Source organism: Rhodamnia argentea, chromosome 6 (assembly GCF_020921035.1).
Source record: "Rhodamnia argentea isolate NSW1041297 chromosome 6, ASM2092103v1, whole genome shotgun sequence".
Classification (NCBI taxonomy): Eukaryota; Viridiplantae; Streptophyta; class Magnoliopsida; order Myrtales; family Myrtaceae; genus Rhodamnia; species Rhodamnia argentea.
Window position 1 is genome coordinate 12934171 of NC_063155.1, and position 72089 is coordinate 13006259.

Consider the following 72089-nt stretch of genomic DNA (forward strand, 5'->3'; position numbering starts at 1 on the left):
GATTTCTCACGCTCGGTCTCGGTGAAATCTTCATCATTTGAATCTTCGGATGATGTGCTTTGCGAGGTGTTCTCCATGTTACGAGAGGTTTCATCTAGTTCTGCGTCTTCAAATGATGGTTTTTCCTTCTCAGATGATGATTTCTAATTTTCGGATCTTATTATTTCTTCAGCACCTATTGTCCGAGTAGTTCGCTCATCTTCAAATTTCACATTCATTGATTCTTCGATTGTTTGAGAGTTCTTGTTGAAGACTCGGTAAGCTTTACTAGTTGTGGAGTATCCCAAGAATACACCATTTATCTCCAATACTCTGTGTTCGAGTAGGTCCGAAGATATCCAACGTGTAACAGTTGCAGAGAATGGGTAGTGATAACTTCATTTATGGATTTATAGGAATTTCTTACTTGCTTTCCAAGTGTGCATGCTTCGCAAAGTTTTGTCTTTTTGAATCTAGCATTTGGAAGTCCTCTCACTAGCTTCTTTTTGGAAAGTTTGTTGATTTGCTTGAAGCTTATATGTCCTAGCTTCTTGTGCCATAGTTTTGGATCATCTTTGACGGATAGAAGACATTTTTCATTCTCAGACAATGTGTCCGGAAGGTATATATTGTTATATCTTTGTCCGGTAAATGATGACTTGTTGTCTTAGCTTGTACATGAGCACTTATTTTCTGCAAAAGAAACTTTGTATCCAATATCGCATAGTTGGCTAATACTAACAAGATTGAAGTTCAAACTCTTGACTAATGAAACATCTTTGATGAGTAGATTGCCAATCTTCACGGTTCCTTTGCCGATAATCGTTCCTTTGTTGTTGCTTCCAAAGGAAACGTTTTCTCCATCAAGTTTTTCAAAATCAATGAACATGAATGAGTCATCAGTCATATGTCTAGAGCAACCGCTATCAAGGTACCATTTATCTCTTATTTTGTCCGGTACCTACAATGATCAAAGATTCTCACTTTTTCTTTGGTACCCAAATTTGTTTGGATCCTTTGAGGTTAGTCGTATAAGTGTATCTAAGAATGTTACGTGTTGGTCAATTGATCTTTAAACAGTAGCTCCTGGAATGTTTTGGATCACCACAATTTGAGCATTCCGAGAGATGTTGTCCTTCAAATCTTACAAATTGATTCCTAAAGTGACTCACGTAGGCGCGTTTAGAAGGATCTTGCTTAAGTCTTTCTTTTTTTGTTGGAAAATAATTTTTCTTATCACTTTCCTTTTGAAAACCAAGTCCTGACTTGTTGTAGTAGGGAACTTGTATAGAAAGTATATGTTGCAAAGTTTTTAAACCGGATGAGAATTTTTTGTGTTTCTCCAAAACTTCCTTTCTTAAGATGGAGTTCTCTTTTCCGTAAAGATCTTTTTCCTTTTTCAGAGAAACGTTTTCCTCTTCAAGAGGATTTATTTCCTTTTTCAAGAAATCGTTCTCCTTTTCGAGAGCTTCCACCCTTGATTTCAATTACGTATTTTCGTAAGCTATAAAGTCGGATTTCTCATTTAGTTGACGGAATTCTTTTTCGAGAAAACTGATTTTATCTTTTTGTGAAATATCCTTTTGTTTAAAAACAGCTACTTACTTTTTCAGTTCGGAGAGTCTTTTGAGAGTAGCCTTATATTCTAAACATAGCTCATCTATATACACAAATACTTCAAGTGATATGTTTGAATGAATTACCTCAAGATCATCATCCGAGTCCGCCATTAGATAGACATTTGCGTATTCTTCATCACTTTCACATTCGGTGTCGCTCCAAGTCTCTGCTTTCAATGCTTTCTTGGATTTCTCATCCTTGCCTTTCTTCTTTAATAGTGGGCAATTGGGTTTGATATGGCCTCTTTTCTTGCATTCGTAACGGATGACTTCTTGGCTTTTATTTTTGGTCTCGGATGATCTTCTCTAATTGTATCGTTTAAGATCCATTCTATCTTTGAAGTTCCTACCTTGTTTAGCCATTCTTCTGAATCTTTTGACCATGAGCGCTAGTTCTTCATCATCTTCGTCTTGGGAATCTGGAATGTTAGAATTAACATTAGATTTTAAGGCAATTGACTTCTTACCTCTAGTTGTGGTTTCATAATTGATCCTTTCTTCTTCATAAAATTGAAGAGTTCCAATGAGCTCATCCATTGACAAGGGAGATATTCTTTGTGTCTCTTGAATGGAAGTTTTAACGTTGTATCATTCCTTTCTAAGAGCTCGGAGTAGCTTATTGATTTTCATCGGTCCCGAAATTGGTTGCCGGTGATATGTGAGACCATTCACTATTTCAGTGAACCTGTCAAACATTTCTTTCACTATCTCTTCAGACTTCATTTTAAATGCTTCATATTGTCCGAGCAGAAAATTGACTTTTGTCTCCTTTACTCTGTCTGTTCCTTCATAGGTAACGTGAAGCTTATCCCATATTTCTTTCGATGAGGAGCAATCTGCAACACGTCTATATTCAGTAGGAGATAATGCACTGTAAAATGAATAAATAGCCTTTGCATCAAGAGCATCTCTCTTGGTTATCTCAATTGCAGATAGAGCAGCCGTCGGCGTTGTATTGTCCCCTGGACTTGTAGTCTCTGTCGTTGGATTTACTCCTCTTTATACGACATCCCGGATTTGAGGATCTTGGCACTCGAGGAATGCTTTAAATTTGTTACGCGAGTCGCTATAATTTTTTCCTTCAAAGTATGGTGACCTGTTGTTGCTTCCACCTTCGATCCAAGAAGGAGAGAAATTGCTAGCCATAAAGATCGTTAGCTCAAAAGTAAAAGCACTTCACAAAATATGAGCACGAGGCTCTGATACCAATTGTTGGTGGCTAGTGATTTCACCTAGAGGGGGTGAATAGGTGATAGAGTGTGAGTTTAAGAATTTATTGAGGAATTTAGATCACCCGGCGTAAAACAGAGATCTCGGATGATGGAGACGGAGTGTATCGCAACGAGCAAGTAATTCAATTGATGCAGGATATGTAATGTGATCAATGCGCACTGTTCGTGTGCAATTTAGCTATCACAATATATCTAGAGTGATCAAAGTAAGAGATAAGGAAAACTGCACATAGGGTTTATAGTGGCTTTGGTTAAACCTATGTCCACTTCTTCGGCTGACAGCCAATCGGTCGGATTCCACTAGTAAGCTGCTCGGAGGTTACGGATCAATGATCTCCTTGATACGCAGGACTTCACACCTAGCGCTCAACACTCGTGTGTACACCTCCTCACAATTACAATGGATGGATCAAAAAGTGTATTGAAATGGAGTTCACTATCTCTAGAAATTATGAACATTTTTCCCTCTTTACGCCGATTTCTCTTCCCTTCATCTTCGAGATGTCTTTTGTACTCTTCCGCCTCCAATCTAGCCAATACAAGGCATCTAAAGAGATCTCTCCAAATCTTCCCCTTTGGACGAGATGATTATCAAAAGAAGATCTCTTAGCCGTTGGGGATCGCCAAAGGAAAGTCTTCCCCACTTGAATCAAATCGCCCATACAATTATGATTCCGGGTTTCCATAGATGGTTTCTTCCATTTAGAAAGTCTTTTTTTGTCTTTTTGGTTCCGCATCCTTGATTGACTCTCGTCATTGAGAATCTTCAAGAATAATCCAGCTCGATGGCGTCCGTTGATATGCATCAATTAAGTTCAATTTGTATTTCTCTTGAAGTTTTGATTACCGCTTGTGAAATACTTCTCTCAGAGCTTTAGCATCATTCCAACGTTTGAGCTATCCCCGCTCATCGTCTGAGCTCAAACCGTAGTCCGAGACTCTCGGAAACAACATCTGAGCCAAATCCTTTTACCAGATTCAATCCCGTGCATCCCCGCACGAGAAAGAATAATCTGCAAAACAAGTAAATAACGGCATTATCTCAAAACACAAGAGAACTTGGATTGTTTTGTCAACTTCAAAACCGTCTAGGGATTTTTCTCAATAGAGTCTTCTTTGACGGATGCTAGACATTTCACATCCTTAGATGATGTGTCCGGAAGGTACATGTTGCCATGCCTATATCCTATGAATGAGCACTTGTTGTCCCGGCTGACACCCGAGCATTTATTCTCCACAAAAGATATTTTGTATTCAATATCACATAATTGGCTTATACTTATGAGATTGAAATTCAAACCCTCAACCAATGAGACATCATTGATGAAGAGATTGCCAATCTTCACGGTTCTTTTACCAATAATATTTCCTTTATTGTTGTAGCCAAAGGAAACACTTTCTCCATCAAACTTAGTGAGATTGATAAATATTTTGGAGTCCCCAGTCAAGTATCTAGAATATCCGCTATCAATGTACCATTTATTTGTTCTTTTCATTGGTACTTGCAGTCATCAATGGAATTCAATTTTTCTTTGGTACCCAAATTTGTTTGGGTCCTTTTAGGTTAGAGGAGTTTGCAAATCTCAAAATATCTTGAATAGGTCTCCGGATCATATGACAGTAACTTAAGGAGTGTTTCACCACATATTGAGCATTTAGAAAAAAATTTGTCCCTTAGATCTTACGAACTACTTATGAAAATGGTTTTTATATGCATGTTTGGAAGGTATTTTTCTAAGGCTTTCTTTAACTTTTGGAAAATTATTTTTCAGATCACTTTTCTTTTGAAAGCCAAGTCCGGATTTATTATAGTAAGGAACTTGTATAGAAAGAATATGTTGTAATGTTTTTGAACTAGAGGAAAAATTTTTGTTGACATCCAAAATTTTCTTTTACAAAGAAACATTTTCCTTTTTCAAGGATTCGCTCCTAATTTTCAAATCAACATTTTCATTAGAAATCAAATTAGATTTTTCTTTATTTTGAGAAAATTTGCTTTCAAGAAAACTTATTTTATCCTTTTGAGAGAGATATCTTTGTTTCAAACTACCTACTTCCTTTTTTAATTCGTAAAGCCTTTTAAGAGCAGCTTTATAGTCCGAACATAGTTCATCCATATATTCAAATACCTCAAAAGGGATTTTAAGATGAGTTACCTCAGATTCATCCTCAAAGTCTAAGTTGGTAGTTAAATAGATATTGGCATGTTCCTCATCACCTTCGCATTACGTGTCGCTCTAGGTTTTCGCCTTTAAAGCTTTCTTAGATTTTTCTTCCCTTCCTTTCTTCTATAGAAGAGGGCAGTTAGGCTTGATGTGTCCTCTCTTTTTGCATTCATAATAAATAATATATTTATTTTCGTCTCCGCCGCCGAATGACCTTCTTTGATCATATTATTTGAAATCTCTTTTGTCTTTGTAGTTTTTGCCCTTCTTAATCATTCTTCCGAATCTCTCAACCATGAGTGTTAACTCTTCATCGTCTTCATCTTCGGAATCCGAAACATCATAGTAGGCATTAGATTTCAAAGCAATAGATTTCTTAACTTTTGAATGAGTTTCCTCATTGATTCTTTCTTCCTCGTAGGATTGAAGAGTTCTAATGAGTTTATCCATGGACAAAGGTGATATCCTCTGAGTTTCTAGGATGAATTTTTTGTTATTGTCACATTCCTTTGTGAGTTTCCTTAGAAGTTTGCTTACTCGCATTGGTCTAGATATAGGTTGCCCACGATAGGTGAGGCTATTCACTATTTCGGTGAATCTTTCAAATATTTCCCTCACCTTTTCATTAGGCTTCATCTTGAAGGCTTCAGATCTGCCAATGAGTATATTAACTTTGTTTTCCTTGGCTCTGTCCGTCCCTTCATAGGTTACATAGAGCTTGTCCCATATCTCTTTTCAAGAAGAACAATTTGCTATACATTTGTATTTAGTGGGAGACATTGCACTATGGAAAGAATAAACGGTTTTAGCATCTAGAGCATATCTCTTTGCTAATTTAGTGGCGATTACAGCAATTGTGGGAGTAGTGTTGGTGTTGTTCCCGCATTTGATCCGCTTGAAGTGCATGTAGTCGGAATAATGCCTCTTTGGACAATGTCCCGGATCTACGGGTCTTGGCATTTGATATATGCCTTGAATCTATTTTACCAATCACTATACTCCATTCCTTCGAAATAAGGTGGTCTGTTATTGCTTCCACCTTCAATGCATGTGGGAGAAAGTTGCCATCCATAAAAATCATTAGCTCAAAACTAATAACACTTCAATAAAAACATAAGCACCAAGCTTTGATACCAATTGTAAATAGGTGATTTTGGGGATTTTTATAATAAAAAAAATTAATGCAAAATGTAAATGAGAATGCTCAGAACTTCATTTATGAAAGTTCTTATACCAATTTTCAGAACGGATTTACTTGGATAAATGTGCAAAAATTCGTTCGGTGTGCAAAATTGTCCTTGGAGATGTAAGTCACGAATTTTGGACAAAACTTGTCAATGCGTGAGTCTGATGCTCACAAGCTTCAAACGAAAATTAATCCTTACTAAATGAACTACCATACTATGAAATTTGGAAATTTAATGATTTAAATTAATATGTTCACCACGGTGGTCAATCGGGTTTAAAACTCCTTGATTTAGGTGTTGGGGTTAGGAAAGTTATCGTGTGTGAAAATGTACCATGAATGACGGATGGTACTAAATTAAGCTAATTGCATATGGCATGATTATTTAAATACATATGTGTATTGATCATGGAGTAAAATGGTTGCAAAGAAATTCCCTTCAGATTGAGTCCGAATGGAGCCCCGTGTGTTTGGAAGCCCTTGCTATGTGATCCGGGTTGCCCTTGCTATGTGATTAGGGAAGCCTCCGAGGTTGGAGATGCCCAAGTGTGGTAAGCTTGGTAGTGCCATGCGCAGATATCGGGCTGGGAGTCCCGTGGGTTTTTGGCAAAAAATACTGTGAGATGTGAATTGAAAAATTATTAAAGCTAGGATAAATGCATACTTACATATTCGTGAATGCGTTGCATAATCATCTATGTGAAATTCATTCCCGTTGTGATTGCCCATTTGACTGAATAAATTGTCATGTATCGGATATTAAATAAAAAGAAAATGATACTATTTAACATCCCCAACGCCTTAGCGTGGTGGTATGGGAATGAAAAAGGTCCGAAGACGACTAGGGATTGAATCTTGGAAGATGTTGTTGTAATGTTAATATATAAAAACTTTTTAGTCAAAAATGCAAGTATATTTTACTAAATTACCAATTTTGCTTCCTTTGATAAACTTACTAAAAATGCATGACTTTGGATGAATTGGTGTCGTGCGATATTTAAATTATGATATGTAATATTTAGATGTTTTTCTTGCTGAGTGATAACCCACCCTTATTGTTAACATTTTTAGATCAATAGATATGGATGTACCTCCACACCACTTCTATGGGGTACCATACTAAATTAGGTCATGGGCTGATGATGTCGTATTCCTTGATTCTCCGACGGTCTTCGTGAGACATACTATTGTTGTACTTGTCTATACAAATTTTTTTACCAATTGTTGCTTTTAGGTCCCTTGCATGGTATGTTAGGCAAAGTAACCGAATGTTGGGGCTCTTGCTTCTCGATGATGATGGTCACGGAGGCAGTGAAGGCGGAGATGGTGGTGACAGGCTAAAGGGCGATCCGGGAGAGTTGTGGAGGTCTAGAGTGTTTGTTTGTGATTATGTTTCGTTGTCCGTTGTATCGTGCTAGTTGTGACGGCTTGATATGGACCTATGATGTGTCAGTTGTTTTTAATTAATGAAGTCCTTATGTTTAAAATATGAATTATCTCTTCCGCTTGCGTTATTTATATATGGTTCAATCTTTTCACACAGCTGGAACGCGGGGAAGTTGAGGGCTGAAAGAATGAGGATGAAGTGTTCGAAGGGGGGTTTGCACTATAAGAAGGGGGGAAGAATGGGCTAGAGAGAGAGGGGGGGAGGGGTTTTTATAGTGGGGGTTTCATAGGGTCGGTCAAGTGGTCCATTTCGCACTTAAATCAAAGATCATCTCTAGCGCGAGCAACTCCTTGTGATTTTAACTTGACCGTCACTCCAAGATGTTCTACCAAAACTAAAGTCATGATAGTCCTTGGCGAAATACAAACTTCAAACTACAATCATATAGGCCATCCAAGTTAAATTTTTAAATGCCCCACTCATAGACTTAATCGGGCAAATACTTGGGCCATCATAGATATACATCTTAGCTTATCATTCATGGGACACCAGCCATGGGTTTTCCCTTACTCCAGGGCTTCCTAGGGACACAGGCCTCAAGCTTTTATGGGACATAGGCCATGGACTTCCCGATTTCCCTCCGGCTCCTACGGGGTATTATCCAAAAATAGGCGAATATCAAAATCGTCCTTGTTGGGGCACAAGCCGATAGGATATTCAATTCATTCATTCTATTTACCTTAAATTGTCATGCGGACCAACTACCAATCACACAATCTGTTCAAGCGCAATCAACACCAAACTCAAGAAGCAATATAATTTAGTTTCGACCGCCTACTTTCTTAGGCCAAAACACAACTCATGCTTTGATGCTTACATGTAATGTAAACCGACACCACGGCTTGACAATCCAGAGCCCGAGACGTCACATTCTTAGTCGGCTCAACATTGTTACCAAAGTGAGTGTCGTACATAAATATTGGCACTTATGTGTCCTTTTGCCATTATTAAATGGTAAAAATGAGAGGGAGGGTGCCCCTATATATAGATGAGGTCATCTAGTTACAACCATTGATTGCCTTTTAGTCTAATAGTGGAGATTCAATCTCCCCAATTACTATCAACCCCCATTTGATATAAGAAACATCTAGAAAATAAAAAAATTCCTTTGCACCTAGTATTATATGAGAATCTTCATGAAAACCCTAGACCCTTAAGCTATGTTTGGTTGTCTAGAATTCTAATTATGATAGGATTAGATGTGATATATAGATATATATATATAGAGAGAATATGATTATTCACCTTTGTGATTCTAAAAAATATTTAGCTTCAACTCTCTCACCACTTTCATGAAGTTTAGCTATGAATCATAGAGTTATGGAGTAGAAGGAGCTTCAACTTTCTTATTGCTTTCATAGAGACAAAAACTAGAGAGAAGCTCTAGGAGAGCATGTATTCTATTACTTAATTATTGGATGATACAAATAAGGGGATGGCATCCTATTTGTACATGAGGCTCTCTAGTTATAAGCGTTGATTGCATCTTGCTCTAGCGGTGAAAATCCAATATCCTTAATGGCCATCTACCCCCTTTAGTACCAGCTATAGAATAGAATATGAACAATTTGCATATCGCCCATAGGAGCATTCTAAAGTCCTCGTGAAAGGTTTCAAGGTTTGCTCGGTCACCTAAGCCATCTTTTCAGTCTATTTAGCCTTATAAACATTCAATTCCGTGACAGCTATCCCTTGTGGCCACTCCATTAATGCTTCAAGATGAAAGTAGTCACGTCCACATGTCGAGAAAACCCAATGAATTAGTAGTTGGGTGATAATCTCTCGTCACACTTCCAACACTTGTCACGCCCGATCCCTAAGCTTGCAACATCCCTACCAAAATGCCTCAAGTCATAAGGATAACATCTCAAGCATGCCATCGACCCTCAATACTTTAACTACGCATGCGGAAATATGTAAACTCCTAGGCATCAAAATCAGCGGGGATAGTAAAGCGGGAACATCAACAACGGTTAATCAGCAAACGGGCATTTTTCATTTCATTACTAAGAGTAGATGATCGTTAACCCTACGAGCTATACAAGTAAATACAACCCCATTCTTCGAGGTGACTCCTTAGAACCAGCAAAAAGCTAGGTGGGTAGGGAAGGGTTAGCTTCTCGTCTACTCCAAAAGAGGGGCTACGACACCCTCATCCTCAACAATAACCAAGCTCCTCAAAAGGTCCACCACACTCCTACTGACCGGGAGTCCTAGTCGTTAACAAGAAAGCGTGCGGGGACATAATCTAACGCCATAGAAAGCTCGAACTCAAAGTCAAGCTCGAGGTCCGCTACTTTCCCATTAGGCGTATCAATGTCCATTGGGTGCCAGGGAGGGTATAAGGGGTCGAGTTAAGTGGACCCTCAAATTCGAGGATCGGGCCATGGAGATGATCCCCATCACATACTAACCAAGCTTGGAAGAGATGGGCCACTAGGTGACTCAACCCCTCATCCATCCGTTTGGGTTGGGAAAAATGGGGAAGTTAATGGATCATAGTGAATTCATTTTTTGTGATTTTTGGATTTTTTTTTTCTAATTTTTTTTAATTTTTTTTTTTTTTTTTTAAAATTGTGAAATTTTTTAGATAGAAAAAGGGATCGACCCTTGAAGTCTCGAAAATTTTCGATCCGACTTTATGAGTCCGAATCGAACTAGAAATTTTAAAATGATTTTCTAAGTATTTTGGAATTTTGGAAATTTTTATGTTTTTTATTTTTTTTTAATTTGCGGGTCAAACCGGTGTAGTTATATTATGGGGGACGGTACGTTAAATAAAATCGTTAGCTCCCCTTCCGCATCCAAGTCTTGAAGCCTTGTTACGTTTTCTCTATGTCGCGATACTAGTTAAAACCGTTTTACATTTATATATTTTCTATCTAATATAAACGAATATTAGAAAAAAAATATCGACGGCCTGAATTAAAAACTATTTATGGTGTTAGATCTAATGTATAATAATTTATCTACTTCATTATTTCAACTATTCAGAACATGCATCCAGCTTAAAGTGCGTGGGTGATGTGTGAATGGATGAGAGGTACTGGTTTATGTTTTACTAGACATATTGAAGATTTGTCGGGGATGTTTGAGAGTCGTGTGGTTATACTTGGGGAGAGAACCTCCTTCTTTTTTAAGTTTTAATTGACTAGTGTTATCGATTTGTGATTTTTGGTTGGGGTTATGAAAAATTAATGACCTATTAACCATTGAAGATTCAAATGGCGTGCCTCTATTTGGGAAGATGAGAGTGTTTAGATTTTAATGATTGGTGTTGTTAACTATTGGACTGGGGCTGGTATTTCAAATTTGAAATTCTATATTTGAGCATAATCAGGGGATAAAGCCTGGGCCTTGCAGTATAAAGGGGAAGCCCATAAGTAAAATGAAATGGACTAAAATTAAGAAGTAGAGCAAGAAAAAAAGAAAAACAAAACAATTAAAAAAAAAAAAAAGTAATGATAAAATTTAAAAAAAAAAAAAATAAAATAATGGTCCTCGGCCAAGCAGAAAAAAAAAAAATAGTCACTATAACCGGATAGTATATGATATAGAATGATTGGTCAGTAGGGACGCCAAATCTTATGTACCTCTCTATTACCTTAGACCCGAAAAAGTTAACTACAACGGAATGAGAATAAATATCGATGAGTCAACGCCTAAGCCCAGCAATGGCGTTGATTGGCTCAAAACATCCTACCAGCAAAGATAGAGTCACGACATATAATATCAACCACATGCAACTTACTAGCCATGAGCCACACGTAATGTAATACTAGACACAACATAATAGTCACATCAAACGACCACTACCAAGGTATCACATCAACTTGCATACACTGGATACCACACGCAGTCCATTTATTGATGGCCATTCGGCCTAGCATACTAGGCAATTGGTGCATGTACACTAGGTAGTTGGTACTCTACTAGTAGGACCAGGCATCATCCCATTGCTTTGGCGACGGCAACTACTAGGCTAGTGTGATTCCGATCGGCGCGGCATGGCATAGCATGCATTCCTATAAGGAACATTGGTCCATCACAAGCTGCAATCGACATCCGGTCAACTCGGCGGCATGGATTGATATGCATCTGACAAGTCGTGTGATTTCGATCGGCACAACACGATCTTGTTAGGAAACCCATTATATGACCACTTAGGCACATTTGACAATCAACCAATCAATTCTTATCTTTATAATTAGTTGAATGCTCATACAGTCGTGCTAAAAAACTTGACCCAAGGCAAGTTTCATGCTAAAACATGCAGTTTGGTTCTATACGTGGTTATATGAATGCATAGTTTATCAATCAGACTTTGCATCTAATACCGAGTGACTAACACTCACAAATTCACCTATAACACTCAACAGCCAACCAATGCATCCAATCAAGTAATTGATCATAACGATTAATTAACTCATCTAATTGATCCGATTGTAATTATTAATTCCAATTTCATAAAACCGAGTTGATATAAATCCAATCCATTAGATAATTAGTTGTCCCTTTGGCTCTAACCTATCACTCGCTCTCGATCAAGCAACCGCAATCAGTCAATCAATTTAGTATAATCGCCAACTAGCCATACTCTACCTAACTATCCAGTTCGACTTATTTAATTGTGGTCATTTAACATAAATCGAGTCTTTAACTAAACCAACCACAATTAATCTATCTAAACATCCTATTATACTAATTAAGATAATCCTAAGCGTAATTAACGGCCTAACCGTGAGTTAAGAATTAACTCACTATCTAACGGCTTGAGGCCACTATGGGTGGAGGTGACGGCAACAAGTGGCGGACACGACGGCAATAGAGCTCACGGCGGTACTGGCTTCGGCTCTCGGGTGGCTCGGGACGACGAGCAAGGAGGCCGGCGGTAGCTACTGCGAGTCTCGGGGACCACGGAGTTCTCTCTGGCTCACCGGGTCTCACGACGGCGATGGGAGTGGAGGACGACGGCGGTCGACGGGGCTGCGGTTGGTGGCGGCGAAGACAAGTGAGGGTTGGGGTGTTCGCAATGGGAGGAGAAGAGGAGATTGGGTTGGCTCAAGTCGGGGGGGCTAGCGATGACGGGTCGGAGCAAGACGGGATCGAAGAGGCTCGAGGGTGCCGCGGGGTGGCCGACGGACGGAGGGCGACGGCCGACCGGTGTGTCGACAGTAAGAGGGAGGAGGAGGAGGTATTGGGCGGTAGTTGTGGGAAGTGGAAGGGGAAACCGAGAGGTGAGGTGGAGTTGGGGCTCGGAGTAGCTCGACCGCAAGGTGGTGGAAGTCGGACGACACACCGGCAGCAACGATAGGTAGCTAGAGGGCGGAGCGGCGACGGAGGATGGTGGTGGTAGTCGGCCGACGAAAGACAAAAGGGAGAGGGGGCGATGATGGAGCTTGGCCGAAGGGGGCGCGAGAGAGAGGAAAGAGATAAGTGAGGGGGAGAGAGAGAGAGAGAGTGATGTGAGGAATTGACTTGAGTTGACTAGAGTAGTTGAGAAAAGACAAGTGGGTGGGGGACAAGACTTGTGGGGCCCAAAAGATTTAAATTTCTTGTATCCTGTGCATAAAGGTAGGGGTAAAAAGGTCATTTGGCATTCTAAGGCTAGTTGGACATTTGGCTCAACCGACGAAGGTTATTTTGGTCTTTTGCGGCTTGGGTTCGGTCGGGGTTGGCTCGAGCGCAAAGGGTTCTAAACCTCTCGCGCGACGATTCCTTATCGAAGCCTAAACTACTCTAAATGACGTCTCAGAAATATCCAAATGTGGTCTCTTAAATCATCAAAATCCAATTTTCATGGAACAAATTAGAATCCACATTTAATCCTTAAATTGAATTCAGTTATCTAACAGACGTCCAAAAACTATGATGTCACAAGCACCAGCCTTTTTCTATTTCCTATCAAATTTTACCTTGACGTGGCAAGTTCACGTGGGTTTCCATATCTCTTTATTTTTTTTTTTGTTTCTTCAATTAGCCATTATTTGAAAATAAATGGGGCTCATTCTCTCTCTTCCTCATAGCACGAAAAACCCTAAATTGTCTTCTCCTTCATTGCCGACATCATCTTCATGATTACATTGAAACTCATTCGTGCACATTTTTTTCTCTGGTAATCTTCTTGCCTTTATTTTTTTCTCGGGTTTGTTTCACGAAGTCATTCAAATCACCAAATTAGGATGATCAATGGGTTTAATTGGAAGTGGTTCAAAGAGAAGCGCGGCCCGAAAAAAAAAAAATCAAAGCTGAGAAGATTACGATGATCAATGGCTTTAATTGGAAGTGGTTCAAAGAGAAGCGATGCCCGAGAAAAAAAAATCAAAGCTGAGAAGATTACAAAAGATAAAAATATGCTCAAACAAGTTCCAATGCCTAATCACGAAGAGGAAGGCAACAATGAAGAAGTGTGCCCAATGAGGAGGAAAACCTAGGGATTTTCGTGCTCCGAGGAGAGAGAGAGAGAGAGAAAATCAGCCCTAATTGAAGAGAGAGAGAGAGAGAGAAATTGATCTTCACATGAACTTTCCACGAGATGGATTTTCACGTGAACTTTCCACGTCAATTGACTTATTGCCATGCATCTAGCTCATCAATTTCACAATGAAGGATAAATGGGTCATGCATATACCAATTTGAATTTTTTAGTGATGAAAAATTAGTTTGAAGCAAATTTATCAAGGGTCTATCGGTTTGGAGTTTTACGTAGTATGAACTCTTAAGCTTATAGGAAACCCGAGGAGGTGGTGTCCTTGATATGCTTTTTGGTTTGATGCATTTGGGACAAAAAAGGAATCTTAGACTCTGTTTATTTTACGAAAAAATGAATGTTTTTTGAAAAATAATTTTCCAAATAAAATCGCTTGTATCACTTGAAATAATTAATTAATAAAAAATATTTTCATTATCGATAATAATTTATATTTAAACATGTTCATGGACTATGCTTATTCTCCATGTACCATCATTACATATGAATTTTGTTTTTTTAATTAGCGGACGAACATGGCCCTACTCGACGACCCCCGATCAGCACATTGCTTAAAATTTTTATTATTTATGTGGACAATCTGAATACACACAGCATGGCACTGCACTTTATAATATAGTCTTGGTCATCTTTCACGGTGGAGAAATGGAATCCACCTTTTGAGTTTGAGATTTGTGCGACTCGTCAGTTTTTCCTTCTTCTTTTCCACCAAATCCGACCGACCTCGCCGCGAAGATCAACGCGTGGCCTGGCTATGTCCCGCACCTTCAAGAACACGCCAACGCAGCGAAACGCAAACAGGGTCACTTCGAGAAATTTCGATTCAAGCCTTTTTGGCGAAGTTGGGCGCAGAATCCGATTCATCCTGCCTCTGTCCACCGAATAAAGTTGAAGATGACGACCCCTTTTAGCGTTTTCATTTCTCAGTCCGTCGGGGGTGTTGTAGCTCTTGGAACATCTTGGTCAGGTCTGACTGAGGGAGGAAACTGTGAAGAAGAAGAAGAAGAAGAAGAAGAAGAAGAAGAGTGAAAAGTGAATGGCGATAGAGTACAGATGCTGCGGAGCAGGGTTCTGGGTGCACTTAGGGATCATTACTTTCCTAGTGACCTTCGCGGGTCTCATGTCCGGGCTGACGTTGGGTCTCATGTCATTGAGCCTCGTCGATCTTGAAGTCCTTGCCAAGTCTGGCACACCAACTGATCGTAAATATGCCGGTACTCACTTCTCAGACTTGATTTAGCTTTGTTTTACTGATATCTCAAACCCCAAGTTGTAGAATGCACCGGTTCATGTGAGCCCAATATGAAGTTGAATGGATCCCACATTGAATGTGGTGCAGTCGGCTCACCTAATGCATCCAACAATGGTTCTGTTCTTTGCCATTAACAAGGAACAGCAATGTAGTGAAACTTATTTGGGATTTTGTATTTTGACATTTTAGTTTAGGCCTGTTTTTAGCTAATCCTAAGTTAAATATGGTTATCAATTTTCACCATTACTCCATGTGTAGAAAAATTTATTGGTATCCCTTCTTTGAAGGCTTGGCTTGTTTTTAGTTAACTGACCTGGTGACTATAGGTAGTGAATATTTAAAAGGGTCAAAATTGAAGTGTTAAACGCCTCTCTTTTTTTTTTATTTGGTCATGTCAAACGCCTCTCGAAGGTGACAACATCAGCATGAAAAACTAAGTATCCCAGCAAAGTGTCCAATTTCTGGACCTGGGATGAGTCCTAGAATTTTATTTTGCCAAGTCCAACACAAGGATCTGTGTCCATATCTGATCCCCACAACTGAGTCCAGGTAACATAGGATAAAGGAAGGCACTATGATCGGCTCTGTCTGATAAAAAAAAAAAAAATTGCTTCACAACAATTCTCAATTTTGCTAAAGCCTTGTGGAGATGCTATGGGAAGATGCACCCTCTTGCCTCTGCATTTCGTTTGTATGGACACAAGTCACTTTCCCTTAGAACAATTAACCCTGGAAGTGGCAAGTAGTGCAAAGGACAGTAGTCTGACCATTAATATCCAGAAAGACGGATTATCTGTTGCCAGACTTGCAGCTTTTCAGATACATATCATCTAGGTGTTACCCTATCGACTGAAGATCAGTTCCTTTCCATTACAGAAAAGATATTGCCGGTTGTTAGAAGACAACATTTGCTGCTGTGCACCCTACTAATTTGCAATGCTGCTGCTATGGAGGTGAATGAGGGGAATTGTCTCCTTTGCAGTTTGATGGACAAGTGATTCATGTCTCGGTTTTGTTTGTTGCGCTTGCAGGCGCTGCCTATCGTTCTTGATAGTTTGGTAACAGCTTGGGGGGCTATTCTTATTTCAGTAACCTTGATACTTTTGTTTGGTGAGGTATGTTTTTATTCCGAGTTAGCTTATTTTAAGTTGCATTCATGAGCATGAGCCTCATCCTGGAATACAATCTTTACTGTGTGTTGGTGCAACTCAACAGTGAACTACTAGAGTTTATTTGTCAAAAATACATATCACTTACTTGTCTTTTGTCACAAATGGAAAATTCCTAAGCTGTACTAATTGAGTTGGGTTTCCTTTAGCTAAGGATTCCATTGTAGTAAATAAACATCATTCCAAATGTTCAACTTCAGTAGCGAAGGATAGTGGAGCAGATATCCTCAGTTCAACTTCAAGTACTCTGTGTTGTTAATACTTTTGCATCAGGCAACAGGGATTGGGCTCCTTTTAATCTTGGTCTGTGTGTGTTCACATTTGAATGTACCCATCACTATGTTGCAGATTATACCCCAAGCAGTATGTTCGAGGTATGGTCTGGCAGTTGGTGCAGCAGTGGCTCCTGTCGTCCGAGTTCTTGTCCTTATATGTTTTCCTGTTGCATATCCCATAAGCAAGGTGAGATTTCGTACCTCAGGAATCAGCTTAATCCTCTACCACAGGCTAATATCGTCATAAGATTCTGACAATAGCCTGAAAAATGTATATTGGCAGCTTTTAGATTTCCTTCTGGGAGAAGGACACGAGGCTCTGTTTCGCCGTGCTGAGTTGAAAACACTAGTTGATCTTCATGGTAATGAGGTAAGAACAGACATGCAAATCCATACTCTGTACTTGGTATATTATCAAATTTTATCCTGCCTGATGTTCATTCTGTTGATCTAATAATGGCGAGTTTTGACTGTGATATGCAACTCTTTACTTCAAAATTCATGTTTACAACTGAGTGGTCTTTGAACCATCAGGCAGGAAAGGGTGGCGAACTTACACGGGACGAGACAACTATAATCGCAGGAGCACTTGAACTCACTGAGAAAACTGCAAGCGATGCGATGACTCCTATATCTGAAACTTTTGCCGTAGATATTAATGCCAAACTTGATAGGTAGCACAAACTTCTTTTAATTATACAATATAACATGCATGGCATTTGTCTCACCTGTTTAGGAGAGGCATTACTGGGTGCTAGTTGTAATGGTGCAGCGATATGCGCAAGATGATTTTGGAGAAAGGACACAGCAGAATTCCAGTATATTATGAGCAGCCAAGAAATATAATTGGTCTTATATTGGTAAATTTCCTTTATCTTGTGATTAATATAATGTGTGCAGCGCCACTTAGACATGTCCTTTTTAAATTGATGTGTAATTGAACCCTGGATTTCTGTGTAAATCCCTTCATGGGTCACATCAAACTAATCAATTGGCACGGTATTTGGTCAGCTGCTCATCCAAGCACCTGCTTCGACAGTGCAGCTGATGAACTTGTCCATTGGATCCAGAGAGCGTTTTGTGTTCTCGACGTTTTGCTTCCTCCCCTTGCACTGTCTATATTAAAGGATAGCCAGCTTTTTCTGCAGCTAACATACTGGCATTTTGTATGAGTTCTGCTTCAGTTTACTTGCACTTTATTAAAAGGAGGAACCAAAATGAAAAAACGAGAGTCAGATCAGTCCAATATTGCTAAGGCTTCTGCAAGCTATTGCCTTTCTTTTCTTGCTTTCCATGTTCATCTGTATATTTTTTATTCAACTTGCAGGTGAAGAATTTACTCGCTATTCACCCAGGAGATGATGTGTTAGTGAAGAATGTCACCATCCGAAAGATCCCAAGGTATTGTCCGGTTCTATTCCTTTAGATCTCAATTGTCTTTTTCATGGATATGTGTTTGCATGATTCAGTGAGGGTAGTATGGACATAGTAAGTAGCTTACTTTGACATTAAGATTGCCAGTGGATTCATCTAATAAGAGTGCTAGATTTCGATGCACTATGTGAAGCTTTTAGCTTATTACGTGCATGAATGGCCTCCCTTCTCAGGGTTCCCGAGTCAATGCCTCTCTACGATATACTAAACGAGTTTCAGAAAGGGCATAGTCATATGGCGGTTGTTGTGAGAGAGTGCAATGATAAGGAGCATTCAGCAGCAGATCACCAAAATGAGGGTAAGAGCAGACTTAATTCGACAATCTTGTTGTTCAAGTTAACGACAAAAGGTGAAAAGAAAGCTTCCCACTTGCCTTAAGTTTGACTTCGTTATAGCGAATAAACCTGTACAGTGAGAGAGGTGAAGGTGGACATTTTCGGCGAGCAAGATTACCAAGGGAAGTGCCTAAAGAAAAAGAGATCAATCAAGATGCTGAAGGATTTACATGGAGGAGATGTTAAAGAACTACACAAAGCTGCCAGCAAGAGCAGGAAATGGGCCAAGGACTTTCACTCTGACGTTCTCCATTTCAGTGAGGATTCACTTCCGAAGCTAGCCGAAGAAGGAGAAGCTATCGGCATCATAACACTGGAAGATGTCATCGAAGAGATATTACAGGTAACCCGCCCACCATTGTTTCTCTACTTTCTGGGATTGCTGTTTTTCGACCGGTATCGGAATATTGTGATGCGATCCACTGAGTTTGTTTCTGCAGGAGGAGATTTATGATGAGACAGATTACGTTGCAAAAAATCACGATCCTAATTCTTCGTAGCTGTACTGTTGCGAATCAAATACACAGGTGAATGTTAATTGGTAGAAGCTGTGTTGATCTACAAAAGCACGGTATCAGAAGCTGATATGGTTGTTCAATAAAAGTCTGGATTTGATAGGAGATTATGTTTGATCTCGAACAATGCTTTATTCATATGCACACTGTGCAAAGATAGTCTTTAATGAGCATATCTTGTGATAGTGTTAACTTTGAAATGATTCTGAGGCAGCATCATTCGATTGCCAGAGAATCTTGATGTTCCATGTAAAGAGCATTGCCATTCAAGTTCGTTCGCCTGGATTACTTGTTAATAGTTATGACAACCGATTTGGGAAAAAAAATTAAGGGGTGATGAACTTTTCTCTTATTATTCAATACTAGTTTGGAACTTCTTTTGTAATTTTTTTTTTTTTTTTGTTGCAAAAGTTGGCTCAATTTAAATTTTGCATATTTTTTTCGCAGCAAAAATCAAATCTCAAATTAAAACACGTTTACAAAGATAACTTTTTTTTTTTTCTCTTTATAACCTTTCCTTCTTATATCACCCCGGTATCCATCGCTACATGCCGAGCTTGAGTCCAACGACCCTTCCTTCCCGACCACCATTGGTACCCTAAACCACCGCCACCGACATTGGTGGGGGTTGCGACCTCCAGCCCTCTCTTTGACTTCCCCGACTCTCTCTCAAAAATGTGTGTGTCGACCTCCAATGGAGGTGACAATATCGACATGGAGGTAGTGACCCCTTATTCGAGGTCACAAACCCTTATCCAATGGCGGAAAACATGACGGACTGTGACCCCTCATTCGAGGTCACAATCCTTTATCCAATGGCGGAAAACATGATGGACTATCGGATACTATTGGAAAGCTCTTGATAAGCATGACCTAATTGTACTCTTTGTAATGAAATAATATTGTCAGTCAATCTTGGTCAAAACCTTGGGTCAAAGTTTAGGTGCCTGCATAGCTTTTCCTTTTGTATCTGTGGACGGAGTTTGATTTGGAGCGGGAGTTGACTCTATCAAGGCAAAATTGCATCAGTACGTAGAATTTGCTCTTCCTCCTCTTCAGTCTCTTTTTGAAGTATTATTGAACTTGACATGGATTGATATTTACCTATTTTAATTAGGATCAAATTTAGCAATAATTTCATCAGCAATCTTAATCACAAAGCATTTGCATCCTAAAATATGAAAACATGCTGTAAAGCTTGGGGAGTTTTCTCAACAATTGATCTAAGATGCGCTCTATCGATTACATAGCAAGCGGTGAAAGTAATCCAAAAGACATGAAGACGTATATCCCTCCATAAGCATTAAGCAATGTCCATGTCTTATCTTGCAATATACAAGTTTCTCTTTCTATTACTCCATTTTGTTGAGGTGTATGTGATGCAGAGAAGTTATGCTTAAACCGATTGTTCACCACAAAAGGCAGCAAATTCATGATTATCAAATTTGCCACTGTGATCCCACGTAATAGATGAAACAATGTATCTTTTCTCAAATTATGCTTTTCATGCTTATCTTGAGGATCGGTAAATTGAATCTAGACCCATAGAAATAGTGGAAATCTTGAGGCAAATAGACTGAATTGATACAATTACAATATATTCGAAACTCAACTGGCAAAAAAAAATTAAAATTAAATTAGCACAATGGCAATAAATTTGAAACTCTTTTGATAATTGTCCCTCATTGCATCAAAACCCAAACACTATTTCCACTAGAATACTCCCGGGAGCCGGGGCTGTATTACCCTTCCCTGCGTTCTCAGTTAATAATTAATTCTCACCTTGGCAAGCTCGGGGGGTACTCGGTTTTGCACCAGCTGATGAAAGTCCCGCTCTTCAGTGCAAGTACAGTGGAAAGTACAGCCAAACAACTCTACAGGCTCAACACTTCGCTCGTGAAGCTAACTCGCTCCAACCTCTACACAGAATGCCTCCAACTGTTCGTCCGAATCCGCGGGACTCCTCGCTTGAAGCCGGACCACTACACTCTCTCCAACGCCATCACTGCTTGCGCCAATGCTCGCAACGCCACGTTGGGCGAGCAGCTTCACGCCCACGCTATTCGGGCCGGCTTCAAAGCTTACCCCCACGTTGCCAACACCCTCCTTTCGCTCTACGCGAAAGCGGAAGATATGGGCTCTGTGAAGAGGGTGTTTGGGGAAATTGAGAACCCAGATGTGTACTCATGGACGACGGTGATGTCGGCTTGTGCGAAGCTTGGGGAAGTTGACTATGCCTGCGAGGCGTTTGATGAAATGCCTCACAGGGATGTGGCAGTTTGGAATGCCATTATTACTGGGTGTGCAGATAATGGGCATGAGGAAATTGCCTTCGCCAAATTTAGGGAAATGCATGAGCTGGGTATTAGGCATGATAATTATAGTTTCGCCTGCGTTCTGAGCTTGTGTTCTTTGGAGCTGCTTGAGTTTGGGAGGCAGGTGCATTGTTTAGTTACTAAGACGGGATTTCTAATTAAGGCCTCAGTCATTAATTCCCTGCTTACAATGTACTTTGACAGCGAACGTGTTGGCGATGGTTACAAAATCTTTGATGATGCTGAAGTGCGTGATGAAATCACCTTCAATGCAATGATAGATGGTCTTGTGGGAATAAGTAGAGATTATGAGGCACTTTTGATGTTCAGGGAAATGCAAAGGTCTGGGCTTAGACCTACTCAGCTCACCTTTGTAAGTCTCATGAGTTCATGTTCGTTGGAGAGAGATGCTGCTCAACTACATGTTCAAGCTATCAAAAGGGGTCTTGAATCTTGTACTGCAGTTATTAATGCTGCAATTACCATGTACTCTGGCTGTTGCAACATAGAGGCAGCTAAGACGGTTTTTAATAGATTGGATAAGAAGGATCTTGTGTCTTGGAATGCCATAATCTCCAGCTATGCTCAATTAAATTTTAGTAGATCTGCGATCTTGACCTACCTACAAATGCAAAGGCTTGGTTTTGAACCTGATGAATTTACTTTCGGAAGTTTGTTAACTAGCTCTGAGTCGACAGAAATAGTGGAGATGATTCATGCCCTTTTACACCAAAAGGGGCTCCTCTTGAATATTCAAGCTTCCAATGCATTAACTTCGGCATATTCCAAGCATGGGAAGATGATGCATGCCTTCCAAGTGTTTCAAGACATATCTTTGAAAAATCTGATCTCATGGAATACCCTATTTTCTGGTTTGCTGTCAAATGGTTTTCCACTGCAGGGCTTACAATTCTTTTCTGAGATGTTCATTTATGATCTTATGCCAAACGCATATACTCTCAGTATTGCTCTGGCCATTTGTGGTACCCTCTGTTCCTTGGGACATGCAAGACAGATTCATTGCTACATCATCAGAAATGCATTTCTCTCAGAGGCATCTTTGAGTAATGGACTGATCACAGTGTATTCAAAATGCGGAGTTCTGGACTCTTGCTTGAGAGTGTTTAATAAGATGCCCGCGAGAGACATAGTATCATGGAATGCCCTTATTTCTGCTTTTGCTCAGCATGGGAAAGGGAAGGAAGCAGTGAACTGTTTTGAGGCAATGCGGAATGAGTCCAAGTGTAAACCGGATGTAGCCACTTTTACAGCATTACTATCTGCTTGCAGCCATTGTGGTCTGGTTAGTGATGGTACTCGCATATTTGACTTTATGGTAAATACATATGGCCTTACACCTCAAGAGGACCATTTCTCATGTATGCTTGACCTTCTTGGTCGAGCCGGATATCTAGATGAGGCTGAAACAGTAATAAACAGTCAGCATTTTCAAGCACATTCCAGCTTATGGTGGACATTGTTCAGTGCTTGTGCATCTCATAACAATTTAAGGTTTGGAAGAGTTGTTGCCAAGTTGATTCTGAAAAACGAGCCAGACAATCCATCAGTTTATGTGCTTTTGTCAAATATATATGCATCTGCTGGTCAATGGGATGAGGCTGCAAATGTGAGGAAGATGTTGAAGAGCAATGGGGTTACAAAGCAACGCGGTTGCAGCTGGATCAGATGTTAATCCAGTTGAACAGTAGATATACATTATCCTGGTATTGGAAACATTACAGGCTTGAAACGGGATGTTAAGCGAGAGCTGTGCTGGGATAAAGTCTGGTAGGAATTTCCTGCAATTATATGGTGAACTTCCTGTAAATAGAGTAGGTGCTCCTCTGTTGAGTGAAGTATAAGCTGTACGTACTAGCCCATGAACGTGTACATTCATGGATACTGTAGAGGGTTTGCTAATATGCATGATTTTACCCCAAAACTTGTTTCAAACGGTTCGTCTTTTGTCACAATTGTTCTCAAAATTTTTACTCCGATGTTACTCATAGTAGGTTCCAGATAAAACAATCTTTGTTATGACTTGTCCCATGTCCTGTACATTCTTTGAATTAGCTAAATTTGAGGATGGATTATGTCTGAATTTGCATTCACATCGTGGGCTAAGACCTTATGACATACTTTACTATGTGGAAGGTGATGAGGACATATGAGAGTGATTTTACATAAAAAAAATGCTTTAAGCTCCATGATTCCCCTCAGAGCGGCGCCCGCTGTCCCAATTTGTTTGGCACTTCATGTGCCTGTTCATGTCCAATATCTGAAGCCATCTTTCTCATATGAATATATTTGATTCATTCCAATGGTGTGTTTGGCTGATTGAGATTATGTCTATGACAATTTATTCTTGCTCTTGTCTTGGCTCCTGCAAGCAGACCAAGTCGAAGCTTGTTTCTTCTACAGTAGGCTTTCGAATGCCAATGGTTTGAGTGGTTGCGTAATCACTAATGATTCACACGCTCACAAATTTGCAATATATCCTCTGAGCAGATACTCCAGCTTCTTCTATCATTAAGTTTTTTGCAAACATATACTTGCTGCTAAGTTTCTTACTGACTTCCTCTGAACTGAAGTAGTCTGTCTATTAATATCCTGAAACACGGATAATCTGTTGCTAGAGTTGCAGCTTTTTGCATTGCGGAAGATACTTTCGGTGATTAGACGACAACATTTGCTGCTGTGCACCCTACTAATTTGCAATTCTGCTGCTATGGAGGTGAATGAGGTGAATTGTCTCCTTTGCATTTTGATGAACAAGTAATTCATGTCTCGGTTTTGTTTGTTGTGCTTGCAGTTGCAGGCACTGCCTTTCTTGATAGTTTGGTAACAGCTTGAGGAGTTATTCTTATTTTGGTGACCTTGATAGTTTGGCGAGGTATGTTTTCATTCCAGGTAGCTTATTTTAAGTTGTATTAATGAGCATGAGCTCTGATGTTTTAATAAAAAACTAGTGGTAAGTCTATATACTGGGAACCTGTATAAAAGAAAATTCACACATCATTACTCATAAGTGTTACCAGAAAACTCAGATGAATGACTAATTGCTTAAATTTGTCAACGGGCACATAAATTGTCCTTACGGTTTTCTCAAACTAATTACATAGGGACAATTCTGGTATTCCTTAGTGCAAGAATTGGTCCGTGCTGGTAAAACATCAAAGATGTTGGTAACTGTCAAATGCCATTGCTGACAAACTTTCGACTGGGATCTTGTTTAGTGTAAAAGTTTTGACTAGAGAGAGGACAATGGGAGGTTCAGCCAAAGCATTTAGAGCGAGCTCACTTCAATGATCAAGCAAATAAGCAAGAGAAAGAAAAATCTCTCTCTTTCCATACGCAAGTTTGAAAACAGTCTAGTCAGCTCATCTTATAGAGACTTTAATAACATTTTGAAATTCTGTCATTTCAAAGACATAAAAATTAAATCCACACTTCATCTATTTTGATAACTTAAGCACATTCATCACTTGATCGTTAAAGTATATCAGCAACAAGTTTGTGTTTAGTTTTCGAAACTCAAAAGTTACCGAAAATGAGATTGGACCTTTTTTGAAACTGAGATGACACCTTTTCCTTGGACATTTTTTCGTGCAAATCAACATCAAAATTCACGTAAGAAAGGGTTTAATATTTCACTTATGTTGTTCATGTTAGTAGATGGACATCCTGTAGTTAATGCTTTAATATAATTGAACAATACAATAGATGTAGATGTTTCTTAAGCACATTGACGAGCATCCTGAGAGTAATTGTTCCATCCCGAATTTTCAGTCATATTCATTTATAAACATAGACATGTGGGTAATATAAAAATATAAGGAAATAAAGACTGTTCAATTTAATGCGCACCTTAAATTGCTCCCTCACTAATTGTACGTTGCTTTTGTGCAGATCAAGTCCAACTAACTTCTTTGGACCAGAGGAAAGATCAGGAAACCAAGGAGAATATTAAGGCCATTCAAACCATCTTAGTTCATCAGGAAGACAGATGAACCTTGGAAAGGGTTGTGCACATTAATCATGATGAGCACCCTCAATCTTCTAATGTTTGTGAAAGGATTACACCTATGCATATCTCTTCTGGTTTGAGTAAATCTAAAACTATGGCTTTTACTGCCGTTGTTCCCTGTATTTATTGAATTTGCGTTGCGATTAATGTATAAAATCAGCAAATAGGAGAGTAATATCAGTGTCTATACCGGCAAATCTTACCATGTGCCCCACATCAAGAACAACCTCACAAAGTCATAGCCTGCTGCGTGTTTCAGGATCATTACGACATTCTTATTTAATAATATTCATGCCCTTCAACCAAATCAAGTCTTTCAGGGTCTCTCCCTCTTTAATTGTCAAGGATTTCTCATCAAGAACTTGTACTTCAATAGTTGAGTCGCAGACACAATTATCAAGAACATTCTCGACGTACTTTGTGAAGCGGCCTTTGAAGAAACATAAGGAAGATCTCCTTTGCATAGTTCTCTTGTCCATCATAACTTAGGAACATCATTGATGGTTTTGTGAGGACTTTTGGCAAGTCTATTCAATGCACTTTGCCACTCACATTCTCTTCTACCACATAGGAAAGAGCCCAATACCTCAAGTGCTAAAGGAAGTTCATTAGCATAATGTAAAGCACCATCCACAAGATCCCTCCTTATTACTAACTTCTTGTCTGAGAAAAGCATGCTTATTGAAAAGTTGGTGATCTTTCGAAGTAATGATTTTCCTACTTCCTTTGCCGAACCACTCATACTTTCTAACTAAAACATTTAACTGTTACATCATTGGCATGTTCGATTGTCTTCGGCTTGATCAAAAAGTCAACTCATGGTCATTTTTATGAAAGACTGAAAATTAAAAGCCTAACCATGCTTGCAAGGAACAAATTACATTTTTTTCCATGTATGGTTTTCATAACATATATTAGGAATCAAGAAATTGTTGCCATAAATAATGGATTTTATTGGAAATCTCACATTTTATGATATTCTTAAATTCAAATATGTCTATGTTGTGAAGAGTAATACTAAGTTTGTACATTTTAAATTATCAAACGATTAGATTTGATGCACAAAATTGAGATTTTGATTCACGGTTCTTATATCGATTTCACAACTATCGATCCATTCAAATAATCTAAAGGAATAACCACAACTCACTGACCTCTTTCCTTTTTAAAACTAATTTTTTATATCTCGTTGAAATAATTAGTTAACGAGAAATATTTTTATTATTGAAAATAATTTATATTTTAATATTTTCGTGAACGTGAAAATATTCTTCATTTATTTATTTTAATATATAATAAAAACGATCATTTTTAAGAAAATATTTATTAAATTATTCATTTCTTGTAAAATAAATGGAGTCAAAATGTTGGCGAATTTGAGCACGGCCTCCCTAGAAGTCCAACTGCTTTTAGCTTTCTACATTCTGCGAAGGATCATGTTATTGGAGATTCCAGGAAGAATACTACTACTTACATTTCGAGTTTCCAACCGACATTCATGTTTGATGGACTGTGTGCCGTACGGTGCAAAGTTATCTCATGGTCCGAGGGATTTTGAACAGGGACATAATGGAACGCATCAAGTACATGTATTGCCAAACTCAAGCTCGACTCGACTCAGATGTCGGGGCTTAACTCGAGCTCAATTGAATATTAATTTTTCTACTCAAGTTTGACTCGATTAAAATCTCGAGATATTCAAGTTTAACTCAACTCGATTAAAATTAACGTATCAAATCATCGAATCTTTTTGTGGGAATACTGAAAGTCAAATTAAGGTAGCTAATCTATTGAGCTGAGTATTGATAAGCTTGAGCTCGAAATTCAAGTTGATCTCGAGTAGTCATTGAATTGAATGTGGGGAAAATTACCAAAAAAAGTCATAAATATATTGTAATTGTGTTAATTCAGTACTAATTTTTTTTTTTTGCGATTCAATTTTAAATATTATGCAATTCTGACAATTCACTCCATCCGGTGAATTTTGGTTGGCTGATCTCGACGTGAACGTTGGCCGGCCAGCGACATAATATCTTAATAGTTTTTTGAATTTTTTTTATTTTTTATTTTATTTTCTTTTCTTTTTGTTTCCTTTGTTTCTTTCCCTTCCCTCTTCTTCCTCTAGCCGATCGCTGGAACTTGTTAACCGGCCAAAGGAAGAGGTCGGGCCTCGCTGCCATCCCTCCGGTTGGTCACCGGAGGAAGAAGAGGGAAGGGGAAGAAAAAAAAAAAATAAAAAATATAAAAAATGAAAATGTTATGTCGTCAATCGGCCAAAATTCGTCGGATGGACCGAATTGGCACAATTGCAAAATATTTATGACTGAATCGGCAAAAAAAAAATTAGAACTGAATTGACATAATTACAGTAAGTTTAAGACCTTTTTGGTAATTATTTTGCCGAATGTGGATTACTTGCTAGTAGATGAACTCGTTTCACCCTTAACTCCAAGAGAAACGAGAACATTGAAAGAAGGATTTACACAATCCAAATTGGTTTGTTTTAGTGAAGTTGATCGTGAGTTTTTACTTCAAATTCCTCCGGATACTCTCGGTTACCCTTTCATGAGTTACAAATCCCTTCAAAAGTGGAATAATTCAAAAGGATGACCCATTTCCTTCTATTACGCTATGGTGATTAGCCAAATCCTTTGTAACGACCCAATCTGTTTTAGGAAAGCTCATCCAAAAATTATTAAATCTATTGCGGTTTTACCAATCCAGTCCTAAACCTTTTAATTTTTCCAATTGAGTTATAAACCTTTTACGTTTTCCAATTAAATCCATCCAACGAATTTTCGTCGGAAATCACCGATGTGAATGCTGGCCGTCCTACGTTATACGATCGATGCTCACTTGAACAAAAGTTAATGTTTTTGAATGTTTTTCTTTCTTTTTATTTATTTCCTTTTTTTTATTTCTTTTGACGACCTGGGAGAGCGACGACCACCCCCGCGTGAGGTCGGCGACCATCGTCAAGCTTGTCAAGTAATATCATTTTTAGTTGGTTATGCGGCGATTGTTACATACTAAATGTGTTGAGCAATGTTCCGCTTGTTGGGAAATTGTCATGCTATGCAATTTGGATTATTGGCATCCTTGCTCATCCTCACAATTTTTATAATTTTCCGGTTGTTTGAACTGTTGACCTTTTCTCTCTTCTACTTTTCGATTTCTATCATCCTCATGTCACGACTGTTGAATTTTGATCCAAAATCGATCGCAATACATTCACCAAACCAACCAATGGATCGGTTCGTGAGTCAACCGGAATCGAGCGTAAGAGTAGCCAAGCGGACGGAAGATCGACCGGTGGATCAATCCGAGGATCATCCGGGACAGCCAACGGATCAACGCACAAACGACCCCGCACGATCGGGTGATCGACCTAGGGATCGAGCGGAACAACGGGGTGACCGATTCGCGGATCGTGCTGGGCGACCAGACGAGCGATCGAGGGATTGATCCATGGAACGATCCAATGACGATGTCGCACGATCGGGGGATTGACCCACGGATCGTGGCGGGCGAGCAATGGATCGATCCATGATCGGTGCTACACGATCGGGGGATCGACCCGCAGATCGTGCATAGCGGCCAAGTGGACGACCCTTAGACTAGCGGCCGACCGGCGCTCGACCAGCGGCCGACCAGCGATCGACCGGCGGCCGACCAGCGATCGACCGGCGGCCGACCAGCGATCGACCAGGCGGCCATCCGAGATTAGCAAACAGGGCTGATGTGGACTGCCTAGGCCCTACGGACCCACGTGACTTCTAGCTATCACCCGAGTGGTTGAAGCTCCCCCTAAAAGTCTTTCGAGTTGGTAGAGCTGGTAGAGGTGGCTGCTAACTTGGATGATGACTTGGATGGACTGCTGATGTGAATAGTGACCGGCCGACATGAACAGTGAAACAATGGTTGGCTGTTAAAAGGTTTTGTGATTGACCGATTAACCCAAGGAGACTTGTTCTCTCTCTCTCTCTCTCTCTCTCTCTCTCTCTCTCTTGTATATATATAGGGGCCGAACCCCTTGTAAAGGATACTCCGAAAATTTGTAATACAAAGAGCTTTCCTTGCATTCCCTCTCTGCTTGGAGTGAGCTATGAGTGCATGTGTGAGCTGAATCGTGAAGAAGGCTGACTTGGGATTAGATCTTGAGTGCCGTATGATATTGGGGAACGCTAGATAAATCGACTCGTGACATTTGGTATCAGAGCCATTCGATTCTCGGTGACATGATGAGGAATCAAGGTGCTAACTCGGTGCACGAGTCCGAGCAATCAGCGGACGAGCGTGCTGTGCGAACCATCGAGCAACCCCGGTGAGGGCAAGACAAGATCGTGGGGCGTCCAAGGAGGTGAAGTGGGACATGGAAGCCTACATGACCGGACTCGAGCAAGCCTTAGAAGAAATTCGAGCCTACAAGAGTGATGAAGAGTCCGGGACCGAGGGGGAGACCACGGGTGAGTAGGAGCTGCGAGCCGAGTTACTCGAGCTCAAGGATGATGTGGCCGAACTCCGAGGCGAATTGCTCGGTACTCTCACCACTACCACGAAGGAAAACCGTGGTACCCTAGAGGCCATGATCGAGGCATTGCGCGTGGAAGTGGCTGAAATGAAGACCAAGGTGGTCGTGTTGGAGGCGGCTTATGCGAATGGTATGGTGACCATACAAGCTACTCAACGGGTGGATGCGCCCAAGCCAAAGGAGTTTAGTGGCTCTCGAGTGGCTAAGGAAGTTGATAACTTCTTTTGGTTCTTAAACCAGTACTTTGATACTCAAGGAGTATCCAACGGCGCCTTGTGGGAGAGCACAATGACCATGTACCTAACCGGTAATGCCCTACTCTGGTGGCATACCCGGAGCAGCGATGGGGAGGCTGAACCCATCACGACGTAGGAAGCGTTCTAGGTGGTGTTTTAGAAACAATTCTTCCCAGCTTATCTAGAGGAGGAAGCCCGGCAAGAGCTTCGACGCTTGGAGCAAAGGGCTGGAATCCAAGAGTACGTGAGGAAGTTTTTGGAGTTGAAACTTCAAATACCATCCCTATTCGAAACCGAGGCCAACTACTAGTTCATTGGTGGCTTAAAACCGTGGGTGAAGATGGAGCTCAAACGGCAAAACGCGACGACACTCTCGACGGCTATGACTACGGCTGAATCCATCCTCGAGTTCAAGTCGAGCTCGGTGGATAGGTCGGACTCTAAGTCTAAGGGTGGTAAGGCTATCGGTGCGGGGGACCGAGCCAAGCCGCAACGATCGATGGTGAATAAACCGCGGACGACCTACACGAAGGATCGAGCCGAGTCAAGCCACGTGAAGAACAAGAGAAAGGAAGGCGATCCCATCAAGTGCTTTGTGTGTTCCGGTCCTCATATGGCCCGGGACTGTCCAAACCGAGGCAAAGTGTCGTCCATCGAAACGATGGACAAAGGTGTTGAGAAAAATCCCTAGACGGTTTTGAAATTGACAAAACAATCCAAGTACTCTTGTGTTTTGAGGTAATGCCATGATTTACTTTATTTTGTAGATTATCCTTTGGTGCGGGGATGCACGGGATTGAATCTGGCAAAAGGATTTGGCTTAGATGTTGTTTCTGAGAGTTTCGGACGCTGGTTCAAGCTCATACGATGAGCGGGGATAACTCAGACGTTGGAATGACGCTCAAGCTTTGAGAGAAGTACTTCATGAGCAGTAATCGGAACTTCAAAAGGAATACAAATTGAACTTAATTGATGCATATCAACGGACACAATCTAGCTGGATCATTCTTGAAGATTCTTGGTGACAAAGATCAATCAAGGATGCGGAACCAAGAAGACAAACAAAGACTTTCCAAATGAAAGAAACCATCTATGAAAACCCGGCATCATAATTGTATGGATGATTTGATCCAAGTGGGGAAGACTTTCCTTTGGCGATTTCCAACGGCTAAGAGATCTTCTTTTGGTAATCATCTCGTCCAAAAGGGTAGATTTGAAGAGATCTCTTCTAGATGCCTTGCAACGGCTAGATTGGAGGCGGAAGAGTACAAAAGACATCTCGAAGACGAAGGGAAAAATAGATCGGCATTAAGAGGGAAAAGTGTTCATAAATCTTTGATAGAGTGAACTCCATTTCAACACACTTCTTGATCTATCCATCGTAATTGTGAGGAGGTGTACAAACGAGTGTTGAGCGCTAGGTATGAAGTCCTGCGTGTAAAGGAGATCATTGATCCGTAACCTCCGAGCAACTTACTAGTGAAATCCAGCCGATTGGTCGTCGGCCGAAGAAGTGGACGTACGCTTAACCAAAGCCGTACCACTATAAACCCTTCATGCGGTTTTCCTTATCTCTTACTTTGATCACTCTAGATATCTTGGTGAACAGTGCGCATTGATCACATTTCATATCTTGCATCAATTGAATTACTTGCTTGTTACGATACACTTTGTCTACATCATCTAAGATCTCTGTTTTACGCTATGTAATCTAAATTCGGCAATAAATTCTTAAAATCACACTCTATCACCTATTCACCCCCCTCTAGGTGAAATCACTAGCCACCAAAAATTGGTATCAGAGCACGGTGCTCATATTTTGTGAAGTGTTTTTACTTCTGAGCTAACGATCTTTATGACTAGCAATTTCTCTCTTTCTTGGATCGAAGGTGGAAGCAACAACAGGCCACCATATTTTGAAGAAAAAGATTATAGTGAATGGCAAAACAAATTTAAAACATTCCTCGGATGCCGGGATCCCCAAATTCGGGATGTCGTACAAAGAGGAGTAAAACCAACGATAGCGACTACAAGCGCGGGAGACAACACAACGCCGACGGCTGTTCTATCTCGAATCGAGATAACCAAGAGAGATGCTCTTGATGCAAAGGCTATTTATTCATTTTATAGTGCATTATCTCCTACTGAATATAGATGTATTGCAGATTGCTCCTCATCGAAAGAAATATGGGATAAGTTTTACGTCACCTATGAAAGAACAGAGAGAGTAAAGGAGAAAAAAGTCAATTTTCTACTCGGACAATATGAAGCATTCAAAATGAAGCTTGAAGAGATAGTGAAAGAAATGTTTGAATGGTTCACCGAAATAGTGAATGGTTTCACATATCACAAGCAACCGGTTTACGGACCGATGAGAATCAACGAGCTACTCCGAGCTCTTACAAAGGAATGGGACAACGTTAAAACTTCCATTCGAGAGACTCAAAGAATATCTCCTTTGTCAATGGACGAGCTCATTGGAACTCTTCAATCTTATGAAGAAGGAAGAATCAATGATAAAACCACAACTAGAGGTAAGAAGTCAATTGCCTTAAAATCTAATGTTGATTCTGACATTCCAGATTCTAAAGACGAAGATGATGAAGAACTAGCGCTCATGGTCAAAAGATTCGGAAGAATGGCTAAACAAGTTAGGAACTTCAAAGACAGAATGGATCTCGGACGATACAATTAGAAAAGATCATTCGAGACAAAAAATGAAAGTCAAGAAGTCATCCATTACGAATGTAAGAAAAGATGCCACATCAAACCCAATTGCCTACTATTAAAGAAGAAAGGAAAGGATGAGAAATCCAAGAACGCATTAAAAGTAGAGACTTGGAGCGACACCGAATGTGAAAGTAATGAAGAATATGCAAATGTCTATCTAATGGCGGACTCGGATGATGACCTTGAGGTAACTCATTCAAACATCTCTCCTGAAGTATTCGCGTAAATAGATGAGCTATGTTTAGAATACAAGGCTACTCTCAAGAGACTTTCCGAATCGAAAAAGGAAGTAGTTGTTTTTAAACAAAAGGATATTTCGTAAAAAGATAAAATTAGTTTTCTCGAAAAAGAATTTTGTCAACTAAATGAGAAATCCGACTCTATATCTTGCGAAAATGCACAATTGAAATCAAGAGTGGAAGCTCTCGAAAAGGAGAATGATTTCTTGAAAAAGGAAAGAAATCCTTTTGAAGAGGAAAACGTTTCTCCGAAAAAGGAAAAAGATCTTTTTGAAAAAGAAAACTCCATTTTGAGAAAGGAAGTTTTGGAGATACACAAAAAATTCTCATCCGGTTCAAAAACTTTGCAACATATACTTTCTATACAAATTCCCTACTACAAAAAGTCGGGACTTGGTTTTCAAAAGGAAAGTGATGAGAAAAATTATTTTTCGACAGTAAAAGAAAGACTTAAGCAGCGACCTTCTAAACGCGCTTACGTGAGTCACTTTAGGAAACAATTTGTAAGATTTGAAGGACAACATCTCTCGGGATGTTCAAATTGTGGTGATCCGAAACATTTCAGGAGCTACTGCTCAAAGATCAATCGACCAACACGTAACATTCTTAGATACACTTATACGACTAACCTCAAAGGACCCAAACAAATTTGGGTACCAAAGAAAAAGTGAAAATCCTTGATCATTGTAGGTACCGAACAAAAGAAGAAACAAATGGTACCTTGATAGCGGTTGCTCTAGACATATGACTAGTGACTCATCCATGTTCATTGATTTTGAAAATCTTGATGGAGGAAATGTTTCCTTTGGAGGCAACAACAAAGGAACGATTATCGGCAAAGGAACCGTGAAGATTGGCAATCTACTCATCAAAGATGTTTCATTAGTCAAGGGTTTGAACTTCAATCTTATTAGTATTAGCCAACTATGCGATATTGGATACAAAGTTTCTTTTGCAGAAAATAAGTGCTCACGTAGAAGCCAAGACAACAAATCATCATTTATCGAACGAAGATATGGCAACATGTACCTTCCGGACACATCGTCTGAGAATTAAAAATGTCTTCTATCCGTCAAAGACAATCCGGAATTATGGCACAAGACACTAGGACACATAAGCTTCAAGCAAATCAACAAAATTTCCAAAAAGAAGCTTGTGAAGAGGACTTTCAAATGCCAGATTCGAAAAGACAAAACTTTGCGAAGCATGCACACTTGGAAAGCAAGTAAGAAATTCCTATAAATCCATAAATGAAGTCATCACTACCCATGCTCTGTAGCTGTTGCACATGGATATCTTCGGACCTACTCGTACATAGAGTATTAAAGATAAATGTGTATTCTTGGGATACTCTACAACAAGTAAAGCTTACCGAGTCTTCAACAAGAACTCTCAAACAGTCGAGGAATCAATGAACGTAAAATTTGAAGATGAGCGGACTACTCGGACGATAGATGATGAAGAAATAATAAGATTCGAGAATCAGAAATCATCATCCGAGAAGGAAAAACCATCATCTAAAGACGCAGAACCATATGAAACCTCTCGGAACATGGAGAATACTTCGCAAAGCACATCATCTGAAGATTCAAATGATGAAGATTTCACCGAGACCGAACGCGACAAATCAAATAAGAGTTGGAAATACAGATCCAGTCATCCCGCAAATCGGTCATTGGAAATATAGATGAAGGGGTCAGAACCAAATCCAAACTCAAGGATACGATAAATGTTTTTGCTCTAGTTTCTGAAATCGAACCCAAAAGAATCGAAAAAGCTCTTGAAGATGAAAGCTGGATCGAAGCTATGCAACAAGAGTTACAACAATTCAGACCGAATGAAATTTGGGAACTTGTACCCGAACCAAAGAATCATCATGTTATTAGAACCAAATGGGTCTTCCGGAATAAACTGGATGACAAAGGAAAAGTAATCAAGAACAAAGCAAGGCTCGTTGCAAAAGGCTACTCATAGGAAGAAGGGATTGATTACGTTGAAACCTATGCACCGGTAGCAAGACCGGAATCTATCGGATTGCTATTCACTTACGCTTGCCACCATAACTTCAAGTTGTACCAATTGGATGTTAAAAGCGCATTTCTCAATGGATATATCAAGAAGGAAGTTTATGTCAAACAACCTCCAGGTTTTGAAGATCCAAAAAACTCGGATTATGTGTACAAGTTGAAGAAAGCTCTCTACGAACTCAAGTAAGCACCCCGAGCATGGTATGAAAGGTTAAGTAATTTTCTTACTAAAAAAGGCTTCGGAAAAAGGTAAAGTTGATACAACTCTATTTATCATAAGGGAATGTAAAGACATTATGCTTATCTAAATATATGTTGATGATATTATATTTGGCTCGTCTAACCAACATCTTTGTAAGAACTTCTCTCGGACCATGCGGAATGAGTTCGAGATGAGCATGATGGGAGAACTCAAATTCTTCCTAGGACTACAAGTGAATCGGACTAATTAGGGCACATTCATACATCAAGAAAAATATTCCTTGGAACTAGTGAAGAAGTTTGGTCAAAATAACCGCAAGAAAACAAAATCGCCGATGTCTACCTCATCCAAATTGGATAAGGATGAACAAGGCAAATAGGTTGATTAGAATCTATACATGAGCATGATTGGTTCTTTGTTATACCTTATTGCTTCTCGACCCGATATTATATTCGGTATATGCATGTGTGTGAGATTTCAATCTGATCCTAAAGAATCTCATATGTCTGTTGTCAAAAGAATCATCAAGTACATAGGAACTAATCCAAACTTAGGATTATGTATCCCAAAACATCAGATCTTGTATTACATGGCTATTCGGATGCTGATCTTGCAAGTTGTAAGTTGGATAGAAAAAGTACCTTAGGCACATGTCAACTCTCGGGATCTATGCTGGTTTCTTGGTTCTCCAAGAAACAGAACACCGTAGTTCTATCAACTCGGCAGGCCGAGTATGTAGCACTAGGGAGCTGTTGCGCTCAAATCCTATGGATGAAGCAATAACTAAAGGACTTTGGTGTTGGAGCTCACAACGTGGAAATCAAATGTGACAACACAAGTGCTATCAACCTCACGAAAAATCTAATTCCGCACTCACGAGCTAAGCATATTGAAATCAAGCATCATTTTATTCGTGATCATGTGCATAACTGTAATGTTAACATTCAATTTGTTGATTCTAAACATCAATTAGCTGATATATTCACTAAGGCACTTGACAAAAATACATTTGAGTACATTAGACAAGAATTAGGTATTAACATGAATCCCATTTGAGCTGAGATCTAGCTAGGAGAAATTGCCTCATAACTTGAAAATAGCATCCGAAGACTTTCAGCGACTTCAGAGCTTGAAAGCATCACATGAAGGAACTCAAGGATCTCATAACTTAGAGGATCATCTCAAGACAACATCTTCGAAGTAGATACGACAAAAGATTTGATCGTTCGAAATCTTGGTACGTAAGTCATTTTTATTTTTGGTAACAAATAAGGTACGCATCAACGCAATCTTCTTAAATATTCGGCAAATATTATGTGATTGTGTTGATTGTCGTGATTGAATATCTAATTGTCTTGATTGAAATTAAATTGTTTGAGCTGAAATATTCTCAAAATATTTTCAAAAGAATTTCCTATTTTATCAAAATAAGAATCGCCTCCTACACCCTAAACCTTTTCTACTCGCTTACTCTCACAAATCGCACTCTCAATCTTACGAAATCCAAAAAACCCTAAATCTCCCAAAGCTCCACGATCAGAATCGCCCGACACTTCTCTTTCCTCATGGTGCCCAAGAATCCTTCGACACGTAAATCATCGGCTGCTAGCTCTCACCATTCTATTCGTCTAGGATCTAGAGGACAGAGAGCATCTAGCGACGCTCCAACCCATTACGACCTCTCCACCTTGCCAAGCAAAGCCGAAAAGTAAGCACATAAATTGATCGCTCACATGGTAGAGGTTTCGCCAACAAGAGTGATAGAGGAGAAACACAAGAAGATTCGGCAATGAATTTCTTCCACGGTAATCCGAACCCCCGAGGAAAACGCTAGTTTTCCTGTTAACAAATGGATAAAGCTAGCTAGGGGTCTATCAAATATCATTAAAGGGATGCGGAATGATGGTAGGTCCGAAAGTAACATTTTGGAATTTGTGAAAATGAATGGGTTCTTCAATGAGGAAGAGCTGTACAAATTTTCTAAGATGCTCACTCGTAAAGAAATAGGGCTAGCTACTAGGGTAGGAACCGAATTTCAGAAGAGTAGTCCCTTTGGAAAGGGAAAAGGAAAGGTTGGAAAACTTGTATAGATTGAGCGGGGAAGTGCTCAAAAGGAGGATGTAAAGGTGGAAGAAATTTTTGTAACTAAACATATGAGGGATGATGATGATGAACTAATTTATTCCTTTTTCAAGCATGTACCAATGAAGTTTTTGGCTGATGAAAAAGAGAGAGATAAGTCGTTCGGATCGAAAGAACATCAATAGTGCTATAAGGCACTACTTGCTAGAGGCATTATGCCTAACAGACCTATTGATTCAAACTTTTTTGAAATGAATGGTCCGTAGATCCTTTATCCCTCTCACCAACTTGCAGCTCCACAACTTCTGCTCCTTAACGACTTCAACCTATCTTGAATCGTTTGTCTATTTCTACTCGAACTTCACAATGATCGATAGAAATACAATTCGATTTTCCTACTGGGAGCAGAACATCATTCTAACTGCTAAAGACCTGGCGGACATTCTTTAGACTAAGGCATTCGGTTTCACCAAAATTCTTGTCTTAGATGAAGATATCTACAAGGAGCTGTTTGGCAACCCCGATCTCTCAAGAGCCAACAAACCACACGTTGAGCATCACCACTTCCCTACGAGGACCATCATACCGCATAAAGTAGTTATCAATTGCCTAAGGCCAAAGGGATCCTCAAAGACGGATGTCTCAAGGTATGAGGCAAAGCTTATCTAGGCCATTCTGAATGGAAAACCATTTTCTCTGCCTCACCTAATCTTTCCGCACATGAGGAGAGAAGTGAAGAAGAATAAGGGTCAACTGCCCTATGGATCTCTAATAAGTAGAATCTTTGAGTACCTGCGGATAGTGGTACCTCCGGAACTCAGATCCATAGAGCTTCATCGGGGAAGTGTGGGCGAGACAATACTCACAAAAATGGGTTACTGATTTGAAGATGGAAGCTGGAGGGATAGAAAGAAGAAGATGATCCCCATATATCTTCCTCAGAAGGAGATCGTTGTTGAAACTCCACAAAACAAATCTGCAGAAACATCCTCGGAATCCACTCGAAAGAGGAGGATCAAGATAATTGCTCACAAATCAACCAAACCTAGCATCAAAAGAAGAAAACTTGCTAATGTGTTGCTTGATAGAATTGAAAAGGAGCACATCTTGGACAACTCAGCAACAAATGACATAGAATTAGAAAAGCTTATCCAAACGATCGTCGGATCAACATATGAGGATGAGATTGCCATTCAACTGGAGCAATAGGAAAAAGAGAAAGAGGACCCGGAAGAAGGAAGAGATACAGCGAGAGAAGAAATGTCATCTGTCCCGGAACAAGGAATAGAGGCGAGGGGCCACTTCCACAAGAAGAAACGTCTGAGAGGGAGCAAACCGAAAGAGATACTAATGCTCTTGAAATAGCAAATCTCCTAGGCAAATCTGCCTCATCATCTGAGCACCATGCAAAGACTCAGGGGGAGTCAACAAATGTGGGCACTCGGACGGATGAAACAGACAGTGCTAATGACTCGGACCTTCTCAGGGAGATAGCACAGAGGTAACAAGAGATGGACCAAAAAGATAGCATAGAGGCAACAAGAGATGGACAAAAAATGGTTAGACCTTTGGACCTCTCTGCACTTAGAAGTTGAAAGCCTAAGTACAAAGGTAAATGCTGAGGTTACAACAATTCAGAAAACCGTCCATGATTATTCAGAATCTCAGCTGGGCTTCTTGGACAACGGGATCCTCACTCCGAACTAGGATATGGACCTTAAGCTAAATCAGCTATCCAAGTTTGTCCTAGTTCAACTACCTACGAACCAAGCCTCCACTTCAGATCAAGCTCCATCATCTTCTCATCCGGACCAAACACCAAAACCTTAAACTTTTTTTTTTACAACATTTCATGTTTGGATCTGTATTCTGAATCTCACTCTAAACACTGTCCTTTTCTCTTCCGATTCATTTGATTGAATGACTCATTATTCTCTGCAAAATTCCATATCCGAATGTTAGCTTGATTGATTTGAGTATACTGCATAGATGACCCGAATAGGCATCGAATTCAAGGGGAGCAATGTTTTATTTCTACAATTTATATATGACTATGCAGGTGACTCCTTTTTTTGATGACAAAAAGGGAGAGAATGATATATTATGAGATATGTGTGACATAATCATGTTGTGTTATAAGTGTTATAATTTGTGATGTATTGATGTGATATGTGCGATATATGACTCTCGTGATATGTGCGATAAATGACTCCGAAAAATATGTGAATGAATCATGTGAAATCAATATGTGATATGCGTACATACTATGGCAAGAATCCCTCAAATACAAGATCTCAAGTTAAGCATGATTTGTGGAAACATCATCCGAGAAGGAGTACTTTCTCCTAAGGTGAGCAGGTGAATAAGTTCCCTTCTCTCAAAATCACATTTTTTTTTCACTTGACAAGTTAAACTTGAAAGCATTTGCTAAACGGGACAAGCTCTGAGCATCTGCGTAACGTGATGCTCTGAGGAGTTATAACTTTCATACTCGCATCGTATATGAAACTATCACACATATCAATAAGTATATGCACTTAGAATACAAACTCATCAATTGAGATAACACAAGTTCCGAGACTACTCATCATCGCATACAAATGCATTTTTTTCAGAACTTATTCTTGCTAAAAATACAAGGAACGAACCGTTAAAATTATTCCTTAGCAAGATCCTCACTATAGTAAATTTGCTAAAGTTGCTCACCTTTTTAACTCAATTACTCGTTACCATTGTGGATCGTTTTGTCATCATAAAAAAGGGGGAGATTGTTGAGAAAAATCCCTAGGTGGTTTTGAAATTGACAAAACAATCCAAGTTCTCTTGTGTTTTGAGATAATGCCGTGATTTACTTGTTTTGCAAATTATCCTTTTTGGTGCGGGGATGCACGGGATTGAATCTGGCAAAAGGATTTGGCTTAGATGTTGTTTCTGAGAGTCTCGGATGCTTGTTCGAGCTCGGACGATGAGCGGGGATAGCTCAAACATTGGAATGATGCTCAAGCTCCGAGAGAAGTACTTCATAAGCACGAATCGGAACTTCAAGAGGAATACAAATTGAGCTTAATTGATGCACATCAATGGACGCCATCGAGCTGGATCATTCTTAAAGATTCTCGGTGATAGAGATCAATCAAGGATGCGGAACCAAGAAGACAAACAAAGACTTTCCAAATGGAAGAAACCATCTATGGAAACCCGGGATCATAATTGTATGGGGGATTTGATCCAAGTGGGGAAGACTTTCCTTTTAGCGATCCCCTAACGGTTAAGAGATCTTCTTTTGGTAATCATCTTATCCAAAAAGGGTAAATTTGGAGAGATCTCTTCTGGATACCTTGCAATGGCTAGATTGGAGGCAAAAGATTACAAAAGACATCTCGAAGACGAAGGGAGGAGAGATCGGCGTTAAGAGGGAAAAGTGTTCATAATTCCTAGATAAAGTGAACTCCATTTCAATACACTTCTTGATCCATCCATTATAATTGTGAGGAGGTGTACACATGAATGTTAAGCGCTAGGTGTGAGTCTTACATGTCAAGGAGATCACTAATCAGTAACCTCCGAGCAGCTTACTAGTGGAATCCAGTCGATTGGGTGTCAACCAAAGAAGTGAACGTAGGCTTAACAAAAGCCGAACCACTATAAATCATATGTGCAGTTTTCCTTATCTTTTACTTTGATCACTCTAGATATATTGTGATAGCTAAACCGCACACGAACAGTGCGCATTGATCACATTACATATTCCGCATCAATTGAATTACTTGCTCGTTGCGATACACTCTGTCTCCATCTTCGAGATCTCTGTTTTATGTTGTGTGATCTAAATTCCGCAATAAATTCTTAAAATCACACTCTATCACCTATTCACCCCCTCTAGGTGAAATCACTAGCCTTCAAAAGGGCTGGCCAACTATTATCACCGGTTCATCCATAACTACTCCGAGATTGCCATGCTACTTACGGAAATGTTGAAGAAGAACCGATCGTGGGAGTAGACGGACAAATACCAAGCGGCGTTTGATCGATTGAAGCGAGCTATGATCGAGGAACCTATGTTAGTGCTGCCCGACTACGCCAAGTCATATGAGGTAGAGGCTGATGTCTTTGATTTTGCTATTAGTGGTGTATTGATGCGGAATGCACATCCGGTAGCCTTCGTGTGACATTTCGAATTTCGACCCTTTTCGAGCTTATGAATGAATGAAACATCCGTCGATGAATTTCGGTTAAATCTCACTCAGACTTGATCACTCTTGGGATAACTAACCAAAGGGGAAAGGCTAACTATGAATTTAAGTACGTGGACTAATTAAACGTGATATTACTCACGAGTCGATATGTATAACTCCTAAAAGCCACCCGTTAGTTTGAGATACACCGAAAATTCAATTGAGGAGTTTTAACCATGAATTGGGTTCCAAAATCGGACGTCGGATATTCAAGAATTCTAACATTTAGACTTTGGACGTCGCTTCATTGGTGTTGATTAGAAAATGGGTGGGTTACGAAGAGTTGGAGAAAATTGGAAAGCGAGACTATAAAGGTAAAAATTACCTTTTGCTCCCGATATATGCTCATTCCTCTAGATTAAACTAAGGGTATTTTAGTCTTTGTATAGTCCCCTAGTTGGCCAAAAATAAGAGGGTGATTTGGTCCATAATGACTCTTGATGGACATGTGACAAAGTGATAGATCTTGTGGGGTCCATCTTGAAAACCCCATCAACCACCCATCAACTAGTCATTTCTAGTGTCATTCAACCCCAATCAATCCCATCACATCTTCTAAAACCCAAAAATCCCACTACCAACTATTCCTATTCATGTCATCTCCTAGTCATTTTTTGTCCCTTGTACATGCCAACCACTCCACCATCTCAAATTAAGCACATGCATTAAAATCTCAAGAAGACATTATCTTCCTCACTCTCTCATTTTGCAAGACAACTCCCCTCTCCCTTCTTCTTCTTCTTCTTCTCTCTCTCTCTCTCTCTCTCTCTCTCTCTCTCTCTCTCTCTCTCTCTCTCGGTTCCCTCCCTCTCTCACTAGAGAGCTCATCGGCGCCACCACCCGGTCCCGACGCCACCATGAGCTGCTGCCACCACCACTACACCCCACAACTGCTCCTCTTCCTTCCCCTTCGTGAGTCGTGAACCTCGGAACCACCGACGAGCCGAGGCACCCCGAACAGCAGCTAGAAAATGCCCCCGCAACACCGATTTTGTGGTCCGATTAGTGGACTTTAGGGGTTGATCTTTGTCCATCCTTGAGGTATGTGATCCTTTAAGCTTGGTTTAGGTCTTGTGAGGTCTTGGTTTAGTGTTTAAGTAAGGTTTAAGGGTGGATTAGCGGCTGAACTTGTGATATTTTGTTGAAACTAAAACAGCCATCTTAAACTCCAATTCTAGTCGTTGGTGCTAGTTCTTGCTTCAAGGGCTTGGAAAGCTTGTTTTAAGTGGTAAGTTGGCTCTAAACTCATATTAGGACTTGAGGTTACTAATAGACCATGTATATGTGAGTTTCGACATGATTAGTGGGCTATTTTGGACGGATTTATGCTAAATCCGAGATTGGATATTTGGGGTGACTTGTGCTTAACTTGTTAGGGCTCGTTGTGGTTGAACCGTGGCTGTGGTGAAGTGTATAGGTTCGGTTGGGTAGAGGCCGTGAGGGTATCCTAAGTAAACTAGCTCGAATCGACATTGGAAGGGTTGTTTGATATTTGTTGTCTTGAAACTTGAAATGCGGGCCTCATGGCTATTCTAGGAAGGATAGGCTCGATTATGGATTATACATGAAGTGCCGTGTATGTGTGGTATGAATTTGGGCATGAATGGGTCACTTATGCCCTTAAACGCTTGAAATGACTTTGATTTCATTATGGAGCCTACTTGGGCTAATTGGATGCCGAAAAGCATATGTGGACCAAACGCATGATTTAACCTTGAAACTTATATGGTTCGGTCTTAAATGACCTTTGTTAGCTTGATGTGGCTAGTTGAGTTGGTTGCTTGATGTGTTCGGTCCCGATTGATCTTATAAGTCCAAATTGGCCATATTAGAATTTGCTTCATCTTGCATTCGGTCTTGAGTAAAGAAATGTGGATTAGTGTCCAACTTGAGAAATTGATATCAAAGTATGCCGAATTGAAGTGTTATATGCTTGTCTGGCCATTTGAATGAATTATGTAGATGTACATGTGAACACCCCGAGGCGTGTTAACGCGGGGCCTATGGTCGATTGAATCTTATGATATGAATATTTATGCATATTATACCATGATGCGATAATCACGGGGTTTATGATATCCCGATGTATACTAACGCGAGATGTAACACGATGCGTACTAACGCGGGTCCGAGAATGACAATTGTAACCTGATGCGTACTAATGCGGGTGCAATGTAATTTTATTACCCTAATGTGTATTAACGAGGGCTAGCCATTGGAAGTGAGAATTACAACGATTTGAGTACCACCATATATTTATAGGCTTATGAGGATAAAAGTACACTGCAGTGCCATAATTTTCAAAACGTTCACTTAAGTGTCATAAATTTTAAAAATCGTTCACTTGAGTGCTTGTTCGGAGGCCGGTATTGTAAACACCGAAGTTCCGTAGCCGCCGGAAAGATGACGGGCACGCCAAAAGTACACTCATGACGATTTGACTCAGTGAATGATTTTGAAAGTTATGGTACTTGTGAACGTTTGTTATGCCTTACATTATCTTTTTCTTTTATGAGCCATTATTACTCTAAGTACGAAGTTTAGCTTGATTGTACTATTTAAACCCTAATTATGAACTTGATTGTGATGTTTAAGTGTCGGTATGTCGTGATCTCATTTTGGTGTATCGATTGACATGTGTTCAATACGATTAGATTTGCATGTTGTTCATGTCTAAAGGTACTCATGGCCTAACATAGGTTTAGAGCTAGCTTACTGAGATGTAATCTCACCCCGTTGTAGGACACCCTTTTCGGACCCCAAGCCTTGACCCGATCGTGATGCCGATGTTTTTTGGACTTCCAAAGGATTTTGAACCCCATAATTACCACGTATCCAGGTAGGACCTGACCAAGTATACTATAAGAGGGTTTGCACCTTATGGGTAGACGATGGGGGTGATAACTGGACACCGCATACCTTTTCGTCTTGGACTTACAAGGATGGAGATACTATTTTTGGACCACCGAGGGACTACGTCATACCCGATGAGGTACCGAGAGCTGTGGGACATGTTGAAGATGCCGCCCACGACGACGAACCCGCAGAGCCGGAAGCCCATCGCCAAACCTATACCCGAGTCGGAACTTCCCGAACCCGAGGGCCCTAGCGAAGACGGAGAGATTGTAGAGCCAAGGGATGCCAAGGACGACCCTATGGATACTTCCAAGTCGGAGTCGGAGTCGGAGCTGGGAGACGAGGTCACATGCCCTTAGAGTTCGAGTCGGAGGTAGAGCCCGAGGAGTCCGAGCCCGAGATGGGGTCGGTGTACGAAATGAGTGTTTCTATTGAGTATGCCCTTCAAGTAGACGAGTCCACCGATGGAGAGACCAATCCTTAGGTGTAGGTATAGTGCCAAACCTTTGATGTTCTTTGGGTTTAGGTTGCGGTTACCCCTTTGGCTTGTATCGCCTCCGTCGACTTTTATGGTCTACCATTTTATATCTTGTGTTGTAAAATACTAACTATTATATTATGGTGGTTTTTCTTAAGTCATCTTGTTTTAATTTGTTCGGAGCTTTTGTTTGTGCTTCCCTTTGTACATATCATATCGCGTTAAGATGTACGTTGTTGGATCTTGAGAATAATCGAAGGAGAACGACCGCGGTGGGATGTTGGCAAGCCTGAAGGGTTGGGGCGTGATACTTCGAGTTTTGAAAGTTGGACGACATCGAGCGACGGTACATGGTCCAAGAGAAGGAGATGATGGTCGTAGTGCATTGCTTGGGCACCTAGCGTCATTACCTCTTGGGATCACGGTTCGTTAGTGAGGACGAACAACGTAGCTACGAGCTATTTCCAAACTCAAAAGAAGTTGAGTCCGAAACAAGCACGGTGGCAAGACTTCCTGGCGGAGTTTGATTATGTGCTTGAGTACAAACCGGGGAAGGCCAACTCCGTGGCGGATGCTCTCAATAGGAGGGTTGAGTTGGCGGTGATGAGCCGGTCGGAGTGCCCGTGGACCAAGCGAATCAAGGAGGGCCTACAACATGATCCAACGGGTTAGGACCCTCCTTGGATACGCTCGGGGAGGGTAGGATCTGAAGATTTTGGTGTGAGGATGATCTACTCCACACCAAAGGACAACGGTTATATGTGCCACTCCCTGAACCGAGACGGGAAGTGCTGTGGGAGTGCAATGATACCCCATAGGTGGGACATTCGGGAATCCACCCCACCATTGCATACGTGGATGATCGGTATTTCTAGCCACAATTGAGGAATGACGTTAAGGCTTATGTTTGGACTTGATTAGTGTGCCAACAAGATAAGCTTGAGCAACATCGTCGGCTAGGTTGCTAGAGCCTCTTCCTATTCCGAAATGTCCGTGAGAAAGCATTTCCATGGATTTTATAATGGGACTACCCAAAGCCGAAGGGTGCCAAACGATCATGGTGGTGGTTGATCGAATCTCCTAATATACGACGTTTGTTCCGGTCACGAAGGATTGTTCTAGTTGGGGAGGCGGCTAAAGCACATCATCAAATATTGGGGCATACCTCGATCGATCGTGAGCGATCGAGATCCCCGATTCCATTCGTGGAGGATCGGTATTTCCGGCCATAATTGAGGGATGACGTTAAGGCTTATGTTCGGACTTGCTTGGTGTGCCAACAAGATAAGCTTGAGCAACGATCGCCGGTTGGGTTTCTAGAGCTTCTTCCTATTCTGGAACGTCCGTGGGAAAGCATTTCCATGGACTTTATAGTGGGACTACCCAAAGCCGAAGGGTGCCAAACGATCATGGGGGTGGTTGATCGATTCTCCTAAGTGTGCGACGTTTGTGCCGGTCACGAAGGATTGCCTAGCCGGGGAGGCGGCTAAGCTATTTCTGAAGCACATCATCAAGTATTGGGGCATATCATGATCGATCATGAGTGATCGAGATCCTCGGTTCATGGGGAAGTTTTGGATCGAGTTGTTCAAGTTGCTTGGCATGGACCTCAACTTTTCCATGAGTTTGCACCCCCAAGCCGACGGCCAAACGGAGCGGGTTAATGCAATCTTGGAGGTATCCTTGAGACATTATGTGAACACGACCCAAAGCAATTGGACCAAGTTGATGGACGTGGCCCGGTTTTCCTATAACTTGCAGCGCAACGAGTCCACCAACAAGAGCCCCTTTAAGATCGTGATGGGGCAACAACCGCTCACTCCAAGCACGGTTGCAACGGATTCTCGGGGGGGTAGCCCGACGGCGTACAAGAGTGCGCAAGAATGGCAGGAGCGTGTAGATTTGACACGAGTTTGTTTGCATAGAGCGGCCGAGCGGATGAAGAAATGGGCAAACAAGAAACGTCGGCATATCGAGTACCAGGTTAGTGATCGTGTGCTAGTAAAAATGCATCAAGTCCTACGGTATAGGGATGTGCACAAGGCCTTGGTTCGTCGGTATGAGGAATCGTTCTTAGTGATTGAGCGGATCGAACTAGTGGCGTATAAGCTAGAACTACTAGTTAAATTGAAGGCACACCTCGTGTTCCATGTGAGCATGTTGAAACCATTCCATGAGGACGAGTATGATCCTAATCGAGAAGATTCCCAACGAGCACCTCTTGGGGCGAAAACCTCCTATGATCGAGAAATTGAGAAAATCTTAGCTGAAATGGGTGATATGGAAAAGATATCGCGCGCCAAGGAAGGAATACCTCATTCATTGGCGAGGTCTTTTGGAGGACGGGGAGAGCTGGGAACCGGAGGAAGCCCTTTGGCAATTCCAAGGGGAGATCAAGGCATTCCATGAAGGGCAAGTGGGAGAGTATCACGGCCCGTTGAATTTTGATCCAAAATCGACCGTGATACATTCACCGGACCAACCAACAAATCGGTTCGTGAGTCAACCGAAATTAGAGCCTTAAGAGTAACCAAGCGGACGGAAGATCAACCTGTGGATCGATTCGAGGATGATCTAGGACAGCTAGAGGATCAATGCACGAACGACCCTACACGGTCGGGTGATCGACCTAGGGATTGAGCAGAGCGGTTGGGTGATCGACCTAGGGATCGAGCGGAACAGCCGGGTGATCGACTCGGGGATTGAGCGGGGACAGCCGGGTGATTGATCCGCGGATCGTGCCGGGTGACCAGACGAGTGACCGAGGGATCAATCCATGGAACGATCCGGTGATGACGCCGCACGACCGGGGGATCAACCCATTGATCGTGGTGGATGAGCGACGGATCAATCCAAGGATCGATCCATGATCGGTCTCGCACGATCGGGGGATCGCCCCGCGGACCGTGTAGAGCGACCAAGTGGACGACCCTTGGACCAACGGCTAACCAACGACCAACCGGCGATCGGCCGGGCGGCCTTGCGAGATTAGCGAGCGGGGCTGACGTGGACTTTCTAGGCCCCACAGACCCACGTGACTTCCAACTGTCACCCGAGTGGTTGAAGCTCGCCCCAAAAGTCTTCTAAGTTGGTAAAGTTGGTAGAGGTGACTGCCGACTTGGATGGTGACTTGGATGGACTACTAATGTGAATAGTGATTGGGCGACATGAACAGTGAAACAATGGTTGGTTGTTGAGGGGTTTTGTGATTGATCGATTGACTCGAGGAGACTTGTTGTCTCTCTCTCTCTTGTATATATATTGGGGTCGAACCTCTTGTAAAGGATACTCTAAAAATTTGTAATACAAAGAGCTTTCCTTGCATTCCCTCTCTGCTTGGAGCGAGCTGTGAGTGCGTGTGTGAGTTGAATCATGAAAAAGGCTAACTCGAGATTAGATCTTGAGTGCCGCACGGTATTGGGGAATGCTAGATAAACCGACCCGTGACACTCGGCTAATTGTTTGGCCCCATGATGGTTTTCGTGTAATTTGCACTCCATTTATTTTGCGGTTTTAATCGACAACACGAGTCAACAATCTGGATAACTCGTATATGGTTTGTCAACATAAGAAAATGTGGGGACTTTAACACCTAACATCAAAAACCGAAAAACATTTTAAACTATTGAAGATTGGCATATAATTTTTTTTTATAATCTTTCAAAACATAAACTATTTCTCTTCATTTTCAAATTGTTGGAAGAAAACAAAACACAAGAAAAACACACTTTTTTTTAAGCGTAGACCAAATAGACTAGTTTTTCGGTCGAAAGTACAAATGTGCTATCTGTTCAATTTATTTTAGAGAAAATGAATGATTTGAAAAATATTTCCTGAGAATAATCGTTTACATCGCTTGAAATAATTAGTCAATAAAAAACTTAATTATTAATAACTATTTATGTCTAATTATTTTCGTGGATAAAGAAATTATTTTTTGTTAATTCATTTTTGTATGCGACATAAATAATCATTTTTGGGATATTATTTTCTTATTTTTCATAAGACAAACATTTCATTGTTGAAAACAATTTGCAAAATGAAAGGCTTGATTTCTTTAAGATGATTTGAAATATATATTTTAAAAATCACTTGAAATAATTAGCCAATAAAAATGATTTTATTATTGATAAAGTTTTTATCTTTATATTTTCGAGGAAAAATTTCAAATAAGGGCATGAAATACCACTATTTTATCAAATAAGAGATTGAGGTGGACTTTGTTTCTAAAAAGGATTTGGAGTACCCCCTTTGTTTCAAAGAAGGGGTCAAGGTTTTTTTTTTTTTTTTTTTTTTTTTTTTTTTTCTTTCTTTTTTTTTTTTTTTGTTTTCCCCTCCCCCCTCCCCTCCCTTGGTGGTCCTCGCTCCATAAAGACCCTACTTTGAAAACCTAACCAAGCAAAATCTCAATGGAAGAGGCGATTTATAAACCGATGGACCCAAGAATTGGAGAAACGAGAATACGAAAGAGAGGAGAGAGATAGATCCAAGAAACAATTCCGGGATGGAGGAAACACGGCCAAGAAAATCTGACGCAAAGGGAAGCGAGAGATGGGTGATGCGTGTGTGGGTGAGAGAAGAGAGATGGAATTGGTGGAAGCGAAAAGAACGATGGGAGGCACAAATTGCCCATTCGGCGGGGCGATTGTCACCCGAGTTCGGTGACTTTTCGCGATGGTGGCGATGATCCCGGAAGGGAAGAGGGAGGAAATAAAAAGAAATAGAAAAAGAAAAAAAATACAGAAAAAGAAAAAGAAGGAAAAAATCAAAAAAATAAATGGCGGTAATGTTCTACGGTCAGGTCTTTATTTAAAACAAAGAGGACACTTAATACACTTATTTGAAATAAGGTTTACTTTATATCTCTTATTTAAAAAAATAATGGCATTTTATGCTTTTATTTTGAAATGTTCCCTATTTTCGTTGAGGGGCAAAAGCAATTTTATCATTTAACTTTATAAACGATTTAAACAATTAGTTAAAAAAATATAATCAATCATTTTTCAAGAAATAAACCACATCAGAAACATCAAGATCACAAGAGAAGCTTTAAATAGCCGAAGAGGGATCGGTAGGGTTTTTGGAAGGCGCAATAGGCTTAAACCCTGGAGACGCTTTGACAGCTGAACCAATTTCACTCGAGAATCAATGGGTTTCTGGGGTAAGCATCTCTGTCTTCTTTCATCTATGATGCTGTTTCGATACTAACCCAGAAGGTGTTCTTGGGTTCCTTTTTGTTCTTCTCAAAGTTAGCTTCTTTGTTCGAAACTTTCGCGATTCTCACTTGCTGGTTTTGCGTTTGAGAGCGGGAGTTCTATGGATTAGAGATTGGAATTCTTGAATTAAGACTTGAAACGTCCCGCTTGGGCTTGAATCATGAACAAGACTGATTACTTTTTTGGGTCACTAATGATTTCTCTCGTGCATTTCATTCAAGGTGGAGAAAGCTCAGTAGGATTTTGCACGTTTTGGCCCCTACTTCCTTTTTTTTTTTTTTGGGGGTCACTAATGATTACTTTCATGCCGCTATGTTGCACTTTTCTTACATCGGCGTGACATTTCTCTGCAGGGATTGAAATAAAACCAGGAAAAAAAGTGAACCCTTTTCACGAGGATAATCTACAGGGAAGGCTTCACGTAACCCAGGTCATTCTTCTTCTTGTCATTGCTCTTTCTCTTGCTTATTCAAGCATTGTGAGTTTTAATTGAAGGGAAACAAGAGGCTTTGCTTCTTGAAATGAAACGGAAACTATAGTATAATGTGCCTTCTAGACCCATACGGATTTCTGTCGACGAATTCAGGTAGCATTGGATATTGCAGTGCATAACCTTCGTTTTTTTTTTTTTTTAAAGATGTTTGATCATTGTTCTCAATGGATGTGTACTTCTTGTGTGAATTATAGGCAACATTGGGACTTGGCTCATCTTCTGAGAAGAGCATATTGCAATGTTTCAGGGAAGATAAGCCTCCTATTTTTTTATGTACCCTGCTGCCTAATAAGATCGAGTCATGTTCCTTGGATCTTGAATTCGACGATGAAGATTCAGTGTCCTTCTCCGTGACTGGCCCAAAAAGCATCCATCTCTGTGGTTACCTGCTGGTGGATGATGAGGATGTTGGAGATGAATGTGGACTGTATCCTTCCGAGTGCCTCATGAACTCGTGAACTTATAATTTTGTAAATGATGATGTAACTCTGTTTGAGTTCTTCTTAACTAAAATTTGAAGTGATTCTTTCGGAGAGGATGGTCTGGACACAAGGTCCGAGGAATCATCTGAGGAGTTTAATAGTGAGGATGAATATGAGGATGACTACACTGATACCAGTGACGATGAGCTGTTTGCACCCTCTTCTCCTCGGATCCGCAACAGTGGAGGTGACTTTCTGGAATTGGTTTTTACCCCTACCTAGGCATTTTTATTCCTCTCTTTTTCTTTTGCATGTTTCTGGTAAACCTGAAGGAAGTTAATCGGCATTGGCATGTGCTTGTTAGCTGAGTTATTTCTATATTCAGAAACTCGATATGTGTGCATGAATGTTCTAGTTTATATTCGTGTCTTGCTCCGTATATAATGGCTATAGATGTTCATCAAGTGTTATATTGGTTTTCTTCTATCAGTTGATGGAGAAGGCCTTTCTTATGCCCTTAAAAACATTTTGTTGTCTTGTGAAGTAAGGGAATTTTCTCTTTGTTGATTCTTCCTGTCACATACGTGTCCATGTTTTATAATTTCATCGGAGTGTGTATCTCTGCCATTAACTCTGGTTATGAGAGTTGTGATGCTTTGAAATTATTTACTCTTATAACATAATTTTTGAAGATAATATTCCTGCAGTTGTAATTGAGGAGATAACAGAAGATGATAAACCTGCCAATGGGAATCCTTTGTCCAAGAAACAAAAGAAGAATAGACGAAGTGATTTGGAAGATAATTCTCAGACTCAACATCAAATTGTTGTTAGGAATACCAGCAATATCGCGCCTGTGGAAAGTGAGGATGAAGATGGCTTTCCGTTATCTCTTTCACATGGAGGCAATGCTGCTAGCTTGAAGCCTGAAGCAGTTTCAAAACACAAAAAGGAGAAAATTGGGGAATCAAAAAATAACGTCGATGAGTTTCAGGCTAACAACCAAAAGAGAGAGGTAGAAAGTGTCGAGCAAGATAGTCTACCAGATAGGTAAAGTATTTGGTCATCTTTGTTTTTTACTGGAAACAATGGTGCTAACCCAATTCTTGTTAGTGGAATATGCTGACTTTACCTTTCTTAAGTTCATTATCAGTCATTAGTTTAACAAATGTTCATCTTGCTGCATCAATTCTTCAGGCTACTGCAATTACTCATAAGCTGGGGTGACTGGACTAGATGGGACTTGTACTAACATACTTCTTATCATTCTTTCAAATTATTTGAGTTTTTATACTTAATTGGCAGAAAAAGGAAGAGAAAGAAACAGAAAAAACTGAAAGAAATGGATGAAGAAGGTAAAGTTGATACTGATGTTGATGACAGCAACATTGCTCCATTGACGGATAACAGAAGCAAATCTCATGAGGTGAAGAACAGGGATATGGATCAGGTTACGCCTGAGGAAAACCAGCACGATGATGAACCTTTACGTAGTCAGTAGGTTATCTTGACTCAACCTTCTTCTTTTAAATTGTCTGTTAGTTCCTTTTTGTTCAGCGTATTGGTCCAAGTTCGATGACCAATGGTGAATATATGTAGGTTTAATAGATTGAGTCATTATTAGGAAAGGAAAAAAATTGTCATGAGATCAATTTTTTCGATTGATTAAAAAAGATAGTCATTACAGCATCTGGCAGTTTGATTCCAAATGCAATCTGCCAAGGTTTAAGCTTTTCTATAATTATGAGAACAGGGATATAGTGCCTGAAAGGTGGATTGTTTTGATTGACATAATAGTGGTAATTTGGTGTTTTGTTTTGTGAGGGAACCTCGTGAAACCTGATATCGTTATCTCGACTGCAAAAAAGAATAGAAAAGGCCCTTATCTCTCACATTGGGTTGCCCATCTAATGAATGAGGATTTTACTAACCCAAGTATATTTAAGAATTCCATTGTCTTATATCTTGAAAAGAAGAATTAAACAGAAAATATTATTTAGTCTATTTGTTTAATCTTGGTCTAAAATGTACATTATCGCCAGTGAAAATCAACCGGAGAAGAAAAAGAAGAAAAAGAAAAAGAAGTCCCAGGAGCCTGCAGCAGCAGCAAATGGGGATCAACCTATGACAGATGTGAAAGACAGGAGCGCAACCAAGGTTGAGCCAAAAGAGCAACAAGGCGACGGCAAGCCCTCGCAAGTCAGGACTTTTCCGAATGGCTTAGTTATTGAGGAGCTAGCAATGGGCAAACCAGATGGCAGAAAAGCTGCTCCTGGAAAACAGGTTTCTCCTTGCTTCTACACAGGAACTTTCTTGGAACAGTTTAAGATGCCAGCTATTTCCATCCTTTCAATCCATTTCTCCTGGTTTTGATTCCATGGTAAAAGCAATAGAATTGGCCGAAATCTTTGGAAGTCCTTTTTTAGTAGTTTCGGTTATTTTTTTGATTTTTTCTTCCAGGTGTTTTTAACACATTAAGCATATTTCCCAAAAAAGAAAACGTAAAATGAGGAGCAATGTTTCATAAATGGACTTCCCGTTATTGTTAACAGAAAGGAGTAATTAACACTGAGGTTCTTTTCATTAAATGGACCCTGAATGCTGCAAGTTATGTTGATTCACCTAATTAAGCCTTCTTATTAAGGGTTCAAATTAACCTTGACTTGCTTTTAATCTTGATCTGGTGGAGATTTTAATTTTGCCTCAGTAACAAGAACATAATGCTCTGCTGCCGTGTCGATTCACCTGTTTTATCCTCATGAATTTCAATTCGAACCTAAACATTCATTTGGACTTGCTTTTTTCTCTTGATATTGTGGAAAGTCTAGTCTTGTTTCAGTAATGAGTATGTGTTGTTGATTTCAGGTTAGTGTGCACTACGTTGGCAAACTGAAAAAGAATGGCAAGATATTTGATTCCAATGTAGGAAGAGCACCATTTAAATTCCGATTGGGTAAAAATTGCTGTACATAAACTGTTAATTACTGGAACTTAATCTTTGCCAATCATTTGTTTTAATTTCATTCTGTCGACTGTGCAGGTATTGGACAAGTGATAAAGGGATGGGATGTGGGTGTCAATGGTGAGTGAGAGACTAGCATTTTCAAAGTAATTTAAGCATAAAACTTTATTTGTGTCCTCTTGTTTTTGTAATTTTTTTTCCTTGTGCAACTCTTAGGAATGCGCATTGGAGATAAAAGAAGGCTCACTATTCCACCTGCAATGGGGTATGCAATTTTTCATTTTTACTTCTGTTTACTTGATATGTTTTCTATGATTGATATGTTGCATTTTTTTCCTTTTTTATTTCCTTTTCTTCCTTCTGGTCTTGATGTATTGCATTTCCTTGGCCTAGCTTGTGGTGAATACTGGCCATTCTAGAATGGATGCTAAGCATATACTAGTATTAATCAGACTTTAAATGCTTAATGTGTCAAATAACTTTTCTATATCATGTAAAGTTATAGACTGCTACACATTCTTCACCTCCTCTTAAAAATCATCTTGTTGATGCTCTATGTCCAACTCTGTAATGCAGTTATGGTGCTCAAGGCGCTGGTGGGAAGATACCGCCAAACTCATGGCTTGTGTTTGATGTTGAGTTGGTCAATGTTCACTGATTACAATCAATGTCGGTGTGCCTTGTGGAATCGCGTTTAGCTGCTTATGCAGCACCAAAGTTTTGTTGTGCTTTTACCTGTGAAAAGACAAGCTTGCTTTGTTTCTATAGATGCTGAATTGAACAGAATCAATGCAAATGTTAATTTCTTGGAATTATTTTAATCTGATTTTCCTAGTCTTACCGGTGACATGTTGATTTACTTCCTTGGGGCGAATCTATCATTGTCTTTTCACTTTTCATTTCTAGCGTAACTCCAGTTCTTTCTCAGTATGAGTAGCTTGTGCAACTTAAAGAAGACAAGGTAGTCACCCCATATCAATGAGAACGGTGAGGGAAAAAAAGAGAGAGGAGAGCTTAGAGTAAGTTTGACCAGTTTAACTTATGTGTCGTACGTTTGAATTTTCATTAGCCAATCTACTAGTCATCGCACTTTAGAGGTTAAAAGGGATTGTGGTTCATTGTGATACAAAATGCGGTGTACCATATGACAGTAAGATTTCCCTGCACGACCATATGACAGATCATCCGTTGCTTTGTTGAGTAGCTCCTTCACTTGTAGCGTGGTTGCAGCAGAGGAAAATCCAACATTGCGATAGCATAATGTAGTGCAAACACAGCATAACTCCAATAGGATTTACTTGAGATATTTCCATTTGGGAAGAGGGAGGTGGGGGGTTTGAATCCCCACCTTCGGAGGGAGGGGGTGGGGGTGCATGAGGAGAGAGCGGGGTTTTGCAACCTGTACGTGGCACATAGCACATATAGTGTCGGTTGTATAGTAGAATAGAATATAATAGAATTAGACAAAAAAAAAAACTCCGTAAGTAGATAGAAAGTCCTTGTACAAGAAGGAACTATACAGCGGTCGGTTATGTGGTTCATGATTATTTCTTTCGCAGGCTTAACCAGGCAGTCCCAGGAGGATGAGTGAAGGTAGCGACCACTGTCCGTACCGGTGTTCTGTTTGTGTCACTCGGTGCTCTGCACTTCTTATCTTCCCATTGGCCATTGCTAATAATCTGCAGAAACTGACACTCTTTGGCAAATCTCCAACCATTTCAGGGTCTTAAAAGGGAGATCTTGTGAGATTAGATAAGAAATGTCGAGAGGGGTGTGATGTGAACCTGAAGAGCATGTCCTATGTTAACCACAAAGGCATCGGGAAGAGGCTAAAGAGCAATCCACTGTACATCCCTGAGGACTTGAAGCCCATGCACAGGCCCTTGAAGGAGTAGGTTAATGAGATTTACATCGCTGTGCGGCGGCAATCCGATGGTCAAACTCGGATTGGGACAAGGAGGATAGTAGCTCAGACCCATTAGCTGAACTCAGCTCATCTCATCTCGCTCGAAAAATCCCGACCGGAGTCCCAAGCCTTTCCCAATCAATTCCAGCAGCACCATCCTCAGCTTCCTTACTGCAACTGAGTACTTCCCAATGAGCTCTCTGCCATCGTGCAAGCAGATTGAAAATGAGGGCCCCTTCGCTTGCAAGGGCTCTTAAAATCACCGCGGGTTTCTAGTGAAGCACGACGTGTTCAATTCGACGGGCACGAAATCCTTACCTATCCATGTTGAAATAGTGATTCGTGAATGGCCAGTTCACTTATTAGACTTTGCCATCTCTTTCATCAATCACAATACGATCAAATTGGTTGGAACCAACATGCGCTGTCCTAAAGATAGGATGCAGTTGAGTCGGGCAACGGAAGAAACAAGGAAAAAGGTGTGGGCCATAAAGTCAGTAGGTGAAGTGCTAAAATGTGTATCGGATGTCAACATCGAAAGCGTTTTGCCAAGAATTTGCCTCAACAAGAGAGTCCGATGAGTCAGTTTGCTGTAGATAACATTGTCTGTCCATAATACCCAGAAATGAAGTTTGATTCCAAACGTAGTAACTGAAGTTTGACTCCAAATGTAGTGACTACTGTCAAGGTTTAGATGTTTTTGTAACTGTGAGAACAGGAACTATAGTGCCTGTAAGGTGGATTGTTTTGATTGACACTAGTGGTAATTTGGTGTTCTGTTTCATAGTGGCAATGCCAAGCCCTCGCAAGTCCGGACTTTTCCGAATGGCTTAGATATTGCCGAGCTAGCAATGGCCAAACCAGATGGCAGTAAGAGCTGCTCCTGGAAAACAGGTTTCTCCTTTGCTTCTGTCTACTATCTAGGAACTTTCTTGGAACAGGACAAGATGCGAACTATTCCCATCCTTTTAATCGTTTTCTCCTTTCTGGTTTTACTTCCACGGTAAAAAGCTATAGAAATTGGCTGGAATATTTTAAAGTCCTTTCTGTAGTTTTGTTTTTTTTGTTTTACTTTTCTTCCAGGTGTTTTTCAGTAGACTACTACGAATTCTTCACCTCCTCTTAATATTCATAGTGTTGATGCTCTATGTCCGACTCTCTAATGCAGTTATGGTGCTCAAGGCGCTGGTGGGAAGATACCGCCAAACTCATGGCTTGCAATTGATGTTGAGTTGGTTGATGTTTGCTGATTATGATCAGCTTTGTCGGTGTGCCTTGCTGAGTCGTGTTTAGCTGCATATGCGGGGCCAAAGTTTTGTTGTGCTTTAACCCCCGAAAGACAAGATTGCTTTGTTTCTATAGACTTCGAATCGAACAAAATCAACGCAAATGTTAATTTCTAGGAACCATCCTTTTCTCCTAGTCTTACCAATGAAATGCTGATATACTTTCTTTGCGATAAATCTCCATGTTTTTGCCTGTTTGTTTCAAGCCAAGCTGTTTAAGTAGCGCAGTATCCTCTTGTTCTTTCTCAGTATAGAAGGTTGTGTAGCTTGGAGAAGACACGGTAGTCGCCACAAATCAATGGGAGCGAATAAGGGGTGAGAAGAGGTTGGGGTCAGTTCTCTGACCTGTTTCTGTGTAGTACTTTTGTATTTCCTCTAGTCGATCTGCTGGTTACTCGGCACTTCGCAGGTTGAAATGGATCGTGGTTCATTGTGATGCAAAATGCAATAGACCATATGACCAAAGTAAAATTTCCATTTGGATTGTCCGTTGCTTTGTTGAGTGGCTTCCTCATGCGTAGTGCAGTCGCAGCAAAGGAAAATCCAACTTTGCGCTAGTATAATGTAGCACATATTCAGCACGAATTGCACGCTATTTCTGTAAGATAATCCGTTCTAAAGGGTGTAATGCTTTAGGGCCGGCTCTCCTTCATATGTGTCTACTATGTAAATAGATATATGAAGTCCTTGCACAAGAAGGATCTATAAAGCAGTGGGTTGTGGTTCTTGATTATCCCTTTTGCAGGCTCAACAATGCAATCACCGGAAGGATGAATGAAGGTGGTGACTGTCGTCCGCGCCGATGTTCTGTTCGCCGTCAATCGGTGCTCTGCACTTCTTAGCTTCCCATTGCTGATAATCTGCAGAAACTGTATAGGCTTAGAGCTGATTCACTTGCAACGCTTCTCGCTGAGATTGTAGTTTGATTACAACTTAAAAAGGTTGTGATCATATGAGAAAAGATCAGGTCAGGAGGGGGTGTGAGGTGAACCTGCAAAGCTAGTCCTACGTTGATCACGAAGGCATCGGGAAGAGCCTGCAGAGCTAGCCACTGTCCGTCCTTGAGGACATGAAGCCCCTGCGCTGGCCCTTGAAGGACGATAATGAGAATCACATCCCCATCCCACAGCAATCCGAGGGTCAAACTTGGATTGGGACGAGGATAGCAGTTCAGAGCCAGTAGCTGAACTCGGTTCAACTCATCCTGCTAGAAGAATCCCTACTCCAGTCCCAAACCCACCTCGATCAATTCCAGCAACAATATGCTCAGCTTTCTTACTTTGATGCGTACTTTCCCACGAGCTCTCTGCAATGCAGAAACAGATTCAAAAGTGAGCAGAAGGTGACCCCAAGAGCCCCTTGGCTCGCCTGGGCTCCTAAAATTACTGCAGGTTTCTCGTGAAGTTCGACATATACAATGGCGACCCGTCTACAATTCCAAATCCTTACTTATCCATGTCGAAATTGCGATTCGTGCATGGTTGGTTCCCTCATAAGACTAGGTGATCGGTTTCATCAATCACTAGTCATATTGAGTGGAACAAACATGTCCTGTCCTAATGACGGGATGGAGTTGAGTCCAGTAACGGAAAGAAACAAGGAAAATGGTGGGGACCGGAGAACCAGTCGGTGCAAGTGCAAAAAATGTGTGTTCTGCCAAGAGTTTGCCTCAACAAGAGAGTCTGTTGAGTCGGCCTGCTGTGGATAAAACTCGGTTTTTCAGCCGGACCGGAATGTATGTATGTCCGTAGTCCACAGAAATGCAAGCGAAAGGTTACTCATAAAGAGCCGGATGACAAAGGGTGTCGGGAACTGTCCCTCCAGAGGTGCACCTTCTCTTTGTGATTGTCGATGCTCGTGTACAACCTGCAGCTCCTCTTCGGGTCTTCCTAGTAGACGCTCGCCTTGTCCTCGATCGGCAGCTCGAAGAATTCCTCCGCCACCTCCAACACATCGGTCATTAGCTTCTTCGCAACCCCATGATTCGTCAACTGCAGTTGACACGAAATGGCATTTTATCTCTCTGTTTGGCATTTGCAATTCACGAGTGCTGGTGCAACATTAGACTACCTATTTCCGAAACCAGATTTTTGGCGCCCCATCGAAAAGTACTTGTTACGCTGTTTGATTCTTTTCCAGAAGCAGATTCTTTCCTGCGAACTAAAACGATTGAATCTATACTACTTCGGTACCGGAAATGTTCCAGCGGACGCTTAAATGCAGGTAAGTATGCATGTTGACATTCCCTGATCCTATTTACCATGAAAAAAACTTTTTAAGGTAGACACAGCTGTTTGCAAAACCTGAAAGAAGCCAAACTCTTGGCCCACCTTCAGAACTTGCCGGACGTTTTCTGCTCGGTCTCGTCTGAGGTCGATTACCGGAATGACTTCGCAGAGCGCAAATTCTTCAGAACTTGGAGCACAATGCTTTATACGCAGTTGGACTGAATTATCATAAAGCAATACTGGCTAAACTTGACGTGGAATTGGAGACTTGAGCTTGGCTTTGCCGACAGCGGGACATACTACCACTATCAATAGATTAGGATTTGAACTTATCACTAGTCGGTTAAGTACGCACCGACTTCGACTTCTCCAAATACCATTTTTATTGTTACAAAGTGAAAATCCGTGTATATCCTTCTTATAGATGCAAACCACATAAAAATCAAACTTATGAACTATTCAACCCTTGCCCAAGGTTGGCGGGGGCGGCTCCTGCCTTAGGCCGGTGACCTCCACCGGCCAGCAGTGAGGCCCGACCATGGCCTTGCGGAGGGAAGAGGAAAAAAAAAAGGAAAAGGAAAAGGAAAAAGGAAAACAAAAAAAACGAATAAAAGAATAATGGTAACTAGAACTTGGAAAAAGAAGAATCTAAGGGCGTGCATGGTAACACTTCTCTATCGGAAATTAACTTCTAACGAAGTTGATTTTTCTACTTCTTCTCAAAAGCAGAAGTTGATTTTTCTACTTCTGCTCCAAATTAACTTTTGATTAGAGAAATTCATTTGGTAACGGTTGAAAATTTTTACTTTTGAAACATTATTAACAAAAATTCTAAAGTCGATGGCGGTAGTCGGGCGGTGTCAGGGCGGCGGAGGCGGAGGTCGGTGTGGTTGAAAAAGTGATACTAAAGCGGAGAAATAAAAAAATTTTTACTTCTCAAAGTTGGCCAAAAACCTTGCAAGAAGTTGAAAATCCTATCAAAAGTTAAAAATCCTTCCGTAAGTCAATTTTTTTACTAAACGGATTTACGCTTAGCAAGGTTTTTACCAAATGGATTTTCTTGCTAGATTAACTTATGGCAGAAAAATCCAAAAGCGAAGTGTTATCATGCGGCTCCTAATAGTGTTTCACTATCTTCAAATTGAGCAATGGCGAATGGTAACTAGTCAGTAACTCGGACTATGTGGCACTAGACGTCATCATGGGCTAGACAGAGTGCAAGCTTGCCCGGGCCCGTCCACCTAACAACCGGGCTTGGTTGACCAAAATAGGCCCAATTGGGTGGGCCCAGCTAACTTTGTCAAGCCTTGATATTTTCTAGGCAGGGCTTGGGGCAAGAGTCCTTAGGTCTTAGCTTATTGTAAAGGTCCATATTTTCAAAGAGAGCCCATAAGAAAACGGTTTAAATTTGGGAAAATTGTTCAAAAAGTCATAAACCTATAGCAATTTTGCAAATTCAGTCCTAAACAAGTCATAAACCTTTTCACTTTTTACAAATTGATTTCATCTGATCAATTTTGCCCGAAAAGCACTTATGGACGTCGGCTTTTTTGTATGGTACGGTTGGTGCCGGCGTTGACAATTTTATAATCATTTAATAATTTTTGATTATTTTTAATTTTTTTCCTTTTCCTTTTTTTTTTTCTTTTTCACTCCACCGGCCTTAGGGGAGGGTAGCCCTCACTTAGGCGGATGTGTGCCACTTTACCACCTGCCTTAGCTTGAGCTAGTGAGGGCAGCCCTCACCTTCACCAATTTGCCAAAGGGCTGCACTCACTTGGCCAGCCGAGGGCAACCCTTACCTGCGGACCAACGACCCTCGGCCATTGACAAGGCCTAACGGAGGGAAAAGGGAAAAAAAGGAAATAAAAAATATTATTAAAAGTTATACACGTTAATGTTGGTCATGCCATGTCAAGCATATGGTGTTCACGTCAACGATTTACGGTCAAAATTATCCAAATTGACTTAATTGGAAAAATGTGAAAATGTTTAGTTCTCAATTGATATAATTAAAATGTTTAGAATTGAAATGGCAAAAGTGCAATAATTTTATGACTTTTTGCATAATTTTTCAAACCTCTGCATGACTAGTTGCCTATCGAGGTCCTTGGTATGTGCAATTGTAGTGAACACACATACATACAGCCGGCGACAACAACTAAGCGGAAAGCAACAAAGGCGACCGCATCGCACGGTTGAGATGGAGGGGACGGTAGAAGAGGGAGCTGGAGGCAACGTGGGAAGAAGGGTTGTAGAAGAACGAAGAATAGGAAAGAAAAATACATTAATATATTTTGGACCATTCAATTCACTTGTTTTATTAGCAAAACTACAAAAATAATTTAGTCATCGTATATATCATTCTCTCAACAGGGGTATGATGGATTTTATGGCTGCATTGAAGACATTTAACCTATGGAAATAAGGTATGTTTCAAAGTATGGTATACCTAATTCGTTCAGTGATCCAAGATATTTTTGGGCATGTTTTTCATGTGTTATTTATGGGCTTAATACACCTCAGTGCCATAAGTTGTGTACGCTCTTTAGAAACTTTCAAATCGATCACTTTATTTTTTTAGTGCTAATTTTATTGATCCTTTGCACTTTTAAAACGATCACTTTAGTATCAATTCCCAGCCACGCATCTCAAATATTAATAAAAATACCGTGTTATTTTCAGCACGTTAGCGACTAAGATCTTTTAAGAGTTACACTATGATGTAAAAACTTAGCACTAAGTGATCGATTAAGTTTTGGCACTAAAGCTACAACTTATGCCTTTGTTATTTATGGAATTTGTTCAGTTATCTTATCGGCAAATCTGATTCGGCCTCATCTAGCTCCACGCAATACACTAAAACAACAACAGGGACAGACAGTCTGCAATTCCAAGGGACAAGATCGCGAGCTTGGACGGCGTCAGAACTCACGTCCCGCTAATTCCAAGACGATGATCGTGGTGAACGAGGCGCGTTCATCTATCTTGCCATAGATTTATGCCACGTGCCTTTGTCATGGACCATAATTTTTGTTTTTGTTTAATACTAATTAAAAGAATTGTATATTCTGAAGATTGATGGAGGCAAGAGGCCGGCCAGATAATAAGGAAAATTTAGGTCTCGTCATCCCATGATGTTCCTTTTGACCGACCGATCTTCGATTGGCTTGGAATATGACACTATGGATCATGTAATCTTCGAGCCCTTGACAATTTGACAATTACATTTTGAGTTGACCAATACGTCCACTTGATTATCCCACATGTTTCAATCGGGTTTGATTAGCGGGATTACATCAATGGAAATAGAATGGTAGGAATTGAAATGGCAATTAATCATCGAATTAACACGCTTCATAACTCTCGGAACGACAATAACATGATCCATTAATGTTTTTAAATTGTGATTCTAATAATTAATAGGCAAACTAAAAAAAAAGTCATACCATATCAAGTTTTCTTTCGGTATAAGTTTATAATTTAATACTTAATTATTGTACATTCATTCATTCCCATTTACTTAATCACTAATTCCCCGTGTTAATGAAAATCAAGTAAAAGACTAGGGGTGAACGGTTCCAAATTCATTATAGATTCCACCTGGAACTTACTCGTTACAACAAATTCCTCTTTTCTTGAAATCTAGAACTTACCATATATCTTGTGGAACCTACGTAGGTTCCAAGGTCCGATTTTAAGGTATCCGGAAACTTGCTAATTTTAATTTTCTTTTTTTTTTTTTTTCATATTTAGTTAAGCAAAATGAAAGTAAGCGCAATTGATGCATGCATGGATGAGTGCCGTCGATAGGGAATTTATAGATGCAATATGTACGAATGGGTGAAGTGTATGGGCGGTGTATGGGGAATTTCGGGAGTAAGTATATGGAGTAGTGTATAAACAAAAAGGAACCAATAGAAAACGATTATCACTAAGGCATAAAGGACGTACCACCAATCAAGGATAATAATCGGGATTGGATAGAAACTCACCACCACAGTCTAAAGGCTACCCCACTAATTGAGGATAAAAGGGCTTTTGGTTTATCTCCATGGACTAATCCACTCTCGAAAGATAAAGATATCGATGGTTTATAACTCAACTCATAAAGATAAATTCTCATTCATTCGCAATCTGACTTTAATGGAGAATTCTTCCTTTACTTATAGAGAGACTCGAACATAGAAAATAGACAACAATAAAGATAGAGGACCAACCAACTAATAAAGACATGGGGACTAAACAACATAGGGACTCCCCAAACATTAAAGACACTTGGGAGCTAGAAAGCAATTAAATGACAACTAGAGACCAGAAAGCATTAGATGATATGGAGACTTCATCCATACTCTTCCAAATTTGTCCACTAGGTTGGACCAACAAATATTCTTCATTGGAAGTCTCCAAATGACCAAGGAAAAGACTTAGATAAGTCCCCCGTTGGTATGTTATTGGTTGGCAATTAAATCAGCAACTAACTTGGAGAAATAGAGCTTAATCAATTAGGACAGCATTCGGTAACTCTTTAGTCATCGGTATGTTGCTAACCACTATGTTGGTAAGCTCACACCACCGAAGCAAATTGTAACCATAGTTGGTTTTAGCCTAAATGAACAACGAAGTTGTTGGAATAGCCAACGGAATCAGATTAGAACTTATAGATGGTTTTGATGTGTTGGATGCTCTCACATCATTCTCCTTGGGTTGTTTGAGATTTGACCTCAAATCTGAATGGTCTTCATCCTCCAAATAAGGAGAAAGGTCTCCCATGTTCAACATCACCAAAACGCCAAACTCTTGAGAACTTTGAATGAGCCATGAGCTTATTCTTTTGGCGGGACGGATATCTATGCTTCATCAAGTGAAGCCATACAAGATCACTTGGTTGAAAACAAGATTTCTTTCGATGCAGGTTAGCTTTCTTCTTGTAGGACTCATTAGCCTTCTTAATCTTTGAACGGATCAGTTCATGAAGCTTCTTGATTACTTGAGCCCTTTCTTTACTATCAAAGTTGATGTGAGAGTTGGATGGAATCGGGATCAAATCGATCGGTGTGAGAGGGTTAATTCCATAAACAACTTCAAGAGGTGAATAACCAGTTGTATAACTTGGTGATCGGTTATAAGCAAATTCAGCATGTGCAAACTTCAAATTGCATTCTTTTAGAGATTTACTCACCATTCCATGAGGGAGAATAGTAAGAGTTCGATTGGTTACCTTTGTTTGGCCATCGGTTTGTGGATGACAAGTTGTGCTAAACAAAAGTCTCGTTCCGAACATTCTCCATAGCGTCTTCCAAAAGTAGCTTAACCATGGAAGTGAATAATTCTCTAAAGTACAAATCAGCAACATGAGATGCATCATTCGTCTTATGACATGGCACGAAATGAGCCATTTTAGAGAACAGGTCAACAACCACCATGATGGCGTCTTTTTCCCTCTAAGTTCTCAGAAGAGCCACGATGAAATCCATACTCACATCTTCCTAGGGTTGTAATGGAACCGGAAGTGGGGTATACAAATCATCGTGAAAATCATGAAAATGACTCTTGGCTCTTTGACAAGTTGCACATCTCAAGATAATGGCATGCACATCTCCATTCATCTTTGGCTAGTAGAAATGCTCTTGAAGGACATCAAGAGTTTTGTTGATGCCGAAATGACCAGCCAAGCCTTCACCATGCGCTTCTCGAATCAGCAACTCTCTAAAGGAACTCATCGGTATGCATAATCGATTTCCTTTGAAAAGGAACCTATCCTTGATAGAATAAGTGCCCTATACTCCATGCTTACAATCGTTGATGATGGACAAGAAGTCGAGATCATCAACATGGAGCTCTTTTATAGGTTGGAAACCAAAAATTTTGGAATCTAGAACAACAATCATAGAATACCTTCTTGACAAAGTATCGGCTACCATATTAGTTTGGCAAGGTTTATACTTTGAAACAAAAGAAAAGGATTGGAGAAATTCTACCCATTTGGTGGCATGTCTTGAATTCAGCTTGTGTTGGTTGCTAATGAACTTAAGGGCCTTATGATCAAAATGAAGCGCAAACTGTTTCAGCCTCAAGTAATAACTCCAATGATCTAGAGCTCTAACAATGGCATAGAACTCTTTATCATACATTGAATAGTTCTTGATGGAATTGGTCAGCTTCTCGCTGAAGTACGCCAACGGCCTTTGCCCTTGCACAAGAACAACCCAATTGCCAACCGCACTAGCATCACATTCAACTTCAAACACTTTATCAAAGTCAGAAACGGCAAGAATATAAGACTCACACAGTTTCTATGTGACATCCCGAATTTTCACTAGATTAGAAATCATTAGAAAAAAAAAGAATATCTCTTGATTTGTTCCTTAAGATATCTAGAAACTTCTAGAGAAAGCTAAATAGTTCTTAATAAAGAAGCAATCTTAAAACTTCTTGAAGAAGCTAACCTTTTTGGCTTGCCAAGGAAGCTATCTTGTAGCTTCTTGAGGAAGCTATTTGAAGCTTCTCAAGGAAGCTATTTGAAGTTTCTTAAGGAAGCTATTACTCGATTTTATTTAAGAGTGTTTTCCTAAAAATTTCACATTTAAAAAAATGACAAGTGAGCAAGAACGAGATGAGCCAAGACGAGGACCGCTGATTCTCGCCCGGCCTAGCCGGCGATGTTAATGCGCTCGCTTAGCTAACGTGGTAGTGGGTGGTTCGTTATGGACCGTCCATGGCCGTCTACTTGGCCGGTGCCAATCGTCCGGCTACGTTGCTGAGGTTCCATCTCCATCCCTATACTTAGTAATTAAAAGTCATAAGTTAAAAAGTAAGTCAATGCATAAGTTAATGTATAAGTCAATGTATAAGTCAATGCGAAATTAATTAGATAAAGATAAGATTAGTGTCATTTTCATTTATTAAATGAGATTCATTAATTAAGCATACAAATCGACCAATTGAATAACGATAAGTGACTATTCTAGGGACTTAGGATATTAGCCTAAACAAATGAACCAATAATACGCAAGCTCATTAATTAAACTTGGAAAAAATAGTTTGAAAAGTCAAATGTGATGAATGTTCTAAAGGATACGATTAATGTCATTTTCAAGCATTGAAGGTAGAGATTATGATCAATATTAACCATACATGTAACATCCTGTATTTCGATTCACTTTCGAAGTTCTAAATGAATGAAATGTCTCATTAATGTATTTTAGCTAAATCTCACTCATAATTGATCCCTCTTGAGAGGACTAACCAAATGGGAATGACTAGTTAGGAAAATCAAGTACGTGGACCTAAGAACTTGATCCTGGATTGACTCTTTGGCCATGAAAATTGTCGAGGGAATATTTTGAACTAATATAGGCCGATCCTAGAATGGTTAATGAACGATTTGAGTAATACCCTATGCTTGGATCACATGTGATTCCGTTTGACCTCGTATGGATTTCGAACGTCCCTAAATTATTTTCTAACGATTGTGTCCATCGGGACTAGTGATTGACCCTCACAATTAAATGACAACCAAAGTCGCCATGATTTGAGAAATTCTTAAACGTGATATTAATTATAGGTCGATACGCGTAACTTCTAAAAGTCACCCCGTTAGTTTGAGATACGTTGAAATTTCAATTGATCTAGATTGATCGCGAATCGAACTTCGAAATTAGACGTTAGATCTTCGGGGGTTCCAACAAATAAATTTTGGACGTTACCTCATACGGAGTACGGTACTTCGCGGTTCGTCCCAAAGTGTTCGGAAAAATAAAATTAAGACTGGAAATGGGAAAATACCCATTTATCCTTGGAAGATACCCATTTCTCCACTCTAGTCAAGGGACATTTCAGTCATTTTTTCCCTCATGGCCGAATTTGACTAGTCAATGGTGAAGGAAATTACCAAATTACCCTTCTTGCATTTCAAAAGCAAAAATGAGATGAATTATTGGTGGACCCCACAACTTCTCTCTCTTCATTTTCAAGATCAATAATTCAAGACCAAATATCTACCTCCAAAATATCTTAACCTATTATATTGAATATTTCCATCATCTTCTTCATAAATTGCATGAAACTTTCTCTCACCTCACTTTCTTTCTCTACTTGGCCAAATTTTATCACCATTACCACCACCACCATCAGAATTTTTACCAAGCTATCACCGGCCTCACCTTGAATCACCAAAGCTAGACCGCCACCGTGAGCTATCCGGAGTCATTGGATTTCCGTGGGTTAAAGCCGGTAGAGAGAGGACCGCCAAAGCGGCCACTCGGATAAAAAAATTTCTCAACTTTTCACCAAAAAATTTGCTCCATTTTTAAGGTAAGCTAGTTTTTAAACCTTGATTAGCTAGTTATGATGCTAAAGGATTAGGATTTGAGTAGTTTTGAGTGAGAAATTGATGTTGGTTCTTGGATACCTTGGCCGAAAATATGAGGGAGGAGAGAGAAAGAAATTTTGTGTTCTTGATGAGAATAGTATTCCATGATTAGGTTTGGGTGGCCAAGATTGAAAGTGATTTTACCGAGATTAATTGTGTGGTTTGTATTGAATCTTGCTTTATGAGGTGAAATCGGGTGGCTATGGTTAATTATTGCTTTATAATATATTAATCATGTGGCTTAGATTAAATGTACGTTATGATAATTTAATCGTACGGTCTCAATAAATTACTACATTAGTGTGATTTGATCGTATGGTACATATTAATTGCACGTTAGTATAATTTAATCGTACGGTATATATTAATTGCTACGTGAGCATAATTTAATCGTGTGGTATATATTAATTGCTACGTTAGCATAATTTTAATCGTATGGTGTAGATTAATTATTGCATTGGTATAAATTAATCGTGTGGTTCCGATTGGCCAATAGCTTAGTGTGATTTAATCGGGTGGTCCCGATTAATTAATTATTTAACGTGAGTAAATCACGTGGTCCCGATCGAATATTTCTTCGGTAGAATTAAATCGAGTGGTCTCGATTGAGCGGTTGGAAAAAATTAGAAAGATCGCATGGTCCCAATCTTTTATTAGAGAAAATTGGTGAGATCGTGTGGTCTCGATCTGTTAATCGGGAAGTTTAGCAAGATTGTGTGGTTAAGATTGATTGATCGGGAGGTTTTTATGTGATCGTGTGGTATCGGTCGAGCGATCGAGGTATTATTATTATTATATGGTCTTTATGAGGAATAATAGAGCGTGAGTACGGAATTTTACCCCGAGGCGTTATCACGCGGGGTTTGTATTTATAAGACCATATTTTACCCCGAGGCGTTAAACGCCGGGTTCTATTTATTATTTTATCCCGAGGCGTTAAACACGGGATATTAACCTGAGGCGTTATTATGCGGGTTATATTGACATGAGGCGTTATTACGCGAGTCCGGACTATATAATGGTCTGAGGTGTTATTACGTTGGTCTGTCCATTTATGTTATAGCTTGATGCGTTAAACGTGGGCTTTTGAGTAACGTGGAAATTTTTGTTAAGGCGTAGCAAGTTGGGAGAAAGATCGACGTGTATTTCTGGAATTTATTTGGTGGGTTCCATTGATTGAGTGTGGATATTTTGAAAACTGCTCACCTAGATTGTGCCCGGAGGCACTAACGCCCTAATCTAGGATTATGGATTTTCTTATTAAGATTTATTCTCACCCCGTCGTGGGTTCCTTTTTTCAGACCCTCCGCCTCGACAATGAACGACCCGCCTTAGAGATTTGGAACCCTTGAGACATGGAAACCGTAGTGATAGAATACCCGGTGGGGGAGGACAAAATGTACTATAGGCATACTACTACAATATGGGTAGACGTCGGAGAGAATTTTTGAAAGCCCCATACATATTTGGCATGGGCATATCGCCACGGGGATATGTTAGTAGGACCGCTGAAGGGTTTCGATATCCCCTATGACGAAGTTGGGGAATTGGACCCCACTCAAGCTGCACCTCCCGATGATGTAGTAACGAGCTCGAACACCGACCCCGACGATTCAAAGTCCGACCCGGAGGACTCGGTGCCAGAAGAGGATGTGGAAACCGTAGAGCCATCGGATGTGGAGCTGCCACCTAAGATAGATGAGGAGGAGGAAGCTTTAGGGTCTGAGACCGATGATAGCGAGGATAAGGCCTAGGGTAGTTGGCCTTTTGACTTTTGTTGAGTGATTTTCTTTTAGAGGAAAGTTAGGCTTCGACCGCTAGATCATTTTGTTATAGGTGGTCATAGGCTTGTACATTAGCCCTCGAAGCCTTAGGTTTGACTTGTGTAAAGGATATGTGGATATGTATATAAGTTTTCATTTTTTCGTCCCAAGTTATCGTAGTGTTACTTGTTTCTGTACGGGGTTTGGTTTTCTGCTTCCGCATGTGTATATCATTCATGTTGAGTTTGAATTTCATTGACATTTGGATCCTAGAGAACTCTACAATAACGTGGCCAAAGGGGATGTTGGCGAGCTCGTAGGGATCGGGTCGTGACAATACAAGTGGACCAATCAAATGAGGATAAGTGGCTACTCTAAAACCTAAGGTAACTAGCTTAAACAAATGGATCAATGAGAAGTAAGCTCATTAATGAAACTTGAAAAGAAATTTAGGAAAATTTAAAATGATTTAAATGCATTTCACATTAGCAAACTTAGGAAGCAAGCTAAAAAATCACTATAAATAGGGGTAAGTTCTCTTCAATTTTTTCATTAGCCCATTCTCTCTTCTGTAGGGCTCTGTTAGAAAGAGAGACTGCTGATGGAGCAGCTGTTTAAAAGGTAAATCTTATATGGTCATGTTCGACTCTGGTGTGATTCTCACCGAGTTTTCATGGGGCCGGTAGCCCCAATTGCTAGGGGAAACAAACACATTGCTATTGCCAAGTATACAAATTTGTTCACTTCCGCGTGAGTTGCCGAGATGGTTTTTGTCTACTTGAAGGCATGGCCCCCTACAATCCAAGGCCAAGCATAGGAACTAAAGCCCACCATTGAAGGAATGACAGTCAAGTGCAGAAGCATTATAAAAAGGTCAGATTTTACAAATTTTAATGGTGCACTTGAGAAATGTGAAATCTGCTAGAGATCGGGAATGCGGCGGAGCTGAGCGTGGAGTTGGTCGGGGCGTTGCCGGACAACATGAGGCATGCTCTCGGCAATAAGAACTCTTTCCTCGCCAAATACTTCAGGAGAAACTCGTACACCGTGGGCAAGCTCAGGGGGCCGTTCGCAAGCATGTTCGCGAGATTGGAGCGTCCGAATGAGTACTTGCCTGAGGACAAGGACCCGACGCATGTATGGTTGGTCATAATGTTTGTCATCGTTGTTGCCGTCGTAGGTTGGTAGGCGATTCTCTCTCTTGGTTCTTGTTTTGAGTAAGGTAATTGTTGATTAAGAAATGCATCATGGCATTTTGTGTATTGATCTCGTTGACCCGTTATGACTATTTTTACTATTATTTGATCTTTCTGAGAATGAGAAATTGGAGAATTTGATTGACTTTCTTCTTAGTGATCTGAATTCGCATATATTTCAGTTGATTTTGTTGTTAACGTATTTGGATGCACACAATGAGACAAGCGACATATTTCGTTGGTCGACATTAAGGTAAAGCTTAAAAAAATGCGGTGAAGAAAGCAACCGTTCCTTTGGAAGGATAGATCATTCTGTCTTGGCATAGATCATTCTATCTTGAAAGTGAGAAAGATAGAGAAGTACCTGTCCTCACTCATAAGTGGCTTCTCTGGTTTTGATGAGTATGAGATGCTTGTTCTTGAATTTGGAGACGACAGTTTGATGCTAGAGATCATTATCAAGAGATTGACGGTATTAAGAAATGGAGATTTAAGTGAGAGAATTTACATAGAACAACCAAAGGATTTTGTTCTTCCTGAAAATGAGAGGAAAGCATGTAAATTAGTTAAATCTCCTTATCGGCTTAAGCAAGCATCGAAGCAGTGGCATGAGAAATTTGATTCAGTCATATTGTCCAATGATTTCAAGCAGAATAGTGTTGATAAGTGTATTTATTCTAAATTCACTAAAGACTATGGATTTTTAGTCTGCTTATACATTGATGATATATGCTTATCTTTGAAACAAATATGACTGGAGACATTGAGACTAAGAAGTATATAATTTAAAACTTTAAAATGAAAGATTTGGATGAAATATATATTGTCTTAGGTATTAAAGTTAAAAGCATAGTGGGGGTTATTCTTTGAGTCAATGTGACTATATTGAAAAGATGTCAAATAAATTTACACATATTGGTTTTGAAGAAATGAGTACTCCGTTTGATACTAGTATCAAACTAAATTATAATCTTGATAGAGCAATAGCATAACTTGAATATGTAAGTGCTATAGGGTCTTTATTGTATGTAATGCATTGTACTGGATCTGATTTTTTTTGTTTTTATGTGCAAATTGAGGTAATCCAAAAATAGAACATTGAAATGTTGTCACCAAAATTTTTGGTTATCGTAAGATAACTAAAAAAAAATTGGGATTTTTTTTTTTTAATAATTGGTTGGCTGTAT

At 40.2% G+C, this 72089-nt stretch overlaps 3 protein-coding genes, 1 non-coding gene and 2 pseudogenes across 6 annotated transcripts; 4 read left to right on the forward strand and 2 right to left on the reverse strand.

Moving 5' to 3' along the window:
* The first annotated feature begins 14831 nt into the window (after positions 1-14831).
* LOC115729484 (DUF21 domain-containing protein At2g14520-like) lies at positions 14832-19479 on the forward strand. 2 transcript variants are annotated; one of them, XM_048281041.1, is made up of 11 exons: positions 14840-15332; positions 16247-16323; positions 16402-16485; positions 16888-17001; positions 17098-17184; positions 17349-17488; positions 17587-17674; positions 18142-18215; positions 18422-18546; positions 18667-18926; positions 19024-19479. In XM_048281041.1, exons 1-11 carry the CDS (start codon positions 15155-15157, stop codon positions 19081-19083), a joined length of 1287 nt encoding a protein of 428 aa, XP_048136998.1. In that variant the 5' UTR covers positions 14840-15154; the 3' UTR covers positions 19084-19479. The 2 variants fall into 2 exon arrangements, with proteins under 2 accessions (XP_048136999.1, XP_048136998.1); XM_048281042.1 differs by lacking the exon at positions 19024-19479 and having other exon boundaries at positions 14832-15332; positions 18644-18803.
* Positions 19480-20838: 1359 nt separating this feature from the next.
* Positions 20839-23510, forward strand: LOC125312458 (pentatricopeptide repeat-containing protein At3g49740). Its single transcript, XM_048281040.1, has one exon. It carries the CDS (start codon positions 20920-20922, stop codon positions 23104-23106), a length of 2187 nt encoding a protein of 728 aa, XP_048136997.1. The 5' UTR covers positions 20839-20919; the 3' UTR covers positions 23107-23510.
* Positions 23511-24054: 544 nt separating this feature from the next.
* Positions 24055-25575, forward strand: LOC115729483. Its single transcript, XR_007198842.1, has 3 exons — positions 24055-24147; positions 24226-24306; positions 25323-25575. It is a non-coding gene; the product is annotated as an uncharacterized LOC115729483 (transcript).
* Positions 25576-50077: 24502 nt separating this feature from the next.
* LOC115729486 (peptidyl-prolyl cis-trans isomerase FKBP53) lies at positions 50078-54981 on the forward strand. 2 transcript variants are annotated; one of them, XM_048281175.1, is made up of 11 exons: positions 50078-50217; positions 50626-50702; positions 50960-51192; positions 51286-51434; positions 51895-52237; positions 52493-52684; positions 53230-53470; positions 54053-54140; positions 54228-54269; positions 54366-54414; positions 54726-54981. In XM_048281175.1, the coding sequence occupies exons 1-11, from the start codon at positions 50205-50207 to the stop codon at positions 54805-54807; spliced, it is 1509 nt and encodes a 502-aa protein (XP_048137132.1). In that variant the 5' UTR covers positions 50078-50204; the 3' UTR covers positions 54808-54981. The 2 variants fall into 2 exon arrangements, with proteins under 2 accessions (XP_048137132.1, XP_048137133.1); XM_048281176.1 differs by lacking the exon at positions 52493-52684.
* A 627-nt stretch (positions 54982-55608) lies between these two features.
* Positions 55609-56381, reverse strand: LOC125315488 (annotated as a pseudogene).
* Positions 56382-57927: 1546 nt separating this feature from the next.
* On the reverse strand, positions 57928-59949 carry LOC115730323 (annotated as a pseudogene).
* Positions 59950-72089: the final 12140 nt, after the last annotated feature.

Bases quoted from the DNA above. Each gene is read 5' to 3' on its own strand.
- LOC115729484 (XM_048281041.1), top strand. From the start codon at position 15,155: ATGGCGATAGAGTACAGATGCTGCGGAGCAGGGTTCTGGGTGCACTTA. The intron at 17,185-17,348 runs GTAAGAACAGAC...TTGAACCATCAG, and splicing joins TTGATCTTCATGGTAATGAG to GCAGGAAAGGGTGGCGAACT. The intron at 17,489-17,586 runs GTAGCACAAACT...GTAATGGTGCAG, and splicing joins ATTAATGCCAAACTTGATAG to CGATATGCGCAAGATGATTT.
- LOC125312458 (XM_048281040.1), top strand. From the start codon at position 20,920: ATGAAAGTCCCGCTCTTCAGTGCAAGTACAGTGGAAAGTACAGCCAAA.
- LOC115729486 (XM_048281175.1), top strand. The intron at 52,238-52,492 runs GTAAAGTATTTG...CTTAATTGGCAG, and splicing joins CAAGATAGTCTACCAGATAG to AAAAAGGAAGAGAAAGAAAC. The intron at 53,471-54,052 runs GTTTCTCCTTGC...TGTTGATTTCAG, and splicing joins AAGCTGCTCCTGGAAAACAG to GTTAGTGTGCACTACGTTGG.